The 72,089-nt window shown below is 40.4% G+C and overlaps 2 protein-coding genes and 1 pseudogene across 2 annotated transcripts; 1 reads left to right on the plus strand and 2 right to left on the minus strand.

Moving 5' to 3' along the window:
• Positions 13,251-17,128, minus strand: LOC109232469 (annotated as a pseudogene).
• LOC109231946 (B3 domain-containing transcription factor ABI3-like) lies at positions 24,583-39,208 on the plus strand. The gene is made up of 6 exons (XM_019397550.1): positions 24,583-26,609; positions 37,968-38,060; positions 38,145-38,245; positions 38,367-38,413; positions 38,501-38,577; positions 38,674-39,208. Exons 1-6 carry the CDS (start codon positions 25,074-25,076, stop codon positions 38,803-38,805), a joined length of 1,986 nt encoding a protein of 661 aa, XP_019253095.1. The 5' UTR covers positions 24,583-25,073; the 3' UTR covers positions 38,806-39,208.
• Positions 39,556-48,213, minus strand: LOC109231947 (probable pectate lyase 8). Its single transcript, XM_019397551.1, has 8 exons — positions 47,964-48,213; positions 47,748-47,801; positions 47,487-47,561; positions 41,672-41,842; positions 41,086-41,557; positions 40,887-40,990; positions 40,528-40,666; positions 39,556-40,408 (listed from the first exon to the last, which is right to left on the minus strand). The coding sequence occupies exons 1-8, from the start codon at positions 48,038-48,040 to the stop codon at positions 40,187-40,189; spliced, it is 1,314 nt and encodes a 437-aa protein (XP_019253096.1). The 5' UTR covers positions 48,041-48,213; the 3' UTR covers positions 39,556-40,186.

Genomic DNA, 72,089 nt, shown 5'->3' on the forward strand with positions numbered 1-72,089 from the left:
GAAATCCAATTAAGTGATCTTCTGAGTGTTATAGGCACAGCTAAGTAACTTTGTTGTTACAACCGAACGAAAAATGACTTTACTAGGTAATTTCGAATATTTGACTTGCCATTTGAGTAATGCACTCGAGAATAAGCACGTATATATGTTTTGATTAGGTTATTTATTCAATTTCAGTAGAGGAACTCTTTTTTCTTTCTAAATCAAGAGAATATGTGATGCAAGATTCTGGGCTAAGAATAGGATGTTGCGGCCAAACGCACTCACGCAAGTGCACGTGATCGTCAAGTAATAAAGTAGTGAGTAGAGTATGTTCCCACGAGGACTTATGATTAACTATTAACTAAATAAGACTATCCTAATTATCTAAACAAGAATTAAACCTAGAAGTATTTGATTCTAAACTAATTAAGTAAAGAAATATAAATAATGAACTTTGAACAGAGGAAGAGCAAATTTTTATGTTATCAATGTAATGAAAACGATCTAGGGTTATGGGCTATCTAACATTCCTATTGTATTCTTCAATTGAATTGACTAACTAATTTATCTAGTTTATTGGTTGACAGGGTTAATATTGCTCATAAGAATCTGTCGAGTTCTTACTCGCCTATTCAAGCTAACCTAACGCCTATATGTCTATGGAGTTAGAATCAACAAGAACGCATTTATAATTCCTGTATTTCAACCAAGCAAGGCAATTAGGTATATGTCTATCCTAATTGCAAATCCGTTACCCGATGCCCAGGTTCAAGAACTTGCTCTACTCAATCCTATATGCAATCTAGAATTCCCACTTTCGAGTTCAATTCAAGATTCGTAGATAGTATTCAATTGGTGATCAAGCAATCAAATAATTAAGTGCGGGATTAAATAAATAAACCAATATGATAAACTAAGCAATCAAAATCAATATTCGAATAACAATAGTCATGAAAGAACCCCAACCCTAGAACGTGAAGTTTAGCTCCACATAGACATGATAGCAAAACAATAAATCATACAAAGAAACATAAAAATTACTAAGTTTGGTGGAAGAAAAGATGAAACCCGATGAATTCCAGCCTCCACGGCGGCTCTGTGTCAAAAGTATGTCCAACTTGCCTCTTGCCTCTCTTTTTCTTGCACTAAACTATGAAAACCTCGATGCATAATCCTTGGGCGAGCTTAACTTTATATAGGTTAAGTGAAATTTCCTCCAGACTTCCAATTTTACCACTGACAAGTCTTTTCCGGAACTGGGACTAGCGCGAATGCGCTACTGCTCGCGCTAGAGGTCGCGCTAGTTGACTGACATTTTGCCTCCCGCATCGGGACTAGCACGATCGCGCTACTGCTCGCGCTAGTCCGGGCCTTTATTTCCTCGATTTTTTTGTCTAGTCTTCGTGCACACTCAGCCCCGAGGGGTATTTCTTGCTCCAAAGTAGCTCCAATCTCAACTTTAAGGCATCACATAGGCTCATCGTCCTGCAATGTGTAAAATTCACAATTAGAGCCCATTTTTCATCATTCTAACCATATTATGACATTGGAACATAATCAAGCGGGAGCATAAACAATCGCCAAATTACTAAGATCTAGCCTATTATCAACACCCCGCACTTAATTCATTGCTCGTCCTCGAGCAATCAAACTATACTCTCTAGAGGTTCCACTCAACAATTTGCCCTAACGCCTTACACCCAGAACAATTTACATATGCTACGCCTAGTAGTAAACAATCCCAGCCTCAAAAGTCGACTCTCAAGTGCCAAGCAATATTCACACTTCCTCAAAGTACTCTACACAGAGTCAAGACTTGTTTTTCCTTCACGAATCACATGCCCTCACAATCACAGCAAAGAGAGTAAAATCAATTCATACATTCGAATCTCATGCTCAAATATATCAAAGAAAATCGCTCACTCTCACAAAAGAAGTCACATGCATGTAATTGGTACCATAAGCTTGCCCTTAATGTAAATCACTACTAATGTAGGCTCGCTCGATCTAAAATCAATTAGGTCTTTTTTATGGTTGTAATGTGGGCTAAGGGACGGGTAGGATATATCTAGGAATAGTGACTAACCCTCCTAAGCACTTTAACACACCACATAATCAACTTCAAGCGCAAATTCTTCAATCCACTTCACTTTCACAAACAATATCACCCCAAAAATGCTCCATTCTTCTTTAAGCACTACATTAATTCATACCCACTAGCAGGAACAAAACAACAATGTATTCATCTCTATATCTTTCTTTTTTTTTTAATTTCCGCTAGTGGTGTATTATTTATAAAAAAAAAAAAAATAAGTACTCCTTTCTTTCTTTTATTGGCTCCACTCAAAACCACCCCACTCTTAGTTCCTTCTTACTTCTTTTAGTGCTCATCTCACAATTAAAGTGCTTTAAGAGGAAAAGGGATCAAAACAATATCAATTAAGAATAAAAAGGGTATAGGCTTGCAATGTGGGTGCCAAATAAAAGTCTATAGGCTCAAAAGGATTGACTAGGGATAAATTTTATTTGTGGTAAGCAATTAAGCTCAAAAAGATCAAAGGAAGCCCAAAATCATTTTTCAAACCGAGCATCACCTAAAATTTTTCGCTTCGACTCACAAACCGGGCAAGTTCTAGACACAAGTACAATACATGGACTACACAAAAACCTCACCACACATGGCATATGACTCATTCCAGATTAACTCAGCGAGACACTCCATTATGAGCATTCAAGTCAGTGATAAACATACAAATTAAGGCACTTTAGTGAAATTCAACCAATAAGACTAAGTGTTACACTCTAGTGTCTGTTGTGTTCAGGTGTGTCAACGTTATAGGTTCTCTTCTGATTCTCTAGCTCGTAGCCCTTTAAACCTAATCTACAAATCAAAAAGAAAACAAAATAAATAAAAAACTACCTATACCCGGTTCAAGCTAAACCCTTGAAAAAGAACCGTGGCCCAAAAAAAAACCAAGGGGGAGTTACTACACTACCTAAAAATAAAAAAAAATAAAAAAAATCTTTTTGGTATTTTTCCAGACTAACTTCCCTCAAGAAAATTGTCCAAGGATCCGTCATCAGGAAGAGTCTTCATATTTTCCATTTTTTTTTTCGCGACTTAGTCCCTCAAGAACCCCGCCGAAAGAGATCCGTCGTCGGGACAAGCCATTTACCTATTTTAAACTAATGAATTCTTACTCAATCACCACAACTATCAAAGCCAAATAAAACAAAACAACACAAGCATACAATTGATACAACTACATACATACAATGAAGTATCCCCCACCCCACACTTAAAATGAAGACATGTCCCCATGGCTTAAGAATTGAAGGAATAGTGAGGTAAAGGAATTTCCCTGAAGGCTCACTCCTGGTCGGAGATGGTGTCGGGGTTCACATGGCACGCACGACCCAAGGCTCTCAGCCAGCCCAAAAATTTCTTCTCAGACTTCGTCTGCTGGGCAGCCACTGCGTCTACACGAGTTCCCAACTCAGTCAGGGAGGAGCGTAACCCGGCCACCTCCTGCTCCAACGTGGTGAAACGGGACACTCTGGCAGTTCCTGAAGATGATGCTGCTCCGGACGGTGCTGCAGCTGCTGGACTGGGCTCATGGGCCTGTGTTTCGCCCCCCACATTCACCTGATCGGCCACCCCTTCCTCCGAGTCATCAGAGCCACTCTCATCCGCTCCACCTGATGCCGCTGGCTCCTTACCCGTGGTGACCTTGTCGGGCCGGACTTTGTGGCCATTTCGTACTAGCCCATCCACAAGGAGATTTTCGGGCACCCGAGCTTGCCTGCAAAGCTGAGTCACTAAAGAGGGGAAAAAGAACCCATACCTTCTCACTGGGCAGCGAACGAACATTTCGTCATGCATCACTTTGGCTACATCGAAGTTAAGACCCCTGATGAAACACCAAATCAAAGCAGCTCGGGGTCCATTTACCTCCGTAGTGTTTTTGGATGGAATAACACGACTGTTAATCACATACAACCAACTCTTCGCCTCAGAGGTTAATGCTGAGGAGTGAAACTTCTCACCGTATTGCATCCATTGCACCTCTTTTTCGGGTACACAAATCGCATCAAAGAATCGCTCCCATTTCGCGTCCGTTGGGTTCCTGCCATACTCATAGAAGTCATCATGCTCAGGCACGGGAGGGGGCAGATGGTATGCCGTCCATATCGCCTCAATAGAGGCATTCACCGCCTTGCGGCGCACTGTGACTACACTATTGTCATGCTCAGGCAGATTAGCGTAAAACTCCCGCACAACCATTGCATTGGCCTCCCTTGGCTCATTAACGAAGGTCTGCAGCCCCCGCTTTACCAACTCCGTGTACATGTGAGGACAGTTCTGGTGGACTGCACTGATATCAATTCCCCTTTCCGGAATCGGCTGTTTAGTTGCCTTCTCCGCAAAGCGGCCTTGAGCAGCGGCTGAGACAAATTTGTTACTGTCAAAAGGGCGTGCAGGGGCTGCCCTTTGTGTCCTGGGTGCATCGGCTGGGCTGCTTGAGGATGGACCTGTGGTGCGGCGTTTTCGCGATGGTGCCATGATACCTGAAATACGTGAATACATTAGCACGGTTGAACATAAAAATGTGACACACTGCGGTTACTCAGACTTCACCCGCGTAAGTGGTCACAACTACATAGTAAAGTTCATTGAGGCCTTTCCACAAACACCTTGTGGGCATTAGGCCTTCACAATCCCTTTTAAGCGTTTTATAACATAAATCCACCACAGAATCTCACCAAGATCACAAATCAAGTACCCCCCAGCCCACACTTACCACCCACCAACACCACAGCATATTTTACCAATTTCTCTACATAAAATCAAAGAACAACTACTACAACAAGGGCATTTGAATACAACAAAAATCTGAAAAATAAAAAGAGAAAAAGAGAAGAAAGTGAAACTAGGGCTCATACCTGTGGTGTAGATGGTGGTGAGTAGAGAAGGAGGGTGGAGAAGAACGTGGGTGACCCTGGTGGGGAAGGAATTCGTGAGAATGGGGGGAAAGGGGATGGGAGTGGTTTTAGAAGAGGGGTTTGTGATTTGGGGTTATACGATGGGGGTAATAGACGAGGGGGGGTGGGATTGGGGTAGGGTTAAGTTAGACTAAAGAAAGAAAAAAAATAAAAGTAAAAATAATAAATAAAAAAAAAAACTTTAAAACGAACCAACCCATCGAGTTCTTGGGTGGGACTAGTGCGAACACTAGCGTGGTCGCGATAGTCCAGGCAGAATGATGCACTTTTAGCGCGACCACTAGTGCGATCGCGCTAGTAGCGCGACCAGTAGCGCGAGGTGTAGCACGATCGTGCTAATGTTGTGGAGCTTAGGCAGAATGTTACCCAGTTAGCGCGACCTGTAGCGCGAGGTGTAGCGCGATCGCGCTACTGGGTAACATTTTATTTCACATTTTTTTCACCAGTTCTCACCATGGTCGATGGCCTTTTCGCCCGCCCTTTGTCACCTGCATTGGTTAGAACATTGTAAAACTCACAAATAACACTACAACTATCATTGGGTTGCCTCCCAACAAGCGCCTTAGTTATTGTCGTGGCACGACGTTTACAACAATTCAATGGGTTGCCTCCCATCCAGCGCCTGATTTAACGTCGTGGCACTACTCAACACGTTTTCAAGCATCCGACAGGTCCATCGAGGTCTTGTGACGTGCAATGTCACCACCCCAATAATGTTTTATCCTCTTGCCATTTACCAAGAAGGTACCATTTGAGCTCATATCCCGCAACTCCACAGCTCCGTGAGGCTTCACACTTACCACAACGAGAGGGCCTGACCAACGAGACTTAAGCTTTCCAGGAAAGAGCTTCAACCTCGAATTGAATAACAGAACTTCTTGCCCCGGCTCAAACTCTCGATGTCGGATGCGTTTGTCATGCCACCTCTTAGTCTTCTCTTTATACAATTTGGCATTTTCATATGCGTGCAATCGAAACTCATCAAGCTCGTTGAGTTGCAGCAACCTCTTCTCTCCTGCTAAATCCATATTCATATTCAACTTTTTAATTGCCCAATAGGCCTTGTGTTCAAGCTCGACAGGGCAGGTGACATGCCTTCCCATAAACTAATTAATACGGAGAAGTACCTATGGGAGTTTTGTATGCAGTTCGATATGCCCATAATGCGTCGTCGAGCTTTCCAGCCCAGTCCTTTCTATTTCCACTCACTGTTTTCTCCAGAATCTGTTTTACCTCTCTGTTTGACACTTCCACTTGACCACTTGTTTGGGGATGATAGGCCGTGGAAACCTTGTGCTTGACACCATATTTTGCAAGGATATTATTCAGCAATTTGTTACAAAAGTGCGTTCCTCCGCCACTTATCAACACTCGTGGAGTTCCAAAGCGTGTGAAGATGTGCTTCTTTACAAAACTCACCACTACCTTTGCGTCATTAGTGGGAAGAGCAATGGCCTCCACCCACTTAGACACATAATCGACTGCCGCCAAGATGTACCTATGACCATTAGAGTATGGGAATGGTCCCATGAAGTCGATCCCCCGAACATCGAAAAGCTCTACTGCCAGAATATTCTGCAAAGGCATCTCATGCTTCTTGGTGATTGTTCCGGTTCTTTGGCATCTATCACACATTTTAACAAAGGCATGTGCATCCTTAAACAATTTAGGCCAATAGAAACCTGATTGTAGAACTTTCTGGGCGGTTCTATCTCCACCGTGATGTCCTCCGTATGGTGACGCGTGACAGTCATGCAATATTGCATTCATCTCTTCCTCAGGAACACATCTTCGCACCAACTGATCTGCGCATAGCCGATATAAGAATGGCTCATCCCACATGTAGAGCCTCACATCATGTAGGAACATTCTTCTATTATCGGGTGTCAATTCCGGTGGTGTCACCCCACTTGCAATGAAATTCACATAATCTGCATACCACGGGACTTCACTTGAGGTGATTGCCAATAATTGCTCATCAGGGAATGTTTCTTTGATTGACCCACCTTCAGCTACATGGCTCCGATTTTCTAATCTGGACAAGTGATCAGCCACTTGGTTCTCTGTTCCTTTTCGATCTCGGATTTCTAAGTCAAACTCTTGCAAGAGGAGGACCCAACGAATTAGCCTCGGCTTGGCGTCTTTCTTCTCAAACAAGTATCTGATAGCTGAATGATCTGTATAAACGATGGCTTTGGTTCCCACTAGATAGGATGTGAACTTGTCAAACGCCCACACCACTGCAAGCAACTCTTTTGTAACTGTGTAGTTCATTTGGGCTGGATTCAGAGTTTTGCTCGCATAGTAGATGGAGTGAAAGATTTTATTTCTCCTTTGCCCCAAAACAGCCCCAATAGCTATGTCACTCGCATCGCACATCAACTCAAATGGGTGTTCCCAATCAGGAGCAATGATAATTGGTGCAGTCACTAGCCTCCCCTTCAGCTCCTCAAATGCTTCCAGACAGGCATCATCGAATTTGAAGGAGACATCTTTCTCAAGCAACCTGCACAAGGGAGAGGAAATTTTCGAAAAGTCTTTAATGAAACGTCGATAAAAACCTGCATGGCCCAAGAAACTGCGGATGCCTTTGATGGACGTTGGTGGGGGCAATTTTTCAATTGCTTCCACCTTTGCTTTGTCCACCTGCAAACCATTTTTGGACACCTTGTGCCCCAAAACTATACCTTCACGTACCATGAAGTGGCACTTTTCCCCGTTTAGCACCAGGTTCGTCTCTTCACATCTAGCAAGTACTTTATCCAGATTCATTAAACAATTATCAAAAGAGCACCCAAACACGGAAAAATCATCCATGAACACTTCTACAAATCTTTCAACCATATCAGTAAAAATAGCCATCATACACCTTTGAAAAGTCGCAGGTGCATTACAGAGACCAAAGGGCATTCTCTTGAACGCATACGTGCCATACGGACACGTAAATGTGATTTTCTCTTGGTCCTCTGGGGCTATAGCAATCTGATTATACCCTGAGTAACCATCTAGGAAACAATAGTATTCCTGGCCAGCTAATCTATCAAGCATTTGGCTAATAAATGGGAGAGGGAAGTGGTCCTTTCGGGTGGCATTATTCAATTTTCTGTAATCTATACAAATCCTCCACCCAGTAACAGTTCTTGTGGGAATCAAATCATTATTTTCATTAACAACCACAGTCATCCCCCCCCCCTTCTTAGGTACACATTGAACGGGGCTTACCCATTTGCTATCTGAGATTGGAAATACAATACCTGCATCAAGCCACTTAATCACTTCTTTTCTTTCATGATTGGATTTAGTCGGCGTTGTTGCTCTACACTTGGCTTGTGTCCGTCCTCCATGAGGATTTTATGCATGCAAAAAGCTGGACTAATGCCTTTAATGTCAGACATTGTCCACCCAAGTGCTCGCTTGTGCTCACATAGCACTCTCAACAGATTCTCTTCCTGCAGTTTAGACAATTCAGAAGAAACAATAACAGGTAAAGTGTCAGAGTCACCCAAATAAGCATATTGAAGATGAGGTGGTAGAGGTTTAAGCTCCAATTTTGGAGCCTCCTCAATTGACGATTTTGGAGGCGGCCCATCTGGCCTGTTCAAGGGCTCGAAGGGGTGTATCCCCTACATGTAAGCACAAGATGTATCTAGGATGTGCATCATCTCCTCAACCTCATCATCAATTCCCAAGCTATCGAACAACATAAGTGCTTTCTCTAGAGAATCGTCTAGATATACACTCGTGTCAAGAATCTGCTCATCCGCCTCAACAACAGATATCATTGAGAGCTCCTCATAGTGGCGGGGAAGTTGGATTGCTTTGTAGACATTAAAGACTGCTTCCTCGTCATCCACCCTCAAAATCATTTTTCCCTCTCTCACTTTGATAATGGCATCACCAGTAGCCAAGAGAGGTCGCCCCAATATGATTGGGACCAGTTCGTCAGCCTCATAATCTAGGATAATAAAGTCCGCCGGGAAGATAAATTTCCCAATTTGCAGCAACACATCTTCAATTACTCCCTCAAGGTGTGTTATTGACCTATCAGCCAGCTACAATATCACAGTAGTTGGCCTTGGAGCTCCCAGGCCCAACTGCTTGAACAAGGATAAGGGCATCAGATTTATGCTCGCCCCCAAATCGCAAAGAGCACGACCCACATCAATATTACCAATGCGCACAGGAATGGTGAAGCTGCCAGGATCCTTATGCTTTTGAGGAAGCTTGTTCTGGACCCTTGAAGTGCACTCCTCAGTAAGTGCAACTGTCTCAAATTCAGTTAATCTTCTCTTGTGAGCCACTATATCTTTTATGTACTTAGCATACTTTGGAATTTCACGCAGTACATCAACGAGTGGAATATTTAATTGAACCTGGCTCAACATGGAGAGAAATTTGCTGAACATGCGATCATCATTCTTCTTCTGCAATCTCTGGGGAAAAGGTGGTGGGGGCCTCGGAGCCTCCACTGGCTCTGGAATTGCATCAACATTCTTTGGTTCGTGCGTCTCCTTAGGAATCAACTCCCCCTCGGGTATGGGCTTGTCTTTCCTTTTCTTTGGCACTTCCTTTAGCTCCCTCCCATTTCTGAGTGTAACTGCATTCACTTGAAGATTCTTTTCTGTATCACTGGGGAGAGCGCCTGCAGGTCTAGTGTTTTGATTCGTTGCTAACTTCCCCATTTTCCTTTCAAGATTTCTGAAATTGGTCTTGAGCTGCTGATTGTCAATCAACAACTTCTTTAGCAAATCATTTGTACTCTCTTCCATTTGTTGGGGTGGCTTCTGAGGTTGATTGAAATTCCCTTGGGGTCTATAATGATTCTGATTCGGCTGATTTCCACCCCATGAGAAGTTGGGGTGATTTTTCCAATTTGGATTGTAAGAATTTCCGTATTGTGCATGCTGATTCGGTGGACCTCTGTTCTGCTGCCCCACATAGTATATGGATTCTGAATTCATGGGGCACATGTCACTCATATGATTGTCACCACATAATTCGCAGCAAATAGACATTTGTTGTACATGTTGCATTGGTTGTGGTTGCTGCATTGTCATCCTGGTCATCTGATTAGCCAATTTTGCAATATCGGCTCTCATGGCTGACAAGTCATCGAGTTCAAGTAATCCAGCTAATTTTTGCTTAATTGACTTTCGTAAATCACCATCACCTTGCCAGTTATGATCATTAGCAGTGAAGTTATTTAGCAGAAGTTGGATTTCACTGTACGGTCTAGCCATGCAACTACCCCCACAAGCTGAATCGAGATTCATCTTTGATGCATCATCTAACCCATCCACGAAAGTGTGACCCAATACCTCGTCAGTTTGACCAATGATGTGGACAGTCTCTAAGAGTTTCTGTANCCCCCACCCCACACTTAAAATGAAGACATGTCCCCATGGCTTAAGAGTTGAAGGAATAGTGAGGTAAAGGAACTTCCCTGAAGGCTCACTCCTGGTCGGAGACGGTGTCAGGGTTCACATGGCATGCACGACCCAAGGCTCTCAGCCAGCCCAAAAATTTCTTCTCAGACTTCGTCTGCTGGGCAGCCACCGCGTCTACACGAGTACCCAACTCAGTCACGGAGGAGCGTAACCCGGCCACCTCCTGCTCCAAAGCGGTGAAATGGGACATTCTGGCAGTTCCTGAAGATGATGCTACCCCGGACGGTGCTGCAGCTGCTGTACTGGGCTCATGGGCCTGTGTTTCGCCCCCATATTCACCTAATCGGCCTCCCCTTCCTCCGAGTCATCAGAGCCACTCCTATCCGCTCCACCTGTTGCCATTGGCTCCTTGCCTGTGGTGACCTTGTCGGGCCTGAACTTGTGGCCTTTTCATACTAGCCCATCCACACGGAGATTTTCGGGTACCCGAGCTTGCCTGCAAAGCTGAGTCACTAAAGAAGGGAAAAAGAACCCATACCAAATTATTGGGCAGCGAACGAACATTTCGTCGTGCATCACTTTGGCTACATCGAAGTTAAGACCCCTGATGAAACACCAAATCAAAGCAGCTCGGGGTCCATTTACCTCCGTAGTGTTTCTGGACGGAATAAAACGACTGTTAATCACATACAACCAGCTCTTCGCCTCAGAGGTTAGTGCTGAGGAGTGAAACTTCTTACCGTATTGCATCCAGATCACCTCTTTTCCGGGTATGCAAATCGAATCAAAGAATCGCTCCCACTTTGCGTCTGTTGGGTTACGGCCATACTCATAAAAGTCATCATAATCAGGCACAGGAGGGGGCAGATGGTATGCCGTCCGTATCGCCTCAATAGAGATTCACCGCCTTGCGGCGCACTGTGACTACACCATTGTCATGATCCGGCAGATTAGCGTAAAACTCTCGCACAACCATTGCATTGGCCTCCCCTGGCTCATTAATGAAGGTCTGCAACCCCCGCCTTACCAACTCAGTGTACATGTGGGGGCAGTGCTGCTGGACTGAACTGATGTCAATTCCCCTCTCCGAAATCGGCGTTTTAGTTGCCTTCTCCGCAAAACAGTCCTGAGCATTGGCTGAGACAAATTTGTTACTGTCAAAGGGCCGTGCAGGGGCTGCCCCTTGTGTCCTGGGTGCGCCGGCTTGGCTGCTCGAGGATGGACCGGTGGCGCGGCGTTTTCGAGATGGTGCCATGATACCTGAAAAACGGGAACACATTAGCACAGCCCAACACAAAAATGTGACGCACTGCGGTTACTCAGACTTCACACGCATAAATGGTCACTACTGCATAGTTACGTTCATGTAGGCCTTTTCACAAACACCTTGTGGGAATTAGGCCTTCACAACCCCTTTTAAGCTTTTTATAACATAAATCCACCACATAATCTCACCAAACTTACAAATCGAGTGGAACAACACCCCACACTTACCACCCACAAACACCACAACATATTTTACCAATTTCTCTACACATAATCAAAGAACAACTACTACAACAAGGGCATTCGAATACAACAAAATTCTAAAAAATAAAAAGAGAAAAAGAAAAGAAAATAAAACTAGGGCTCATACCTGTAGTGGTAGATGGTGGTGAGTAGAGAAGGGATGGATGGAAGAGTGAGGATGAGGGGTTTTGGGTTTTCTTATGTTTTGAGAAGGGGATACCTGGGGTTATACGAAGGGAGAGTTTGGGGTAGAATAGAAGAGGGAGTGGGATTGGGGTAAGGGTAATTTAGACTAAAGAAACAAAATAAAAAAAATAAAAAAAAAAGTAACATAAAATAACTGGAAGCAACCAAACCGTCAGTTTTTGGGGCGGGACTAGCGCGACCACTAGCGCGTTCATTAGCGCGGTCGCGCTAGTCCAGACAGAATGTGTTCAATTTAGCGCGGCCACTAGCCGATCACGCTAGTAGCGCGGCCAGTAGCGCGGGCTGTAGCGCGGTCGCGCTAAAATTGTAGAGCTTAGGCAGAATGCTACCCAGTTAGCGCGGCCTGTAGCGCGGTCGCGCTACTGGGTTCACGTTTTTCACCTGTTCTCACCATTGTCGATGGCCTTTTCGCCCGCCCTTTGTCACCTGCATTGGTTAGCACGTTGTAAAACTCACATATAACAACTACAACTATCATTGGGTTGCCTCTCAACCAGTGCCTTAGTTATTGTCGTGGCACGACGGTTACAACAATTCAATAGGTTGCCTCCCATCCAGCGCCTGATTTAACGCTGCGGCACGACTCAACACGTTTTCAAGCATCCGACAAGTCCACCGAGGTCTTGTGACGTGCAATGTCACCACCCCAATAATGTTTTATCCTCTGGCCATTTACCAAGAAGGTACCACTTGAGCTCATATCCCGCAACTCCACAGCTCCATGAGGCTTCACACTTACCACAACGAAAGGGCCTGACCAACGAGACTTAAGCTTTCCAGGTAAAAGCTTCAACCTTGAATTGAATAAAAGAACTTCTTGCCCCGGCTCAAACTCTAGATGTTGGATGCGCTTGTCATGCCACCTCTTAGTCTTCTCTTTATACAATTTGGCATTTTCATATGCATACAATCGAAACTCATCAAGCTCGTTGAGTTGCAGCAACCTCTTCTCTCTAGCTAAATCCATATCCATATTCAGCTTTTTAATTACCCAATAGGCCTTGTGTTCAAGCTCGACGGGCAAGTGACATGCCTTCCCATAAACTAATTTATATGGAGAAGTACCTATGGGAGTTTTGTATTAGTTCGATATGCCCATAATGCGTCGTCGAGCTTTCCAGCCCAGTCCTTTCTATTTCCACTTACTGTTTTCTCCGGAATCTACTTTACCTCTCTGTTTGACACTTCCACTTGACCACTCGTTCGGGGGTGATAGGCCGTGGAAACCTTGTGCTTGACTCCATATTTTGCAAGGATATTGTTCAGCAGTTTGTTGCAGAAGTGTGTTCCTCCGTCACTAATCAACACTCGTGGAGTTCCAAAGCGTGTGAAGATGTGCTTCTTTACAAAACTCACCACTACCTTTGCATCATTAGTGGGAAGAGCAATGGCCTCCACCCACTTAGACATGTAATCGACTGCCACCAAGATGTACCTGTGACCATTAGAGTATGGGAATGGTCCCATGAAGTCGATCCCCCAAACATCAAAAAGCTTTACTGCCAGTATATTCTGCAAAGGCATCTCATGCCTCTTGGTGATCGTTCCGGTTCTTTGGCATCTATCACACATTTTAACAAAGGCATGTGTATCCTTAAACAATTTTGGCCAGTGGAAACCTGATTGTAGAACTTTCTGGGCAGTTCTATCTCCACCGTGATGTCCTCCGTATGATGACGCGTGACAGTCATGCAATATTGCATTCATCTCTTTCTCAGGAACACATTTTTGCACCAACTGATCTGCGCATAGTCGGTATAAGAATGGCTCATCCACATGTAAAGCTTCACATCATGTAGGAACCTTCTTCTATTATCAGGTGTCAATTTCGGTGGTGTCACCCCACTTGCAATGAAATTCACATAATCTGCATACTACGGGGCTTCACTTGAGGTGATTGCCAATAGCTGCTCATCAGGGAATGTTTCTTTGATTGACCCACCTTCAGCTACATGGCTCCGATTTTCTAATCTGGACAAGTGATCAGCCACTTGGTTCTCTGTTCCTTTTCGATCTCGGATTTCTAAGTCAAACTCTTGCAAGAGGAGGACCCAACGAATCAGACTCGGCTTGGTGTCTTTCTTCTCAAAAAAGTATCTGATAGCTGAATGATCTGTGTAGACGATGACTTTGGTCCCCACTAAATATGATCTGAACTTGTCAAACGCCCACACCACTGCAAGCAACTCCTTTTCAGTAACTGTGTAGTTCATCTGGGCTGGATTCAGAGTTTTGCTTGCATAGTAGATGGAGTGAAAGATTTTATTTCTCCTTTGCCCCAAAACAACTCCAATAGCTATGTCACTCGCATCGCACATCAACTCAAATGGTTGCTCCCAATCCGGAGCAATGATGATTGGTGCAGTCACTAGCCTTCCCTTCAGCTCCTCAAATGCTTTCAGACAGGCATCATCGAACTTGAATGAGACATCTTTCTCAAGCAACCACAAGGGAGAGGAAATTTTCGAAAAATCTTTAATGAAACGACGATAAAAACCTGCATGGCCCAAGAAACTGCGAATGCCTTTGACGGACGTTGGTGGGGGCAATTTTTCAATTGCTTCCACCTTTGCTTTGTCCACTTGCAAACCATTTTTGGACACTTTGTGCCCCAAAACTATACCTTCACGTACCATGAAGTGGCACTTTTCCCAGTTTAGCACCAGGTTCATCTCTTCACATCTAGCAAGTACTTTATCTAGATTCATTAAACAGTTATCAAAAGAGAACCCAAACACGGAAAAATCATCCATGAACACTTCTACAAATCTTTCAACCATGTCAGTAAAAATAGCCATCATACACCTTTGAAAAGTCGCAGGTGCATTACAGAGACCAAAGGGCATTCTCTTGAACGCATACGTGCCATACGGACACGTAAATGTGGTCTTCTCTTGGTCCTCTGGGGATATAGCAATTTGATTATACCCGGAGTAACCATCTAAGAAACAATAGTATTCCTATCCAGCTAATCTGTCAAGCATTTGGTCAGTAAAGGGGAGAGGGAAGTGGTCCTTTCGGGTGGCATTATTCAATTTTCTATAATCTATACAAATCCTCCACCCAGTAACAGTTCTTGTGGGAATCAAATCATTATTTTCATTAACAACCACAGTCATCCCCCCTTTCTTAGGTACACATTGAACGGGGCTTACCCATTTGTTATTCGAGATTGGAAATACAATACCTGCATCAAGCCACTTAATACTTCTTTTCTTACCACTTCTTTCATGATTGGATTTAGTCGGCGTTGTTGCTCTACACTTGGCTTGTGTCCGTCCTTCATGAGGATTTTATGCATGCAAAAAGCTGGACTAATGCCTTTAATGTCAGACATTGTCCACCCAAGTGCTCGTTTGTGCTCACGTAGCACTCTCAACAGCTTCTCTTCCTGCAATTTAGACAATTCAGAAGAAACAATAACAGGTAAAGTGTCAGAGTCACCCAAATAAGCATATTGAAGATGAGGGGGCAGAGGTTTAAGCTCCAATTTTGGAGCCTCCTCAATTGACGGTTTTGGAGGAGGCCCATCTGGCCTATTCAATGGCTCAAAGGGGTGTATCCCCTGCATATAAGCACAAGATGTATCTAGGATGTGCATCATCTCCTCAACCTCATCATCAACTCCCAAGCTATCGAACAACATAAGTGCTTTCTATAGAGAATCGTCTAGATATACACTCGTGTCAAGAATTTGCTCATCCGCCTCAACAACAGATATCATTGAGAGCTCCTCATAGTGGCGGGGAAGTTGGATTGCTTTGTAGACATTAAAGACTGCTTCCTCGTCATCCACCCTCAAAATCATTTTTCCCTCTCTCACTTTGATAATGGCATCACCAGTAGCCAAGAGAGGTCGCCCCAATATGATTGGGACCAGTTCGTTAGCCTCATAATCTAGGATAATGAAGTCCGCCGGGAAGATAAATTTCCCAATTTGCAGCAACACATCTTCAATTACTCCCTTAGGGTGTGCTATTGACCTATCAGTCAGCTGCAACATCACAGTAGTTGGCCTTGGAGCTCCTAGGCCCAATTGCTTGAACAAGGATAAGGGCATCAGATTTATGCTCGCCCCCAAATCGCATAGAGCACGACCCACATCAATATTACCAATGCGAACAGGAATGGTGAAGCTGCCAGGATCCTTAAGCTTTTGAGGAAGCTTGTTCTGGACCCTTGAAGTGCACTCCTCAGTAAGTGCAACTATCTCAAATTCAGTCAATTTCTCTTGTGAGCCACTATATCTTTTATGTACTTAGCATACTTTGGAATTTCACGCAGTACATCAACGAGTGGAATATTTAATTGAACCTGGCTCAACATGGAGAGAAATTTGCTGAACATGCGATCATCATTCTTTTTCTGCAATTTCTAGGGAAAGATGGTGGTGGCCTTGTAGCCTCCACCGGCTCTGGAATTGCATCAGTATTCTTTGGTTCATGCGTCGCCTTAGGAATCAACTCCCCCTCGGGTATGGGCTTGTCTTTCCTTTTCTTTGGCACTTCCTCTAGCTCCCTCCCATTTCTGAGTGTAACTCTATTCACTTGAGGATTCTTTTCTGTATCGCTGGGGAGAGCGCCTGCAGGTCTAGTGTTTTGATTCGTTGCTAACTGCCCCATTTGCCTTTCAAGATTTCTGAAATTGGTCCTGAGCTGCTGATTGTCAAGCAACAACTTCTTTACCAAATCATTTGTACTCTCTTCCATTTGTTGGGGTGGCTTCTGAGGTTGATTGAAATTCGCTTGGGGTCTATAATGATTCTGATTTGGCTGATTTCTACCCCATGAGAAGTTGGGATAATTCTTCCAATTTGGATTATAAGAGTTCCCGTATTGTGCATGCTGATTCGGTGGACCTCTGTTCTGCTGCCCCACATAGTATATGGATTCAGGATTCGTGGGGCACATGTCACTCATATGATTATCACCACATAGTTCACAGCAAATAGACATTTGTTGTACATGTTGCATTGGTTGTGGTTGCTGCATTGTCATTCTAGTCATCTGATTAGCCAATTTTGCAATATCGGCTCTCATGGCTGAAGTAATCCAGCTGATTTTTGCTTAATTGCCTTTCGTGAATCACCATCACCTTGCCAGTTATGATCATTAGCAGTGAAGTTATTTAGCAGAGTTGGATTTCACTGTACGGTCTAGCCATGCAACTACCCCCACAAGTTGAATCGAGATTCATCTTTGATGCATCATCTAACCCATCCACGAAAGTGTGACCCAATACCTCGTCAGTTTGACAATGATGTGGACAGTCTCTGAGTAGTTTCTTGTATCTTTCCCATGCTTGACGAAGTGTTTCGCCATCCCGTTGTTCGAACCCAAGAATCTGACTCCTCAATGACTTTGTTTTCTTAGTGGGGAAAAACTTGATTAAGAATTTCCTTGCTAGATCATCCCAAGTGCGGATTGAGTTTGCGGGCTCCTTCTGCAACCATTCCTTAGCTTCCCCGAGCAGTGAAAAGGGGAAAAGTGTCAGCCTGACATAGTCCTTGGAAACGTTCGGATAATTGTAGGTATCCGTAATTTCTAAGAAATTCTGAATGTGCCTCTGCGGGTCTTCATGAGATAGACCCACATATTGCCCTGTGGACTGGATCAGCTGCACCATGTATTGTTTGAGTTCAAAGTGCCCTGTGATATCAGGCGTCACAATAGCCTGCGTCATATTAGCAAGACTGAGCCTTGCGGCTTCAATCACAGCGCGCTCCTCATTCCCTGCCATCTCTATTGGCTGTGGTTGAACTACTATGTCCAACTCTCTTTCAATTCTGGTCCTTGCGTCTACTTCCCTCCTCACTCTGTGAAGTGTTCGTTCAATTTCAGGATCAAGGGGAAGTAGATTGTTTGCGCTTCGGCTCCTCCGCATTCAAGAGAAAAGCCTGTGTTAACACAAACCAGGTAAACTGAAAATTGAAGCTTGAACAAATAATTAATAAAAGCTTAACTCAGTCAAGTAGCTAATTTCTAAGTCCCCGGCAGCGGCGCCAAAAACTTGTTGCGATCAAAACACTCACGCAAGTGCACGTGATCGTCAAGTAATAAAGTAGTGAGTAGAGTATCGTTTCCACGAAGACTTGTGATTAACTATTGACTGATTCAAACTCAATTAACTTATCGATCCAAGAGATTTTTCCACAAAATATAATCGTCTCTAATCTACTACCTAAAAAATATCAATTAATGAAACAACTAGAATACTCAACCAAACAACTAGCAATTTCGAATAACAATCAGTAGGGGAGACTATTCCAGGGTCATAGGCTAGCTAACAATCGTGTTGCGTTCTCGGCTTAAAATAACTAATTGATTTATCTGGATTGTTGATTGACAGGGTTGATAATACTTATAAGGATCTGTCGACTCCTTACTCGCCTATTCAGATTAACTTAATGCCTATATGTCTATGGAATTAAAATTAACAAGAATGCATTTATAGTTCCTGTATTTCAACCAAGCAAGGCAATTAGGTATGTGTCTATCCTGATTGCAAATCCGTTCCCCGATGCCCAGGTTCAAGAACTTGCTCTATTTAATTCTATATGCAATCTAGAGTTCCCACTTTCGAGTTCAACTAATGTATATAGTATTTCACTGTTAGCTACTCAGCAAAATAATTGAGAACAGAATTAAATAAACAGCCCATTATGATAAAATCAACTTCGTTGAATTAAACTCTGAACAACAACGTTCATGTTTTACCCATGACCCTAGAACAATAGGTTTTAGCTAATCATAGTATTGTTCACCTCAATAATATTCAATATCATTCAAATTGTAAAAACAAAAGGAAGAAAAGAAGAACTTGATGTTGGAATCTCCTCCTTGCCTCTTGCCTCTCTTTTTCTTGCACTAAACTATGAAAACCTTGATACATAATCCTTGGGCGAGCTTGACTTTATATAGGTTAAGTGAAATTTCCTCCAGACTTCCAGTTTTACCCCTGACAAGTCTTTTCCAGAACCGGGACTAGCGCGAACGTGCTACTGCTCGCACTAGAGGTCGCGCTAGTTGACTGACATTCTGCCTCCTGCATCTGGTCTAGCATGATCGCGCTACTGCTCGCGCTAGAGCTCGCGCTAGTCCGGGCCTTTATTTCCTCGATTTTTTTGTCTAGTCTTCGTGCACACTCAGCCCCGAGGGGTATTACTTGCTCCAAAGTAGCTCCAATCTCAACTTTAAGGCATCACATAGGCTCCTCGTCCTGCAATGTGTAAAATTCACAATTAGAGCCCATTTTTCATCATTTTAACCATATTATGACATTGGAACATAATCAAGCGGGAGCATAAACAATCGTCAAATTACCTATATCTAGCCTATTATCAACACCCCACACTTAATTCATTGCTCGTCCTCGAGCAATCAAACTATACTCTCTAGAGGTTCCACTCAACAATTTCCCCTAACGCCTTACACCCAAAACAATTTACATATGCTACGCCTAGTAGTAAACAATCCCAGCCTCAAAAGTCAACTCTCAAGTGCCAAGCAATATTCACACTTCCTCAAAGTACTCTACATAGAGTCAAGACTTGTTTTTCCTTCACGAATCACCCCTCACAATCACAGCAAAGAGAGTAAAATCAATTCATACATTCGAATCTCATGCTCACATATATCAAAGAAAATCGCTCACTCTCACAAAAGAAGTCACATGCATGTAATTGGTACCATAAGCTTGCCCTTAATGTAAATCTCTACTAATGTAGGCTCGCTCGATCTAAAATTAATTAGGTCTTTTTCATGGTTGTAATGTGGACTAAGGGACGGGTAGGATATATTTAGGAATAGTGACTAACCCTCCTAAGCACTTTAACACACCACATAATCAACTTCAAGCGCAAATTCTTCAATCCACTTCACTTTCACAAACAATATAACCCCAAAAATGCTCCCTTCTTCATTAAGCACTACATTAATTCATACCCACTAGCAGGAACAAAACAACAATTTATTCATCTCTATATATTTCTTTTTTTTTAATTTCCGCTAGTGGTGTATGATGTTCTAAACGTCAATACCACACGAGAGGGGGGTTGATTTGTGTGGTACCCAATTTTCGCTCTAGAAGAACCTGGTTCTTCTAGGTGTACTTACTACTACTGTTTGCGGAATTAAGAGTGCATAAAATAAAGAACACAGAGATTTTTACGTGGAAAACACCTGGCTCAAAAGGTAAAAAAACCACGACCTACTACTCAGTAGGATTTTCCCAAACTTCCACTAAAATCACTGAGCCAAAACAGCATTTACAAAACTCTTGTAAACCTAAGGATTAAACTCTAATCCCAGTGTGGCACACAGCCTCAACTGTTGCGCACTTTCAAGTTAACTCTAACTTGAATACTCAAAGTACCTAATACAATTACTTCTATGGAAGCTGGAAAGGTACAACTTTAAAACACCTACTACAATTGAACTAGAATAAAAGAAAGACACAATGGAATAGGTTCTTCTATCTTGTCCAAGTAGCTTCAGGAATGCACACTTGAATCTCACATAAATTGCTTGCAAAATTGCCTCGCTCTTTTGCTCTCAATTTAGTTTCACTTCTGCGTTTGTGCAATCCCTGTAAAAGAGAACAATTACTGTTATTTAATGAGTTAGTAATCAGAGTTTGATTGAGACTCAATTGCTGATCTTTCATCGAAGTTGAGTCCTTGAACAATACAAACTCCAACCCTATCCTTTAACCGGATTGTGTCCTCTTCCCATGAGGATACTTTCATTCCTCATCCAATATGCAACCTTTTCGATCAGTTCAGGAGATATTGCTGCTTTATCCTTGAGACTTATCTCCTTCACGTGCATCTCACATGCATAGGTTGATAAACACTGTGTCTCACAGGATGGACTTGTTCCATGACTGAGTGCATTTGGCATTCTTCAAAACTTCACCTGAACTTGGGCCAACAGTGTATTATTTAAAAAAAAATAAGTGCTCCTTTCTTCCTTTTATTGGCTCCACTCAAAAGCCACCCCACTCTTAGTTCCTTCTTACTTCTTTTAGTGCTCATCTCACAATTAAAGTGCTTTAAGAGGAAAAGGGATCAAAACAATGTCAATTAAGAATAAAAAGGATATAGGCTTGCAATGTGGGTGCCAAATAAAAGTCTATAGGCTCAAAAGGGTTGACTAGGGATAAATTTTATTTGTGGTAAGCAATTAAGCTCAAAAAGATCAAAGGAAGCCTAAAATCATTTTTCAAACCGAGCATCACCTAAAATTTCGCTTCGACTCACAAACCGGGCAAGTTCTAGACACAAGTACAATACATGGACTACACAAAAACCTCACCACACATGGCATATGACTCATTCCAGATTAACTCATCGAGACACTCCATTATGAGCATTCAAGTCAGTGACAAACATAGAAATTAAGGCACTTTAGTGAAATTCAACCAATAAGACTAAGCATTACACTCTAGTGTCTGTTGTGTTCAGGTGTGTCAACGCTATAGGTTCTCTTTTGATTCTCTAGCTCGTAGCCCATTAAACCTAATCTACAAATCAAAAAGAAAACAAAACAAAAAAAAACTACCTATACCCGGTTCAAGCTAAACCCTTGGAAAAGAACCGTGGCCCAAAGAAAAACCAAGGGGGAGTTACTACACTACCTAAAAATAAAAAAAAATAAAAAAAATCTTTTTGGTATTTTTCTAGACTAACTTCCCTCAAGAAAATTGTCCAAAGGATCCGTCATCAGGAAGAGTCTTCATATTTTCCATTTTTTTTTCGCGACTTAGTCCCTCAAGAACCCCGTCGAAAGAGATCCGTCGTCGGGACAAGCCATTTACCTATTTTAAACTAATGAATTCTTACTCAATCACCAAAACTATCAAAGCTAAATAAAACAAAACAACACAAACATACAATTGATACAACTACATACATACAATGAAGTATCCCCCACCCCACACTTAAAATGAAGACATGTCCCCACGGCTTAAGAATTGAAGGAATAGTGAGGTAAAGGAACTTCCCTGAAGGCTCACTCCTGGTCGGAGACGGTGTCGGGGTTCACATTGAATGCACGACCCAAGGCTCTCAGCCAGCCCAAAAATTTCTTCTCAGACTTCGTCTGCTGGGCAGCCACTGCGTCTACACGAGTTCCCAACTCAGTCACGGAGGAGCGTAACCCGGCCACCTCCTGCTCCAACACGGTGAAACGGGACACTCTAGCAGTTCCTGAAGATGATGCTGCTCCGGACGGTGCTGCAGCAGCTGGACTGGGCTCATGGGCCTGTGTTTCGCCCCCCACATTCACTTGATCGGCCACCCCTTCCTCCGAGTCATCAGAGCCACTCTCATCCGCTCCACCTGATGCCGCTGGCTCCTTACCCGTGGTGACCTTGTCGGGCCGGACTTTGTGGCCTATTCGTGCTGGCCCTTCCACACGGAGATTTTCGGGCACCCGAGCTTGCCTGCAAAGCTGAGTCACTAAAGAGGGGAAAAAGAACCCATACCTTCTCATTGGGCAGTGAACGAACATTTCGTCGTGCATCACTTTGGCTACATCGAAGTTAAGACCCCTGATGAAACACCAAATCAAAGCAGCTCGGGGTCCATTTACCTCCATAGTGTTTTTGGACGGAATAAGACGACTGTTAATCANCACTAAACTATGAAAACCTCGATACATAATCCTTGGGCGAGCTTGAGTTTATATAGGTTAAGTGAAATTTCCTCCAGACTTCCAATTTTACACTTGACAAGTCTTTTCCGGAACTGGGACTAGCGCGAACGCGCTACTGCTCGCGCTAGAGCTAGTTGACTGACATTTTGCCTCCCGCATCCGGACTAGCGCGATCGCGCTACTGCTCGCGCTAGTCCGGGCCTTTATTTCCTCGATTTTTTTGTCTAGTCTTCGCGCACACTCAGCCCCAAGGGGTATTTCTTGCTCCAAAGTAGCTCCAATCTCAACTTTAAGGCATCACATAGGTTGCTCGTCCTGCAATGTGTAAAATTCACAATTAGAGCCCATTTTTCATCATTTTAACCATATTATGACATTGGAACATAATCAAGCGGGAGCATAAACAATCGCCAAATTACCTAGATCTAGCCTATTATCAAATAATAAATAAAATAATATTAAGTTATTTTATTTATAAATAAAATGCATAGTTAAAATATATTATATAGTATATAATATAGAAGGTATTACATAAATATGAAGGTTTATATAATATCAAGGGCATAATAGACTTTTCAAGTAAAAATGTGACTTTTGTGATAACTAGAGCAAAATAAAATAATTTTTGTGTAACAAAAGAAAGAAAAGTGACTTTTGTGTAATGAACACAAAGTTGAATGATTTTTACGTAACAAAAAAAAAAAAGTGACTTTTGGGTAACAAACACAAAAGTTCAATGACCATGGATAATATTAACTCAGTATGTATAATAGGGTTGTGCATAATTTGGTAAATACCGAATTACCGTATCGAAACAGAAAATTTTGGTATTCGGTATTCAATATTTTGATATTCGGTATGGTACTTCGTTTAAGTTTTAAAAAAAATTGGTACTAGGTATGGTATTTGGTATTTTAAAATGAAATACCGTAATATCAATACAATACCGAAATATATATTATATTACATAATACACATTGTATTAATTATAACATAAGTATAAAAAATCTAAAATTTTACTTTCTTCTATTCTCTAAGCTCATCAATTAACTCTATGCAAGTAACAAGCCATTTCTCTAAGTTTTCTCTCTCTAGGTTGGTATATGTTAGTTTTGGACAAAACTTTTGTCAACAAACGTTTTTAGTTTTTTACTTTTGAGTACTTTACTTAGGTATATTACGGTCTATGACTCTATGCACTAGTTAGTATTCAAACATAATAAATCGAAGTTATCAAACCGAATAAATCGAAATCGAAAGGAGAAAAATCGAACCATACCGAATTTAATTAGGTACGATATTGGTAAGCATTTTATGAATCGAATCTAAATACCGTACCGTACCGACCGACGAACACCCTAATATATAATCATAACTGATATTTTACACCATTATAAGTTAAATACTTGTTTTTATACGTGAATGTTAATATAGCTTGGTCAGAAGGGAAGAGACACGTAGCAGCAAAAGAAGAAGTCCACCGTTTCACTCACGAATGGAGACAAACCCTATGAGCAAAGAAAGATCTGTTCTTTACTTCTTTTCACATTACTATTTCCCAGTCGGTTCAATTAGTTTTAATATTTTTAGACCATGTTCTGATGTGTTGTATTAGAAAGAGAATTGAGCTGCTTGTGTCATCAATGGAGGATGTAACATTGAGTCTTTTTTCATCTCATTTTTTGTAATATAAAAATTTGACCGCTGGCTTGCACCATTCAGGTTATAACGTATGGCCTTATGGCGTAAAATCTGGAAATTTTAATTAAGTGGAAAAAGAAAAACTATCGGCACCAAGTTTTTTTTGGTGGTTTCCTCTCCCCTCTCATTTAAAAAGTTTTTATAACCTCTGTTTATCTCTCTCTCTCTCTCTTTCAAAGTTTTTCCGTCTTATTTTTGGTTCAAACCCCCTTTAAATAAAAACAGAAAATAGTAAAAGAGTGTTGAAACTTATCTGAACTGTCTACAAGTGTTGTTTTGGTTATGTGGCGTATGAGACAATTTCAGTTTGTTGAAGTTTGGTGGTGTTTTTGTCTTTTAAAACACAAGGATACATAGTTTAGTTCTTTGAATTTTCTTGTTTTTATCATCCATTTGTAAAGAATATTCCTGCATAATATATATGTATATACAGGTACTTACATTATACAGTAAGAGTGAGTATTTTAATTAGTTAAAGTGTAGTAATTAAGAGTCGCTTTCTTCAGATTTGGTAGTACTACTTATTTTTTTGGATATATAAATTCCAAAACCTCAGATAGTTTATGTTGCAAAAACCAGAGAAATTAAATAACACCGTTTTTCTCTTTTAAAAATCCAGAAAACAAGAATGAAAAGAGAGTTACAGCAGCTTTATGGTTATAATAATAATCAAGAAATGCATGGATTTGAGAATATTAATATGGTGACAGTAGTTGATGATATTCAAAGCCAACAACAGCAGCAGCAGCCGCCTACTGATTTTAATCCTATGGATGATACAAATATTTGGCTCAATAATGGAAATGAAGAACAACATCATTTTAATGTTAATGACAATAATTACATTAATTTCTCTACTGATTTTCCTCCTCTTCCTGATTTTCCATGCATGTCATCTTCCTCCTCAACTTCTAATTCCCCTCCTACAGATTCTTCATCTTCTGCTCAAGCTGAAGAAGATCATTTCCACAAGAAAATCCAATTTGATAACACAATTGACAACCAAGTTTGTTTAAATGTGATAGAAAATCTTGGTTATATGGATTTAATTGATGGAAATCGTGATTTTCTTGATCCTATGACCCCTTTTTTCCAAGGTGAAAATCCACAAAAAAACCAACAAAACCACCACCAACAACAAGGGGAAGTGCAGTTTGAAAATGAGCAACATTCTATATTTCAAGGGGATAGTGAGCTTGCACTTATGTTTTTTGAATGGCTAAAGCAAAACAAAGACAACATTTCTGCTGAAGATATGAGGAGTATTAAGCTCAAACGTTCAACAATTGAAAGCGCTTCGAAACAATTAGGAAGTACAAAAGAAGGTAAAAAACAGTTGTTGAGACTGATTCTTGATTGGGTTGAACAACACAGATTGCAAAAGAAACAAATGAGTGAAGCTGCACCAAATCAAGAAAGTTTCCAGAATTCTGCCTCTAACTACAATTTCCATTATAATACAGTTGGAATTGACCCAAAGGCTCGCTTTTATCCGTCACCTTGGATGGCAACTGCTGCTTATAACATCCCTAATTTCCCCGATTCGGCCTCTGTAATGGCGGGGCAGATACCGGGGTACATTGGTGATCTTTACACTAACGGATCGTTATTTGTGTCTCCGTTTAATCAGACAATGAGTGGAAGAGCAAGTTCACCGGCTTCAACAGAATATCAACCCATGGACTATACTCAATCGTGGTTGCCATCGCAATTTGCAATGACGGCCGCTTCTCAGTATAACAAATTTCCTGATAATAATGATAGTACTGACAATGTTGCTTCTGTTGATCAGCCTCAGTCTTTATTTGGTACGCAATATCCGTACCAGCTTTTAGATGGGAATGGTGAGAGATTGGCAAGGTTGGGATCTAAAGAGGCTAGGAAGAACAGAATGGCTAGACAGAGACGATTACCGTTGCACCATTATCGCCATCAAGTTCAGAATAAAAGACAATGTAATGACCAAAGTGTGACGATGGATGGAGAGAATGGTGCAACAGATACAGGTAACAGTCCAGGAAATTGGGTTTATTGGCCTGCTGCTGCTGCTGCTCCGCCAATGATGATGGTTCCACAGGCTGATTCTCCACAATCTCATTCTACCGAGAGGCCAGCTGTGCGATCGCAGAACCATCAGAAGCATAGTTCGGCAGACAAAAGACAGGTTGGTTTCTTTAGTCTCGCCAAATTGCGTTTTCCAGTTCAACTTTTATACACTAATAGTGCAAAAGATCCGTCATCTTAATTATTACTATAGGTAGTCAGTCCATTAGAAGGTGTTATTATTTACATAGAAAATAAGACAGATTACCTGGTACAACATGTTACAACCCAACATGTTACAACAGATACAAATTCTTTACGAAATCTATACCATAGAATATTCCTCTAGTGTCACGATCCGGATTTCCCACCCTCGGGAGTGGTGATGGCGCCTACTAGTGAAAGCTAGGCAAGCCAATCAACTGAATTATTTGCCTTGTTTCCATTTTTAAATTCGTTAACAGTTATAAGCCAACAGTTAATAATCAACAAAATTTAACAAGCGGAAAATTTGATTTCAAGTTTAATAATACTACTAATACCATTCCATAACAAAACTACCCAAGATTGGTGTCACACTTCACAGGCTGTCTAAGAGTACTACAAATAAGGGTCTGAAAGAAATAACAAAATACTGTCTCTGGGATTACATAAAAGAAACAGGAAAATAGATAGAGGGAGACGCCAAGGCCTACGGCGTCGCAGGACTACCTTGGGTCGCCTGATGAACAAGGAACGGAAAATCTCACTGCGGTCCGAAATCTGCAGCACTGGGATCTGCACAAAAGAGTGCAGAGTGTAGTATCAGCACAACCGACCCCATGTGTTGGTAAGTGCCTAGCCTAACCTCGGCGAAGTAGTGACGAGGCTAGGACTAGACTACCAAATAAACCTGTGCAGATAAATAATGTACAGCGGAAAAATAAAGGCAGAGATATAAAGTCAAGGATGGGAGGGGGAAACATGCTGCGGGGAAATACCAAATGGCAACAGGAGGACAGCAGTTAAATATATGGAACACCACAATTCAATTATCAACAAGAATCAGAAATCAAACAAGTGCACGGCATCACCCTTCGTGCTTTTACTCTCATCCTCACCATAAAATCAATATAATCGTCACGCAATGGTACATCGTGCGGCACGGCATCACCCTTCGTGCTTTACACTCTTCCTCACAAAATAATACACGGCATCACCCTTTGTGCTTTAACACTCTCTCACCAAAACAATGCACGGCATCACCCTTCGTGCTTTACACTCTTCCTCACCCAAACAACAAACACAAACAATAAGGGCAAGGAATAAATGAATCATAATAAAATCCCGGCAAAGGAACAATATTATAAAAAAAAACAACGTCCCGGCAAAGCATCAATACCATAATCTTTCTCTCATTTTCACATTTACTTCACAGCTTGGTTCACAATTTGAGCCAATGCTCTATAAGATTCAATTGCCAATTATACTTCCACAATTCACTTTACAACCTGAGCCAACGCTCTTCAATATAAAAATGCCAATATTCTTTTCACAAACCTTGCTCAGCAATAGCAACCACCACATTAAACATGAACACTACAAACGGAGTCACATTAATCACATCATAAGACTCACGGGCATGCTTGACACCAACGTATAGATACTCGTCAGCATGCCTATACGTCGTACTCAACAAATAACACGTAGCAAATAGGACACAACTCCTAATCCCTCAAGCTAAGGTTAGACCAAACACTTACCTCGATGCCTCGAACACAGTTCAAGCCTCAACTATCACTTTACCTCTTGATTCCACCACCAATTCGCTCGTATCTAGCCACAAGTTACTTAGTTATATCAATAAATGCTAAATAAATCAATTCTAATGCATGGAAATAAATTTTCTAAAGTTTTTCTCAAAAAGTCAAAAATCGACCCCGGTCCCACATTGTCAAAACCCGAGGTTCGAACCAAAATCCGACTACCCATTCACTTACGAACTCAAATATATAATTTGTTTTGAAATCGGACCTCAAATCGAGGTCCAAATCTCCAAAATTTGAAAAACCTAGGTTCTACCCAAAACACCCAATTTCCCCCCTGAAAATCACTGATTTTGAGTTGAAATCATGTGAAAAGATGTTAAGGATTGAAGAAAACTAGTTAGAAACGACTTACAATTGATTTGGAGAAGAAGTTTTCTTTGGAAAATCGCCCAAGAGAGTTTATGTTTTGAGAAGATATGAAAAATGGCTGAAAATGCGTCTAAGTGTAGATTTACAGGTCTGATGTCGTAGTTGCGACGACTGGCCACAACAGGGGGCATCGCATTTGCGAGAAAGTGCTGGCCTGGGCTATTTCGCATTTGCGACATAGCCTTCGCATTTCCGAACTCGCATTTGCGAACCAGCCTGCAGGCCTGCAACTCACCAGTTCAAATCTGCAACACCTTCAGTCCAAGTTTCACTCCGTGGCCTATAAAAAACTTACCCGAGCCCTCGGGGCTCCAAACCAAACATGCACGCAAGTCCAAAAACATCATACGGACTCGTTCGTGCATTCAAATCACCAAAATAACATCAACAACTATGAATTTAGTTTCGAAATCATGAAATCACTTGAGAACATCAAATGTTTTTCTAATTTTCTCAAATAAGGTCCGATTCACGTCATTTCAAGTCCGTTGCTTACAAAACTTCATAGACTCAACTTCGCATATAAGACCTGTACCGGGCTCCGGAACCAAGATACGGGCCCGATACCATCAAACTTCAAACACATTTCATTTTCAAAAACTCATGTATTTTTTAGAAAACAATTTTCTTTAAAAATTCATTTCTCGGGCTAGGGACCTCGGAATTCGATTCCGGGCATACGCCCAAGTCCCATATTTTTTTACGGACCTCCCAGGATCGTCGGAACACGCATCCGGGTCCGTTTTCTCAAAGTGTTGACCGAAGTCAATTTAAATTTATTTTAAAGGTAAAATTCATTAATTTTCACAGATTTTTATATAATGGCTTTCCGGATACGCGCTCGGACTGTGCATGCAAATCGAGGTGAGGTAAAAAGGAGGTTTCTAGGCCTTGGGATGGATCGCCGTGATACTTCCGAAGCATGGACACGTGAAACACTGGGTGCACGGCTGATAAGCTCGGCGGCAACGCAAGTCTGTAAGCCACCTCTCCCACTCGATCAAGAATCTCAAACGGGACAATGAACCTACGGCTAAGCTTGCCCTTCTTTCCAAATCTCATCACGCCCTTCATAGGCGACACCCGAAGCAATACCCATTCACCGGCCATAAATGCCAAATCACGAACCTTACGGTCGGCATAACTCTTTTGCCTGGACTGAGCTGTACAAAGCCTATCCTGAATGATCCTGACCTTGTCCAAGGCATCCTGTACTAGATCCGTACCCAACAACCGAGCCTCTCCTGGCTCAAACTATCCAATCGGAGACCGACACCGCCTACCATATAGAGCCTCATAAGGAGCCATCTGAATACTCGACTGGTAGCTGTTGTTGTAGGAAAACTCTGCTAAAGGCAAGAACTGATCCCACGAGCCTCCAAAGTCAATGACACAAGCTCGGAGCATATCCTCCAAAATCTAAATAGTTTGCTCGGACTGCCCATCCGTCTGAGGATGAAACGTTGTGCTCAACTCAACCCGTGTGCCCAACTCTCGCTGAACTGCTCTCCAGAAATGTGAGGTAAACTACGTCCCTCGGTCCGAGGTGATAGACATGGGCACACCATGAAGACGAACAATCTCCTGGATATAGATCTCCGCTAACCTCTCGGAAGAATAGGAGACTGCCACAGGAATGAAATGCACTGACTTGGTCAGCCTATCAACAATAACCCACACTGCATCGAACTTCCTCCGAGTCCGTGGGAGTCCACTAACGATGTCCATAGTGATCTGCTCCCACTTCCACTCAGGAATCTCAATCTTCTGGAACAGACCACCAGGTCTTTGATGCTCGTACTTAACCTGCTGACAATTCAAACACCGAGCCACATATGCAACGATGTCCTTCTTCATTCTCATCCACCAATAAGTCTGCCGCAAATCCCGATACATCTTGGTGGCGCCCGGATGAATAGAGTACCGGGAACTATGGGCCTCCTCTAGAATCAATTTTCGAAGTCCATCCACATTTGGCACACAAATACGACCCTGCATCCTTCAAATTCCATCATCTACTAGTGTAACCTGCTTGGCATCCCCGTGCTGCACTGTGTCTCTAAGGACACACAAATGAGGATCATCGTACTACCGATCTCGGATACGCTCCAATAAAGAAGAGCGAGCAACTGTGCAAGCTAATATACGGCTGGGCTCAGAAACATCCAACCTCACGAACTGATTGGCCAAAGCCTGGACATCCAAAGCAAGCGGTCTCTCACCGACCGGAATATACGCAAGACTGCCTATGCTGGCTGACTTCCTACTCAAAGCGTCGACCACCACATTGGCCTTTCCCGGATGATATAAGATGGTGACATCATAGTCTTTTAACAGCTCCAACCACCTTCTCTGCCTCAAATTTAGCTTCTTCTGCTTGAACAAGTATTGCAAACTCTTGTGGTCCGTGAACACCTCACATGCCACGCCATACAGATAATGCCTGCAAATCTTCAGTGCGTGGACAATGGCTGCTAACTCCAAATCATGGACTGGTTAGTTCTTCTCATGAATCTTAAACTGACGTGAAGCATAAGCAATGACCTTTCCATTCTGCATTAACACCGCACCAAGCCCAACACGAGATGCATCACAATAAACTGTATATGGGCCTGAACTTATGGGCAAAACCAACACTGGCGCCTTAGTCAAAGATGTCTTGAGCTTCTGGAAGCTCGCCTCGCACTCATCCGACACCTAAACTGGGCACCCTTCTGGGTCAGCCTGGTCATTGGGGCTGCAATAGATGAAAACCCCTCCACGAACCGACGAAAATAGCCTGCCAAACCCAAGAAACTCCGGATCACTGTAGCTGATGTGGGTTGAGGCCAGTTCTTGATTGCCTCTATCTTCTTTGGATCTACCTGAATACCCTCTGCTGAAACCACATGACCCAAGAAAGCAACTGAACTTAACCAGAACTCACACTTCGAAAACTTAGCATACGGCTGACTATCTCTCAGAGTCTGAAGAACCACTCTCAGATGTTGTTCATGCTCCTTCCGGCTGCGGGAATAAATCAAAATATCGTCAATGAAGACTATAACGAACGAATCCAAGTAAGGCATGAACACTCGGTTCATCAAATCCATGAAAGCTGCTGGAGCATTCGTCAACCCGAACGACATCACCAAGAACTCATAATGCCCGTACCGAGTGCGGAAAGCTGTCTTAGGGACATCGGACGCCCTAATCCTCAACTGATGGTAGCCAGATCTCAAGTCGATCTTAGAAAACACCTGGGCACCCTGAAGCTGGTCGAACAAATCAACAATCCTCGGCAATGGGTACTTATTCTTGATTGTAACCTTGTTCAATTGCCGGTAATCTATACACATTCCCATCGATCCGTCCTTCTTCTTGACAAATAACACCGGCGCACCCCATTGCGAGACACTGGGCCTAATGAAGCCCTTATCGAGCAAGTCTTGCAACTGCTCCTTCAACTCTTTCAACTCAGGCGGGGCCATACGATATGGCGGAATAGAAATGGGCTGAGTGCCCGGAGCCAGATCAATGCAAAAGTCAATATCCCTGTCGGGTGGCATACCCGGCAGGTCTGAGGAAATACCTCAGGAAACTCACGGACAACGGGCACAGAATCAATAGAAGGAACTTCGGCACTAGAATCACGAACATATGCCAAATAGGCCAAACACCCCTTCTCGACCATTCGCCGAGCCTTCATGTATGAGATAACACTACGGGTTAAATGACCAGGAGTTCCTCTCCACCTATAAACGAGGTAAACCCGGTAAGGCTAAGGTCACAGTCTTGGCTGACAATCCAAGATAGCGTGGTAAGGTGATAACCAGTCCATCCCCAGTATGACATCAAAATCAACCATGTCCAACAGTAATAAGTCTACTCGGGTCTCAAGACCCCTAATCACAACCACGCAAGAACGATGAACACGATCTACCACAATAGAATCACCCACCGGGGTGGACACATAAATAGGAGCACTAAGAGAATCATTGGGCATGACCAGATACGGCGCAAAATAAGATGACACATAAGAGTATGTAGACCCTGGATCAAATAGCACTGAAGCATCCCTACTACAAACCAGTACCGTACCTGTGATGACTGCATCGGAAGCCTCAGCCTCTGGCTTGGCTGGAAGAGCATAAAATCGGGGCTGGGCCCCACCACCCTGGACTACATCTCTGGGACGGCCTACTGCTGGCTGGCCTCCACCTCTAGCGGCCTGAGCTCCACCTCTAGCACCTCTACCTCCACCTCTAGCACCTCTACCCCCACCTCTGGCTGGCCGGGCGGGCTGTGGAACACTCGGTGCTTGAACCATGGCACGGGAACCCGGATGCTGAGAGTTGCTCGATGCTCGAGGACAAAATTTGGCATATGACCCGTATCACCACAAGTATAACAAGTCCTCGGCTGCTGAGACTGCTGACCCTGATAACCTGAATGACCACCCCGAAAACTCTGGAGCGGCGGTGCACTGATAGGAGCTGGTGGTGCACTGTAGGACTACTGATCAGAATACTGCATATGAGAACAACGGCCACCTGAAGCACCGTGAGAAACCTGAAGTGCCGATTGAAAAGGCCTAGGAGGATGGCCTCTACCATACGAATCCCTGCCTCCAGACGAGGCGCCACTGAATCTGCCTGAATGACGAGGCCTCTTGTCAGACCCCTGACCACCTCCCTGTGATAAAACCATCTCAACTCTTCTGGCCACATTGGCCGCCTCCAGGAAGGAAATCTCACTTCCCGTCTCCTTAGCCATCTGGAGTCGAATAGGCTGGATAATTCCCTCAATGAACCTCCTCATTCTCTCTCTCTCTCAGTGGGAAGTATAAGTAGAGCATGACGGGCTAACTCGATAAACCTGGTCTCGTACTGAGTAACAGTCATGGAACCCTGCTGGAGGCGCTCAAACTGCCTCCGTTAGATCTCTCTCTGAGTAACGGGAAGAAACTTCTCCAAGAATAGCTGAGTAAACTGCACCCAAGTCAAAGCTGGTGATCCAGCTGGTCTAGCCAAACAGTAATCTCTCCACCAAGTCTTGGCGGATCCAGATAAGCGAAAAGTAGCAAAATCGACCCCATTGGTCTCCACTATCCCATGTTCCTGAGAACCTCGTGACAACTGTCTAGATAATCCTGGGGATCCTCAGAAGATGCGCCGCTGAAAGTGGCAGTGAAGAGCTTGGTGAACCTATCCAATCTCCACAAGGCATCGGCAGTCATAGTTGCTCTATCGCCTGTCTGGGCTACCACGTCCGGCTGAACTGCTCCAACTGGCTGAGCTGCTAGAGTCTGAAACTGGGGAGACACCTGCTCCGGAGTGCGAGTAGCAGGAGTCTGGGCCCCTCCTCCAGCCTGAGAGACGGCTGGTGCTACAGGAAGCAAGCCTGCCTGGGTGACACTCTCCATGAGACCCACTAGACGGACCAAAGCATCCTGAAGTACTGGGGTATCAATGAACCCCTCTGGGACCTGAGCTGGGCTCACCGGAGCTGTCTGGGCCGGAACCTCCTCGTCAAACTCAACATGAGGCTCTGCCACTGGTGCCGCTGCTCCGGGATGTCTGCCCCTACCTCGGCCTCTAGCACGGCCTCGGTCTCTCCCTCTTCCCCTCGTGGAAATTGCTGTTGGGGGCTCGGGCTGCTGATCAGCGGATGAGGAAGCGCGTGTTCTCGGCATCTGCAAAAGAACACAGTAGAAATTCAATTAGCATTGAGAAACCAAACCGCATGACACGAAAGAATAGATGTGAAGTTTTTCCTAACTGTGTAGCCTCTAGGGGATAAATACAGACGTCTCCGTACCGATCCCTTAGACTCTACGAAGCTTGTCTGTGAATTGTGAGACCTATGTAACCTAGAGCTCTGATACCAACTTGTCACGATCCGAATTTCCCACCATCGGGAGTGGTGATGGCGCCTACTAGTGAAAGCTAGGCAAGCCAATCAACTGAATTATTTGCCTTGTTTCCATTTTTGAATTCGTTAACAGTTATAAGCCAACAGTTAATAATCAACAAAATTTAACAAGCGGAAGATTTAATTTCAAGTTTAATAATACTATTAATACCATTCCATAACAAAACTACCCAAGATTGGTGTCACATTTGACAGGCTGTCTAAGAGTACTACAAATAATGGTCTGAAAGAAATAACAAAATATTGTCTCTGGGATTACATAAAAGAAACAGGAAAATAGATAGAGGGAGACGCCAAGGCCTGCGGACGCCTGCAGGACTACCTTGGGTCGCCTGATGAACAAGGAACGGAAAATCTCACTGCGGTCCGAAATCTGCAGCACTGGGATCTGCACAAAAGAGTGCAGAGTGTAGTATCAGCACAACCGACCCCATGTGCTAGTAAGTGTCTAGCCTAACCTCGGCGAAGTAGTGACGAGGCTAGGACTAGACTAACAAGTAAACCTGTGCCGATAAATAATGTACAGCGAAAATATGGAAGCAGAGATATACAGTCAAGGATGGGAGGGGGAAACATGCTGCGGGGAAATACCAAATGGCAACAGGAGGACAACAGTTAAATATATAGAACACCACAATTCAATTATCAACAAGAATCAGAAATCAAACAAGTGCATGACATCACCCTTCGTGCTTTTACTCTCATCCTCACCACAAAAATCAATATAAACTGCACGGCATCACCCTTCGTGCTTTTACTCTCATCCTCACCATAAAATCAATATAATCGGCACGGAATGGTACATCGTGCGGCATGGCATCCCCCTTCGTGCTTTACACTCTTCCTCACAAAATAATACACGGCATCACCCTTCGTGCTTTAACACTCTCTCACCAAAACAATGTACGCCATCACCCTTCGTGCTTTACATTCTTCCTCACCCAAACAACAAACACAAACAATAAGGGCAAGAAATAAATGAATCATAATAAAATCCCGGCAAGGGAACAATATTAAAAAAAAAAACAACGTCCCGGCAAGGGGTCAATACCATTATCTTTCTCTCGTTTTCACATTTACTTCACAACTTGGTTCACAATTTGAGCCAATGCTCTATAAGATTCAACTGCCAATTATACTTCCACAATTCACTTTACAACCTGAGCCAACGCTCTTCAATATACAAATGCTAATATTCTTTCCACAAACCTTGCTCAACAATAGCAACCACCACATTAAACATGAACACTACAAACGGAGTCACATTAATCACATCATAAGACTCACGGGCATGCTTGACACCAACGTATAGATACTCGTCACTATGCCTATACGCCGTACTCAACAAATAACACGTAGCAAATAGGACAGAACTCCTAATCCCTCAAGCTAAGGTTAGACCAAACACTTACCTCGATGCCTCGAACACAGTTCAAGCCTCAACTATCGCTTTACCTCTTGATTCCACCACCAATTCGCTCGTATCTAGCCACAAGTTACTTAATTATATCAATAAATGCTAAATAAATCAATTCTAATGCATGGAAATAAGTTTTCTAAAAATTTTTCCAAAAAGTCAAAAATCGACCCCGGTCCCACATGGTCAAAACCCAAGGTTCGAACCAAAACCCGACTACCCATTCACTTACGAACTCAAATATATAATTTGTTTTGAAATCGGACCTCAAATCGAGGTCCAAATCCCCAAAATTTAAAATACCTAGGTTCTACCCAAAACACCCAATTTCCCCCATGAAAATCATTGGTTTTGAGTTGAAATCATGTGAAAAGATGTTAAGGATTGAAGAAAACTAGTTAGAAACGATTTACAATTGATTTGGAGAAGAAGTTTTCTTTGGAAAATCGCCCAAGAGAGTGTATGTTTTGAGAAGATATGAAAAATGGCTGAAAATGCGTCTAAGTGTGGATTTACAGGTCTCTGATGTCGCAATTGCGATCAGGGTTCGCAATTGCGAACCCAGATTCTGCTGTTATCGCATTTGCGAAGCGACCCTCGTATTTGCGAAGTCGCTTTTGCGATAATTATGTCGCATTTGCGACGACTGGCCACAACAGGGGGCATTTGCGATGAATGCTTCGCATTTGCGAGGAAGTGCTGGCCTGGGCTGCGAAATAGCCTTCGCATTTGCGACATAGCCTTCGCATTTGCGAACTCGCATTTGCGAGCCAGGCTTCGCAAATGCGAAGGGCCTGCAACACACCAGTTCAAATCTGCAACACCCTAAGTCCAAATTTCACTCCGTGACCTATACAAAACTCGCCCGAGCCCTCGGGGCTCCAAACCAAACATGCACGCAAGTCCAAAAATATCATACGGACTCGTTCGTGCATTCAAATCACCAAAAATAACATCAACAACTATGAATTTAGCATCAAAATCATGAAATCACTTAAGAACATCAAATTTTTTCTAATTTTCTCAAATAAGGTCCGATTCACGTCATTTCAGGTCTGTTGCTTACCACACTTCATAGACTCAACTTAAATCGCATATAAGACCTGTACCGGGCTCCGGAACCAAGATACGGTCCCGATACCATCAAATTTCAAACACATTTCATTTTCAAAAACTCATGTATTTTTAAGAAAATAATTTTCTTTAAAAATTCATTCTCGGGCTAGGGACCTCGGAATTCGATTCGGGCATACGCCCAAGTCCCATATTTTCTTACGGACCTCCCGGGATCGTCGGAACACGGATCCGGGTCCGTTTGCTCAAAGTGTTGACCGAAGTCAACTTAAATTCATTTTAAAGGCAAAATTCATTATTTTTCACAGATTTTCATATAATGGCTTTCCGGCTACGCGCTCGGACTGCGCACGCAAATCGAGGTGAGGTAAAAAGGAGATTTCTAGGCCTCGGAACACTGAATTTGTTTCTAAAACAACTTTTTGGGTCATCACATCTAGCTAGAAGAGAAGTAGCTAGGATATAGGTGAGCCAGTGGCGAAGCTTCAGGCTTGAAAGAAGTAAAAAATATTCCCGACAAAGGGTGTTTAATATATGTTTTATACATATAAAATTAATATTATACTCATATACACAAGTGTTATTTTTTGTAATATATCGATGATTTGACCACCGCAAAAGGTGGCTTCGCCCCTGAGGTGAGCTTGAGGAATATTAATGTTGAAACAGAAGATTCCGTGTAGAAATATCTTGGCTCAGCCTTCACATGTCAGGTATATAAGTTAAATACTTTTCCTAATGGCCATTCTAATCAATCGTTTAGTATTTATAAAGTTTTTTGGTTAATATGTGTCGCTTCAAATTTTCGTGTAAATGTAAGTTTATTTATTAATATATGTGTCGCTTTAAATTTCGTGTGAATGTTCTTCAAATTTCGGTTGTATATGGTCTTCGACAGGCCAGCAAAACCGAGAAGAATCTCAAATTTCTCCTGCAAAAGGTGCTGAAGCAAAGCGATGTTGGCAGTCTAGGAAGAATTGTGTTGCCAAAGGTACTTTAGCTAATTGGTGATCTCTTTCCTTTTGGTAATTAAAAGTATGATTAAGTGGATTCTTGAAATGTTGTTTAAACGCAGAGAGAAGCAGAAACTCATCTTCCTCAACTTGAATCAAGAGATGGAATTTCAATCGCCATGGAAGACATTGGAACTTCTCGAGTTTGGAACATGAAATATAGGTATGTGAACTCAAAATATTCATCAAGCTATTTTTTATTACATTGCTCAATCGATTGTTACCCCTTATGTTTTATAGTCATCTTCCTTTTATACTTGTTGGCTTTGTGTTTTGTTTTCCAGATTTTGGCCAAATAACAAAAGCAAGATGTACCTTCTTGAGAACACAGGTAAACACAGTCGACGCTGCTCTAGCATTTCAGTAAAATACAAGTACTAATTTGTTTTAATTGTATCCTTTTCCATTCTACTAAAAGGCGACTTTGTTCGGGCTAATGGACTTCAAGAAGATGACTTCATTGTAATATACGCTGACATAAAGTGTGGCAAATATGTAAGTCATAATTTTATTATAGTGCTTTATGCTGTTATCACTTTAAGCACGTAATTATCTCGTCATTTGAGTTGAAATTGTTGAATGATATATCAGTTGATACGAGGAGTAAAAGTGAGACAGAATGGACCAAAATCAGAGGGCAAGAAACCAGCAAAGAAAAGCCATCGTGATTTGTCATCTACAGCTGCTTCTATTAGCTCTCCAGTTGCACAAGCAGTTAGATAGTTGATGGAGCACCAGTCAGTCTCACAGTCGGGCAGGCTTATACCATTATGCTCACGAGCAGAATCTTAGCTTGAGCCTATCTTCGGACCCTCACGTTGCGTTTATCAACAAGTGCGAAGTTGATGTTCATCTTCTTTACAAATTAGCACTAGTATAATTTTGTAAACTAGAGTTCTCTATTGATGACCCTGACTCGTCCAAAGAGCTCATCCATTGCCTTGATTCTGGATTTAGCCAAATGTTCTACACATGTTTAAGGGGTTCGTAGTTGTTAAGTCAGGGCTACACTATAATGTAGTGAATATATGTAAGTTGTAATCTGAGTGTGTTGTATGACCGTTTTCTGGGGTTTTAGGCAATGCGATGACCATCATTTGTAACAATCTTTATGTCAATATTATACTTACAGCTTAGTATTCTATTTTTCAAATCACTACTATATCAAGTTTAATATGGGATAATACACTATATGTTGTTGTAGGTTAGCTTAAATTGATAGTGTGAAATTTCTTATCACTGTCACCCTACTTTATATCACATTGTTTATCAAGCAAGCATGACCCCTTGGCTTTGCTCTACTTTTCAGTTTAATTTAGTGTACTAATGAGTGCAAACTCTTCTCAACAGGGTTGATTTACAAAATCCACAACTTAATTATGCCAGCAATGAATACAAGAGGACAGTGGATGGGAAGATTGTAATACCATCATAAATCATAAAAAGTCAACATGCAGAAATAGGAGAACAAAAGGGCTGCGAACAAATATGAATTTGAAGCAGAATTCATAGCAATTACATATATAAGGATAGCGATTACAACAATAACTTGAAGCTGAACATCTATAACAAGAAAACGACCTAAATATTGACTTCCATTTTTTTTCCTTGCACTTTCTTTTCACAATCTTTCTGATACTATGCATATCTGAAGAAAAAGACAAAATCTCAGCACCTGTTCCAGAGACGGTTGAATTATATTTCAAGTTGAGTCAGGGCGAGGTTGAGCACTCAGTACATAAAGATCACAAGTGGAAACAATGAACAAAAACTTCATGCTCAAGAGATGAGACGAATTTCAGATTTTAGTTTAATTGGTTCAAGATTCTGTGTTCTTTGAACATATAATTTCAGAACTTAATATTTATATTACTTTCAAGATTTTCACATATACATCTAAGTTTTAAGCTGAAAATGGTGGGCTGAATTGAACCCATCCACAATACTCTGGATCCGCCCCTACTCAAGGGTGAGTTGGGACGGACGTAAACAAGGAGAAGAAAGAGAAATTGGTGAAAATAGGCTACTTGATGAATTCAATGGACATGCAAAAGTAATGTGGTAGTGCTCTTCGATCAGCAGATGTGTCCAATGTGTTTTGACATCAACATTGGAAGCCAATGTGACAAGAAAGTGCACCAGCATTTGAGGTAATAGTTCCCACCATAGAAGAGGATTTAGCAGCTAAGCTTGAGGCTCTTGCATAACTGCGTGGAGCGGCACGTCCAGACGCAGTAAAGTATGCTCCATTCAGCATAAGGTCTCCCTCTGATCTCCAGTTCCAGTGCTTCCATGATCCTTCCCATGGTTCCACTCTTTTTGTCACCTGCATAAAGTTCAGTAATTTCGTAAGGTAAAGTTTGGCCCTCCTTATATTTTTCATTTTGAGATATTATAAGTAAAGGTTCATCAGTCCAAGTTAGTTTTGACTTTTGAGCTAATAACCTCTTTGGCAAAAGGGTTCACTGGGGCAAGGTATCTGTTGCCCTGGCTGTTAATTGTAGGATCAGCACTACCACCAATTGCATACATTTCCCAGTGTGTATAGTCATTGTTCACCACATGGAAATAACCATGCCTACATCTGCATATGAATTTAGGCTTTAGTCCAAGACGACTGGCAAAGATCAGTACAACAATAACAAGTACGCCTAAATTTCAAGTAAGTTGGAGTTCGTGATATGAATCCTTAGTGTCTATGTCACTTTATGTAAGGACATCTCAGTCCAATGTTATGGCAAAGATGAGTGCATTTACTAAATCAGATTAATTGAGAAAAAAGACTAATATTTTCACATTGATACCTTGGCATTCTCTGGATCAGGCCCTCACCAAAATGGTTGAAGGCAATAGTCACTTGCATAACCTTATCTCTGATATAGGAGTCGCTGTGCCCCAATAAAATCACCTGCACATAAGTTGGAGTTATGAGTAATTAGTCTTTGAACTAAAGTATCACTCATTACAGTGCAGTAAAAAGATTATGCTTGGGTAAAAATGGACCTCATTGTGATGTGTGAAGTAATTGTTTGAAATGGTAATTGCAGTTGAACCCATGATAGCATCAATGAGACCATCAGCACAATTAGAAAGAGAATTGTGGTCAATCCAAATATGACTCGAACCGAAAATGGAAATGCCATCACCATCAGCCATTGTTCTCCAACCATAGTGTGATGGTGAGTTTCGGACCATGGCATTACCAGTGGGTTTACAGTCATGAATATGAAGACCATGAATAATAATATTAGTAACAAATTGGATAGTAATACAAGCCCCATATGCAATTTGTACATTCACACCACGAGCATCAATTGTCTTGAAACTGTTCATCATAAGTTCTTGCTTAAGTGTGATGACCATATCATGTTTAAACACTATCCACAATGGTGCGTCTTGAATTACTGCATGACGAAGTGTTCCAGGTCTGGGATTTACTGGATCGTCATTACCTGAGTCAGTCACAACATAATACCTGCATGCATAGATTCAGTGTGTTCAGAATGAGTATGATCTAATTATATGTATACATTTTAATTTTTTTTTAACTGAAAGAACAGAGCCCGCCCTAAATTTGCTCTGAATATACCTGCCATCACGACCACCAATGGCATTGCGTCCAAAGCCAATAGAGCAGTCAGCTAAGCGTTTGCGGTTACGTACCCAATGGCGATCACAACGCCAACAATCATCTATGGGATTTCCTGTTGTACATGAGAAGTAGCCTAATTTCCTCCTCTCTGTGCTATTCCTAATGCTCCTGTATAACAATGCAGATTAGATATATTATTAAAGGCTAATCAACTCATCTGAACAATTTTACTGCACTATTGTTGTATGGGTCCAAATTTGGCAACCACGACCATTACAGAGGAGGACGAGGAACGAGGTTATCGTGATGTAACGTCTGATGGTCGCCGTGGTGAAAGGCAACGACACGTCCACGATAGTGTAAGCTTAGTAGGAGACAGTAAGAATATGCTTTTCGAATATTCTCTATGTTATACTTTTTAGGGTTTTTTGGGGGATTGTCCCTTATAAATAGGAAGAGTGAGCAAAGAAAGGGGGGACCGGACAAAAAAGACAAAAGAACACTTTGTAAAAGATTCATCTGAGAGTGAATACAAAAGCAGTCTTGTTCATTGATTGCACAACAAAAAGTTTATATCATTGCACGATAAAGAGAAGATCCAAAGATTACACGATCAACTCACATTTATTCCTTTTCTACGCCGATTGCATCTACTAAGATTGATTGTGCATTTAAGTCTTCATATTTATGAGCACTTATTTGATTCCAACATATTAGTTACATCATTCATCTTGCTTACTTCTTCCATCGCTTGATCTAGATTTTATTATGTTTGACTAAGATTGACCTCATCATTATCATTAATTGATTTAATCAAAACGGTTTTGATATCTTTTGGTCAAACAATTGTACCTAATATTATTAAAGATACCAAATAATCCATGCTTGAGCAGAACGCTAGTAGGTAGTCGAGGTCTTTCTTTTTCAGACATGTTGTATCTATATTATTCACGCATTTCTTTTTCTTAGATTTTTATTACTATCGGTTATTTCTTGTGCTTCGGTTATCTTACCATCTTGTTATTGTTCCTGCTTCTCTCCATTACCGTATTTCTTTTCATTACTGCTGTAATTATGATTGTCTTCAGGGGAGGATGTAGTATTCTAGTGACGAGTTCAATTAAACTCATAGCTTTCGACAAGGAGTATAAATTTATATGTAAGAATTACTATCATTGCAAAAAATAGTAGATATGAACCCATAACTTTGAAAAAATAATGGATTCAATTAAACCTTATACATTGAACCCATAAAGTTTAAATCTTTGATCTATTTCTACTTGTCTTGAGCTGAGGGTCTATTGGAAATAATCTCACTACCTTCACAAGGTCGGGTAAGGTATGCGTATACACTACCCTCCCTAAACCCTACTAGTGAAACTACACTGAGATTGTTATTGTATTATACGTAACAAATAATCCATGCGTCCAAGAAATTTGATAGTGGATCAGTATTTATCACGCAGTGAACAATTAATTTAGTAAGATATTTTGATTCTATTAAATTGTATTCGAAATTATGTTATTAGAAACAAACAAAACCAAGAAGATTCACGGGTGACTACTTTGATATAATAATATTTTTAAGGGAGAAAGCTGATCCACTCAAACATGCCTTTTAGTGTCAAGTTAATTAATGTAATGAGATCAACAGTAGTAGATAGAGGAATACGGTCAATACGGAACCAGTACTTCTCCATCATTCTAAGTATAAACATAACTAAATAAGAGAAAGTCCCAAATAAATGCAAAAGGTGGGCAGATAAATGCATTATGAATTTATGATGTGTCGGTAGGAGAAACTATTTATTGTTAGCAAAAAGTCATTTAATATATGGTGATGGGCTTGTCAGTACAGCCAGCTGAGGCATCCCTAAATTTGCCGGAATTGAGCCCCAGATCTGATCTCTTCTTAGTTCTTATGCCATTTGCCAGGCTGGGGCAGGGGGACAAGGACAGAGTGAAGAAAAAATTAATGAGGCCTACGATTAGTGGGGCATAAGAAGAAAGATTTTTGTGACTCTTCTCATGCATATGGTCCCAGGAGTGTGTATTTTATAAACTTCTATCACAACAATTATGTCTCAATCCAAATAAACTAGGATCAAATTTTAGGTATCCATCTTGAGGTCCCGTTTAATATTGATGCGGGCCGGATAAGACTCATTAAAGGGAGAATCACTCGCTATCAGGATTTTTCATTCTCATGGCTCAAACCCAAAATATCTGATTAAGCGTGAAGGATCCTATCTATCCCTATACAAGCTTTGGTGGTCGGGATCAATTAAGCCCGTCTTGATCCAATGTTATAAAGTTAAGCATTAGAAGTATATACTAGCATATAAATCACTAACATAAAACTTTTGGCGCACATGATATTCCATAAAGTGGTACTGTAATACTAGGGTAGACTAGGATTTAAGTAGGCATTAACACCATTTTACTTTATTTAACATAAGGAAAATATATTTTCAAGAACTAATGTACACTTCAAGGCTGCAACTCCCTGATATTTTTCTTGTACTATGGACGTGAACTTAGCCACGCTTTCAGCTCAAAATATATGTAGCTGAAAATTTTAATATACCTACATAAAGGGCATTTGCACCCTTTGTCACAAAAGAGTAGATGCAATTGCCTGCATCCACTAACTTAAATATTAAATTCATCCCTATTTTCAAATTAATGTTATATTATCACGAAACACTCTGTTTTGGTGTTTCCCTAAAGCTAATCTTTCTCGCTTAGCCAATGGAGGCATTAGTTGAGTCTCTAGCAAGAGGAAGCATTAGTATGAAACATTCCACTTTTAAAATTATAAGCCAACATTTAAAATTATGTGTGCATACACGCTCGGGTTAGAAAAATATTGAATTCAGATGAACCTATTAAATTTATTCTCTAGCCGCCTCTACTTTAGCCTGTAACTCGATGTAATGTAGCCAATGGCGCCAGGGACATACAAAAATAAGAGGCACTACATTTTATAAAACCATAATTAGGAGAGTAACATGATAAAGGATTAGCAAACCCAAAATAGAACAAACAATATAATGTGCACCGGCACGTAAAGCAACTTTCAGTTTCTACGAGAAACATGGATAACATGAAATGAAAGTGACACGGGATAATAATGCATTGATGCGCGAATCTTCCAACGGAGGCATGTGGAAGCCAAATGGATTAGGGAAGAGAATGCAACTTATGCTAACATGGCCTTTCTAATCATGATGATTAACAACCCAAAAAGGCATTTCGAGTTTTGGACCAATACATTGCTGACAACATTATCATACCAGATTGGATGTCTATCGTAGATTTTACTTAACACATAATCCGAAGCGATAAATTCAATACTCCCTCCGGTCCACAATAAGTGATCAATTTATTTTTTTATTTTGGTCCAAAATAAGTATCCATTTATATAATTAAGAAAGAAATCAATTTTTTTTACAAGATTACCCTTATGTACATATCCCTAAAAAGTTTTCGTATTCCTCACATTAAATATTTAATTAAGGGTAGTTTAGTCATACTAGATATTTTTGTATAGAATTTAGTATTTTCTTACTGGGCGTGCCAAAAGAAAATTGGTCACTTATTGTGGACCGGAGGGAGTAGTGATTAGTTTTTGTAAATTGATAACGATAAGGTCTCAAGTTTAAATTCGAGTTGAGGCCAAAAATAGTAAATGATTTTTTTCTATCTATCCAAGCCTTGATGAACAAAGTTGCATGGTACCTGGGTGGGAAAGAGATAGCAGGTACCCGTGAAATTAGTTGAGGTACGCACAAGTTGACCCGAATATCATGGTTATCAAAGAAAATTCACAAAATTGGTATTTTTAATTTAATAAATGATTAATTAATTAATCAATGATACGCTTATAAAAGCTGCCATAGAGAGAGCCTGTCACACTGCATGTGCTATATTCCTCAAGGCAGTCTCATGATAATCAGTCACTTCTTTTGACTGTCATCAACAAGGAAAAGAGAGAGGAGATGAATTTGGAAAGGGAATCGCAGCAGAACGGAAACACTGAGAATTGTATGGAAATGGTTTGTTAGGTGGGAAATGCTGCACATTAAATTAAAGAGAATTGTGACATTGCTTTTAATTTTGTGGGTGATATTGTACTACAGATCATGTGAGGGTTCTTCACTTCATCTCCCAGCACTTACTTTCTCACATTTTATGTGACATAAAAAACAATACTAATATCTTCTTCTTTCCGGAAACTATTTTATATTAAAATTTTCATTTTACCAATAATGAATAACTTGTTGTGAGTCGAGGATCTATCGGAAATAGTTTCTCTATTTTATCGGGGTAGGGATAAGGTCTGTATACACACTACCCTCTCCATACCCCTATCACCTGTGGGATTCTACTGGCCTGTTATTGAATAACTTGTTGTGACCTATTTCGTATAAAACTTATAAGGAGATAGAAAACAAAAAGACAAGTGAAATTCCATCACTACTCATTTAAAAGAGTAATTTTGTTACTTTATGTATATTTGGCTTACATGTCAAATATCTTATTTAATTTTTTAAATTATGTGTCAAACACCTTCATATAAATGAGACGGTGTGACATCTCTGCAATGAGTGCGGGTACACTTGTCTCTCTACTCAAACTATCTATATTTAGAAAAGAAAAGTTCTTAAATATTTTAAAGGGAAAATACATAAGTATCCCGACCTATACCCGGAATCTTAACTACACACTTTTTCTTTGCGGGAATCCTCTTATCCCCCTAAACTTATTTTAAATGGAATTATTTGCACCCTTAACGCTGATGTGGCAGAGTCTGTCAAGATAAAACGATTTTCAGATTATTTTTTTATTCTTTTTTACCATTTTTTCTTACTTTTTTTTTTCCTTTTCCTTTTCCTTTCTCTTGTCTTTTTTCTTTTACTTTTTTTCGTTTCTTCTCTAATTCCGGCGGTTGTTCATCCACCGGCGACTTTGTCTAACCGTTTTTCTTCCATTTTTTCTTTTCACACACAAATTAAACTCTCAAAAAAATCTATTCATAAGCAAAGCAAAATACACTCAGATTTGGGGGAAAAAATTCATCATCGGAAAACCTTCCCACGCCGGAGAAAAATGATGTATTGAAATTTTAACTAGAAAAAGTTTTCTCAGCTTATATTCATTTTTATTTTTGCTCTTCCTCCCACACATAAATTATACTTTCAAGAAAAATTTATATATATATATATANATATCTATCGCCGGAAAAAAAAAATCGCCGAAAAAAATGGTGTTTGTGAAATTCCGACGACCACCATTTTATGCCGCCGGTGACCAAAACAAAAAGAAAGAGAACGAAATAACCAAAAACAATGAGAATAATAAGAAATAAGAAAAAAGGATAAGAAAAAAAAGAAAGAATAAAAAAATACTAAAAATACATGTGGGGCGCGTGTAGCTCACCACTTGCCAAGAGTTTGGTTGCCAGCGTTAAGAGTGCAAACAATTACATTTAAAATAAGTTTAGGGGGGTAATAAGATTCCCGCAAAGAAAAAATGTATAGTTGGAAATCCGGGTATAGGTCAGGGGTACTTATGCATTTTCCCTATTTTAAATTCATACTTGTTATATGTCAAAAAAGAGTACTGAGTATAGAAATACTCTACGGACTTTGATTTTAAATAAGCCTCTTAATGGAGTAGATCATTTAAGTGAAAACACATGAATGCTGAAAGGACGGGGAATAAAACATTAAACATAATGAGGAATTTAATTTTAATGTTAATTAAATAACACTACTAGCATATTGTGATAGGGAAAGACAGAACTCACGTAGCCACCATTGAAGCGATAGCTTCTGGATCATCTTCAGCATGTTCATGCTTGAGTTCATCATTTTCACTTAACCTGCAAAACTTAAATAATTCAAAATTAAAAACTGAAAAAAGAAAAATCTAACAAAATTAGTTCCAGATCCATTCTAACGATCAGGATTACGAAGAAAAAAAAAACTACGTCGAAATCTTCTCTGATGCAATTGCTAATTTACTGTACATTACAGCGATATACGAAAAAAGTGAAAACGAAGCTAACCTATTCGCCATAGTCGAGTTACTTAAGCTCTGAAATTGCTCTGCTTCTTCAATACTAAAATTGAAAAAGTGAAAATCAAATGAGTAATCGAAAAACAGAAACAGAGTTGATAAACGTAAGCACGGAAATTCAGAAAATGTCGAATTAAAAAAGAGGAATTTTATTAATTAAGAGAACTAATTTGCTTTTCACATTGTCTAAAATGAGCATAATCACCTTTTACTGGCTGTGGCATTGATGAAAAGCATCATCATAATTAGCAAAGGACAAAGAAAATACAGAGCATTTGCCATTGAGAAGAATCTCTAGAATTTTCCGAGTTTTCACTCTGTTTTGGCAAAGGAAAATGTGATGTAATTTGGTTGATTCTGTTTAGAAATGAATGCATGAACAAATGAGGGCAAAATGAGTGAAAGAACAAGCCTCAATGGAGGAAACATTATATAGGCCTCAAGAGAGAGACAGAGGTGACCATCCAATAGTTGTCCAGTTTTTTATATTGTTCATTACACAATAATCTCTGGTAAATCATTATTGGAGTACTTAAATTAATAAAATTAAGCTTATCAACTAATTATATATATTTTGTATATTTAAACCCGATTAGTGAATTTAAGTTTATTATGTTGACGACAACAACAACAAAGTGCACGCAGACTTTACCTCTTGCTTACAAAGGTAGAAAGACTGTTTCCGATAACCCAAGGTTCAAGAAAAAAAAACGACTGTACTTAAAAAGAAGCAAAAACAACAAGTAGTAACCATAGCAAGCAAAATATATGGCGACCATATAAAAAATATTTGCACATTTTGTTTAATTTAGTAGAAAATTTGTATTCGTTCAATAAAAATTAATTCATGTTTGCATTAATAGTGTTAAGTTAATAAAATATTATAGTTAATTAACAGTCATTCCGATCATATATATCATATGATCAGGAGGTCAGATGTTCGAGTCATGGAAACGGCCTCTTGTAAAAATACAGAACAAGAATTTGTGATCCGATCTTTCCTCGAAAGCCGAGCATAATGAGAGCGGGCTGCCACTTCCCACAAACTGACTGAAGTCCCTCCTTTTCAACTTTCTACATTATATCCAGTTTGACTGTAGTCTTCTCTCACGTGTCAATGCGTCGGTCACTCACGTGCCGGTCACTGCAAATGTTACATTGTTCCATTTCTCTTCCTCGCGAGCTGTCTGACAAATTAAATTTGACCATATTTACTTAAATTCATTCACCGCATCAGCTGTGGGACCATCACGTACCTCCACCTCAGCAGAGGTCGATGTAGCCTTTCTCTATTAGATTTATCTGAATTTAATATTTTTAGCGTGGTGTATATATTTACGTGTAAATTTTACTAAATTTGCAATAAATAATAAATATGAAATCATAATTTTAATAATATAATGAGTTCCATGCTTAAAATTTTAGATGTTGCATCCATTGAATCTTTTTTTGCACCTCAGCCATTTATTTACCAAAGTACTTTTTTTGTTTAAGATGTCTGGTGTCCGGTATTCGCTTTAGCGCTTGATAAATTAGATTTAAGTCGGAAAGTTTCACTTTAGGGGTGAAGATATCTTTGTCGAAGTCAACTTCATTCTTAAGTTTCGAACTCAAAACCATTAATTAAGAATTGAGAAATACTTGCGATTCTATTACGACATTTTGTGGTATTTACCGGAGCTCCTCGATCAATTATACGGCGGATGATTGTGTATTTTTCTTAATCATGTTCGCTCAAAAAATGTTACACATCTTACGAGTACAAAACAATATAAATAAATCCCGGGATAATCGTAGCAAATCGTAATAATCCGTTGGACCAATTGAAAGACATGAAAATAAGAACTCACGATTAGGGGGAGAAGCATTAGAAACCTTTATTGATAATATTCGTTTGTTCTGCCTCTCCATGGAGAGGTTCAGAGCCTTACAATGGTGTTTTCTCTTCCCATAAGAGGGGTATCTTTTCTCGTTTCTCTCTCCTCTCACTAGTGGTAGAGAAGCAGCCCCCCTTTCTGGGGTTTCCTCTCTTGGTATTTATAGCTGTGAGCTTCGTGAGCTGGCGATAAGTGGCCATAACCACGTTGAGATCTCGCCTTTTGTATTGGCGCGTAGGCCAGGGCCTTGTCGACCGAGCTAGAGGCGGGTTGAACGTTGTCAATCCTGAGTGTTCGTGCCGTTAATTAATCATGAATTAACTTAAAACGGGATTAACCTCGTTAATTATCGTGGGATCAGATTTTGACCCATACAAATCAATGAAATATTAATATAAAAATAATAACATATCTAGTGTAATTTCACAAGTGGAATTTGAGAAAAGTAATGTGTATATATATATTATACCCCTACCTTGTGAAAATAGAGAGATTCTTTCCGATATATCCTGACTCAAGGAATGGCATTGATGGTGTTTAAAATTTTGTAATATAGATAAATGTCGAAATTCACCCCTTGCTTCTTCTAGGAATATCAAAATTGCCATTTTATTTTAGTTTTCACTTAGAAAGTTAAAGAATTTGATACACGTAAGTTCAATTTTAGATGAGAAATGATAACAAACACAGCATGAAAGACAATTGTAACATGTTTGTAATTTAGGAAGAAGATAAAAGCTTTTACTTCTTTCTTATTTGGAACACTTCAGATGAACATTTAAAAAAGTACTGCCAAATTTGTACAATCCACTCAATATTAAAATCTAAAAATAATTTTTAAGTAGATTTTGTGATTATAAGATAATCGATATGCAGAGAAATGCCAGATCTGTTTTAACTCTAGTTAATAAATTCGAATTTATTGGGAGTGAATGGAGAAATATTATAATTTATAGATATTTTCAGATTTGCTAATAAAAGACTTAGTTAGGAGAATACGATGAACAATATATTCATTCATTCAAAGCTTCATCAATTCGCCAAAAGTCGTTGTCTGAACATATTCAACACCGTTATACAACATCTTTTTTATATGTGTGTAAATAATATTTTAAATCTGTATCGCAAGCTAGCAGCAACGAAAGAATGAGCTATAGCAGCTCGAAAGGCTTTAAGCATATTGCATCTTGCATCTTGCAAGAGCCTACCTCTACCCGATAAGCGAGACAGGTGGCTAGGTGGAGAATACCTAGTGTGCGAGATAACTCTCTCCTTTGAACTCGACTATTATTTATCCTGGCCGAAAGGGCTCTCCCAAAGCAATTGTAGCAGCTCCTGCGCCGATAAATTTTGAACCTTATAATCTTACCTAATAATAAAGAAAGTTAGCTCTTTATTATTTTATCTCGCCCTTCTTTCTTTTCTTATACAAACCCCATTTGAAAATAATACTAGAAAGTAAATATTAATTAAAATCACGAAGTAAAGCCTTAAAATCATCACAATTTTTAGATTCGAACACACACTTACAAATAGAGGTGGATCAAGAATTTAACTTGTGGAATTCAACATTTAAGGTTCTTATTACGTCATTATATACATTTAAAATTATAAGTTCATACATCTAATATTTACTAATCTTTTTGCAGGCTTTTGCATAAAATTTATAAACCACATCGAAAAGACTTAATTCAAACAAAAAGCACTAGATCCTCCCTTGCAAACTACTCCATCCGTTCACTTTTACTTGGCACGTTTTGACTTTTGATATCCCTTAAGAAATAATAAATAGAGTGCATAATTTATCATGATATCCATATTAATTAATGCATATTTTATTGGATTTGAGAAAATAATTTGAAATGAGTAATACATATTGTGGGTATAACAGGGAAAAAAATTATCTTCTCTTGATATGCGTAAAGTGACAAGTAACAATGAAAATCTATTTTTAATATACATGCCAAGTAAAAGTGGACGGAGGGAGTAATTTGTAACAATATTAAACTGACACCCTTATCCAAAATTTCTATAAAACTTTTGGAGTTTTGGGAAATTATCTCGTTCTCTTTTTATGAGCTAAATTTAATTTTACCATGATGTGTAGTTAGTACGATACTAAAGGAGGGGGATCCCTCCACCCCTCCCAAAAAATAAAAATAAAAATAAAGAGAGAATAATTTCCTGGGAATTATGTTGTTTTACTTTTGTGTTTTTTAGGAAAATGATATACTAGTAGCCAATTTGCTGTTCAGACGCTTGATTGAATTATTGAAGCTATAAAATTTCTTATCTACATGGTGTGAGGGTGAAGTTGCTTCCAAGTAATTGACTCTAAGAGTTGTTTGGAAAGTCACCCACAAATTGGATTTGAGAGTAATTACACAGTTTGACGTGTTTGTCTAGCCAAGTAATTACTTGGTCAGTATGAAATTGGGTGTAATTGGAGAGAGTAATTACATTTTTCAATTTTCAAAAAAAGTGAGAATTTGTGGTATTTACACTGTGTAATTACAAGGTTACTTTTCAATTTCTTTCCTTTTTGTTTTTATTTTAATTTATTTTCCTTATAATTTCCATTATTTTAATTTCTTTTTTATTTTATTTAGTTTTTACATTTAAATGTCCTTTTAAATTTTAAAATATATTTTTTTTGTACATTATTTATCTTTTTATTTCTCTGCCTTTACTTCTTGTGATTTCATGTAATTGTTTGTATATTTTATTTTTAATTTATTTTATATTCTTCATTTAGCGTAACTGCGTTATTATTCTAGTTTTTGAAACCACACCTAATATTAAAAATAATGAGTCGTTAACAAACTTGACACATAATGAGTGATGTCATTAAAGTAGAATTTTGTTGTTGAATTATAAGCATATTATGTTTGCTAGCTAATCTTAAGCTGTATTAGAACTTATTTTATTATGTTGGGATTTGACAAAAGTTAAAGTTTTTATTATTATTATTTTGAAATTATGTTATATTTATGGTCCTAATTTACTTGTTTTAGTAGTATTTGCTTCTTATTTCATATTACATGTTATTCATTTTTTAGTTAGAATTGATAGATTAGTTTGGTTAAACATTTAAATAATGTCATGACATTATATTTATACATTTTATTTATTTTATTAAACAAGCATTCCATGATGTTCTTAAAAACGTATGTTTTTAGTTTTATAATTAATTAAACTAAATATCATTAATTTGGAAAATATATATATCAATTGTTTTTACAATATTAGCTATAAATATATAATTACTAATTAATGTATATTCAAGAAAATATGCATCTTAAATACCACATCTAATATCATTTGTACTTATAAAAATTTATTTATAAGTACGTATTTATTATATTAACTTTTAAGTTTCGATAATTATATCATTTAAAATTTAATCTGATTGTGTAATAATATTGTGCAACCAAAAAGTACGTAATTACATTATAATTATGTTATGACAAATAAACATGTCTTCTTAATTACTATATTGTACAATTACTAGGCTGTGTAATTATTACCTTAGTAATTACACCAATTTCAATTGGCGAGTAGCTTTCCAAACATACCCTAAATGAGCATGAGGGTGCTTGAATGAGCTTATTTTAAATGTTTATTGGCTTTTGAGCACTTTTCTAGTTTTTGTGGTGTTTGTCAATGCTAAAAAATGATTTGAAGCACTTAGTTTTAGGCATGAAAAGTACAAACATAAACCACAAGTCAAAAGTTGGGTATTACCAACTTATGGCTTTTGGCTTTTAGCTTATAATCTACTTCTTAAAAGTCAATCCAAACAAGATACAATTACGGAATGTCAATATGAAGTAACGTAAATTGCTCTGACTCGGGTGCGGTTGTTCGATACAGTTAAAGATCTAGAGGCCAGATCATTCATGATCTAAATTTTAAGATTCGGGAGGGGTGGGTGGGGGTGGGGGGTATAAGAATCCAGGTACAAAAGCGAATGCAAGTTTTCGGCTAAAAATAATTCAAATAACTAAGTAGAGTTATAAAAATATATTTAAATTCAACATTATGTAAAAAACTTACAAGGTATTCCGAGAAGGAGAAAATATTAATCAAGAAGAGAATCCGAAAAGCAGATAAAAGGAAAATGAATAACAAAGAAATTTCTATATATAAGGTATTTCATATTTTTCAATTTCACCCCTATCTTTTATTTTGGTTTCACAAAATAGGGTATGTGTCCACCAATCTTTCCGTCGATCTTGGTCAAAATTTCAAAATTGGTTGTCCATATCCGGTATGGATCTACACTCACACAATCAGACTTATATCCTAATCCACGTTGTGTCGATATGAGTGCAGTATCGAAAGTGAAGAGTCCGAGCTAACTTTAGAATTAACCACTAAAACTATGAGCACTACTTTGGTTTAATGAATTGGATAAAATAATAATCGTATAAAGTTTCCCACGGTTTCAGCTGACTATGACTTTCTTATTCCGGTCAAAGTTCACATCTTTGTTCCCTTTTGTGTACAGAAGTGACTGTTTATATTAAAATTGGTCAATGGAACAGTAATTGAGATCCTACTGTTAGCTGAAGTTGAGCTTCAACGGTGGTGAAGCTATGTCCTTCATGCCATGAGAGTTCAGAGAGAGAGAGAGGAAAAGGGAAGAGAGAGGTCGAGAGAAGATTCCAGAACTATGTAACTGAATTAAAAACAACTGAATGAAAAGTGAGTGGAGTCTCCACTACTATATACAAAGCTAGGACTAAGCTAAGCTAAGACAATTAACTACTAACTGCTAAGCTAATTGTACAGCAGTGTACAACTGTCATCACTAACAAACAAACTAACTAACTAAGTGGAATAATTAGAGTTCTTAACACCCCCCCTCAAGTTGGGGTGTAGCAAACACTGACAACTTGCCCAATGCAGCACTATGTTTAATCCCTGTCAAGGCCTTAGTCAAAACATCTGCGAGTTGATCATCAGTTCTGATATATTGAAGAGAGATCAGGCCTGCTTGAAGTTGATCACGTACAAAATGGCAGTCGACCTCTATATATTTGGTCCTCTCGTGAAATACTGGATTCCTGGCTATGTGTAATGCAGACTGACTGTCGCAGTAAACTGAGATAGGTAGAGAAAAAGGAACAGTCAGTTCTTCAAATAATCTGTGTAGCCACACTAACTCTCCTACAACTTTTCTCAAAGCTCGATACTCTGCCTCTGCAGAAGATAGTGAGATGGTCTCTTGCTTCTTAGACTTCCAGCTGATGGGGCTATTGCCCAGTAAGACTAAATAACCACTGATGGACCTCCTAGAGTCTGGACAAGCAGCCTAATCAGACTCACAATAAGCTCTGACTGTGTGATCTCCATCCTTTTACATAAAAATTCCCAGTGTAGGATCATTCTTTAGGTACCTTAGCAAATGAAATGCTGCTTTCAAATGGGGCTCCCTGGGCTCCTGCATAAACTGGCTTAAGTGCTGAACACCATATGCTATGTCCAGTCTAGTATTGGTCAAGAAATTTAGTTTCCCTACTAGCTTCCTATAATAAGTAGGATCCTGCAATATTGCTCCCTCCTTGGCCTTTAGTTTTATATTTGGATCCAATGGTGAAGAACAGGTCTTGTGTTCCAGGCAATCATACTCCTTTACTAGATTCAATACAAACTTCCTCTATGATATAATGATCCCATCTTCCTTATACATAACCTCTAGTCCCACGAAATAGTGAAGCTGTCCCAGATCCTTGATTTTAAACTGATCATGCAGGAAACTCTTGAGCTTAGCAATCTCTTGTTCATCAGTCCCAGTTAATAGCACATCATCCACATATACAACAATATACACTGAATCACTTCCATTCCTCTTATAGAAAAGTGAATAATCATACATGGAGTGTGTGTATCCTCTTGAGTAAAGTGCCTCAGTCAACTTTGCATACCATTGTCTACTTGTCTGCTTTAAACCATAAAGAGACTTATTCAATTTGCAGACCAGGCCTGGCTTCTCTATTACTAACCCAGGTGGCACCTGCATATATACCTCCTCATTGAGATCTCCATGCAAGAAGGCATTATTTACATCCAGCTGTGAAATAAGCCATCCCTTCTTGACTGCTGTAGCTATTAAAGCTCTGACTGTTGTCATCTTTACAACTGGTGAGAAAGTTTCTGTATAATCTATTCCTGCCTGTTGAGTGTACCCTTTAACAACCAATCNTGGCACATCTATCACTTGAAAATCGACCTCGAACTAGGTTGGTCCCATCTGCAGACACAGACTAATCTCACCGATGGTGGACCTCTAAGACCCATCAAAATCTTTCACATTGATTGCTCCTTCTTTTATCTCATGTAGCCCTTTGCCCAACTTCTTGAGTGTTACCAAAGGACATATGTTAAGGCTGGAACCCCCATTTATCACGATCCTGGTGATGAAATAGTCTTCGCATTGTACAGTGATGTGCAACGCTTTGTTGTGACCTAGCCCTTCAGGCGGAAGCTCGTCCTCATAAAAGGTGATTTTATGGCTTTCTAGCACTTGCCCCACCATATTAGCCATTGTATAGGTGACATAGGAACAGGTGTGTTATCCACATTTCCTTGATCATTCAAGGTTTCAGTGGTCTGTATGTTTCCTGTGTTCTTAGAAAGTTGTTCATCAAGAGAATCAATGAAAGGAACTGGATAAAAGACAGGTGACTTGGAAGACTTGTTCATACTACAGTTAAAGGGAAAGATAGATTCATTAAACACTACATCTCTGGAAATGTAAATTTTTCTAGTGGCCAAGTTTAGAACTTTGTATCCCCTTGTGTTGAAAGGATACCCAACAAAAACATGAGGTGCAGTTCTGGGACTAAACTTGTCCCTATGTGGTATTGGTACAGTGGGATAGCATAGGCAGCCAAAGCTCTTGAGATGGGAGTATTTTGGTTTCCTTTTATACAGTGACTCATATGGTGTTTTATTGTTGATGGAATTGGATGGCAATCTGTTTATTATATATGTAGCACAAATGACACATTCACCCCAAAATCTTAGAGGTAATTTGGACTGGAAAAGGAGGGCTCTAGCTGTTTCAAGGAGGTATTTATGCTTTCTTTCCACTACACCATTCTGTTGTGGTGTATATGGTTCTTTGATGGATGATTCCTTTGGATTGGAATAACTTGGTTGCTTCTCCACTGGTAAACTCTAGTCCATTGTCTGATCTTATGGACTTGATGTTAATACCAAACTGATTTTCTACCAAAGACATGAAGTTCTTGAGAACATCAATGGCATTACTTTTACTGGACAAGAGATGTGTCCATGTAGATCTACTATAGTCATCCACTATGGTGATAAAGTACTTATGTTTATCATGTGTAGGAACATGATATGGACCCTATAGGTCAACATGTAAAAGCTCAAATATTCTGTTAGATGTACTGGTTTTCTGAGGGAAGGGTAGTCTTTCTTGTCTAGCCATTGGACAAATGGTGCAAGTAAAGGGTTGTTTAGGGGAGAAGTTAGCAGGTATGGAGGTAATCTTTTTCATTTTCACAAAGGGAACATGTCCAAGCCTGTTATTCCACAGCACATTCACATTATTTTCAGACCAAGAGTGAGAGAAAAAATTAGGTAATTCAGAAGACAGACCTTCAAGAGGAACATGTTTACTAGCACTTGCACATGAATCATTTACAATGTGAGAGGGAAAGGGGACACACTTATTGGTGTGGACTGGTACATTTACAATGGAATGAGTGGGACAGTGTGTGTCACAAGTGCAGTAAGTAGAAATGACAGGAAGTTTAGAGTTGTCCTTTTCTGCAAGACTTGCATTGTTTTTCCTTAAGCAACTTGGGCACAGGATGTACAGCCCATCCTTCACTCTACCAATCACCAGAGGCCTCTTTATTGAAGGGGCCTGCAACACACAACAGAGGTTGAAGAAGGCAACAATACAACTTAGATGAGATGTTAAAGAGTGAACATAGATTAGGTTGTATCTGAAAGTTGGAACATACATCACCTTATCTAGAGTGATCTTAGAATTGAGAATTACACTACCTATTTCTGTCACCTTTACATTATATCCATTTGGAAGTATAACTAGCAAAGGATAAGGTAAGTTAATTATATTGGTTAATAAGGATCTGTTGAAGGTCATATTATTTGATGCACCTGAATCTATAATCCATGAGTCAGCTTTGTTCTCGAAACATTCACATGAAAGTTTGCCAATATCAATTGAGGAAGTACAGGCTATCATACCTGCAAAGTTTGTTGTCCCTGAAGTGGCATTGACACCACCTCCATGTTCTCCTATTCCAGATGATTGAAATTGTTGCAGTAGGTTCACCAATTGGTTATACTCTTCTTGGGTAAGACTCACATTCTGAGGATTGTCATGACTAACATACTTGTCATTCTCTGCAGATTGAGAATCAGTGGCTGCCACATGTGCATTGGCTAGTGTTCTATTGCTTTTATTGAATCTGTTGGCATTATTGTTGTTTGAGTTGTAGTTGTAGTTATAGTTGGAACCTTGCCTTGTGTTTTGATTGAAACTGTTTTGACCTGTGTTTGGATTCTGATTGTGGCCAAGGTTTTGTCCAAAATTTTGTGGATACCCATGAAGTTTGTAACATTTTTCCTTAGTGTGTCCTGGCCTCTTACAGTAGTCACAAAAAGGTCTATTTTTGTTGTTATGGTTGTTGTTGGGAGAGTAATTTGTCCTGAATGTGCTAGGTCTGGCTGTGTTGGCATTCAAAGTTGATGATTCCAATGTCAGATGGCCAGTAGGCTTGATTTCCCTCTGCCTTTCTTCTTGGATTAACAAAGAAAAGGCTTGAGCAATTGAGGGAAGAGGATTCATCATCAATATGCTGCCTCGAACAACAGTATATGTCTCATTTAATCCCATAAGGAATTGTATGAGCCTCCTATCCTGTTCTGCCTTATGCATACTCTCCTTAGCCCCACACGAACAGTTGCAGGTATAGTGAGATTTAGCAATCAAAGTATTGAGCTCCTCCCATATCTTCTTCATTTTCGTATAGTAACTGGTAATGTCAAGTGATCCTTGAGATAGATCATTAATCTCCTTCTGAATTTGGTACAATTTTGTCCCATTTGTTTGGTCATATGGATCCTCAAGTTCTCTCCACAATTCAAGTGCATCAGCTACGTACTCAACGCTATCTGCAATTTCTTTGGTCAAAGAGTTTAAAATCCATGATGTGACCATGTCATCACACCTTTCCCATAAGCGAAAATTTGGAGAATCTAGATCTGGTCTTTTACACTCTCCGTTAATAAATCCCAATTTATTCTTCACAGATAATGCTCGCATCACACCTCTTCTCCATGACCAATAACCAAAGCCATCAAAAGGAGCAGGAACTAAAGTTGCCCCAGGATTATCAGATGGATGCATGTATAGAGGATTACTAATGTCAATGCTTGACTGACTAGGAGGTTCATTACAATTGGTGCTGCTAGATTATCGTTCTCACCAGATGTCATATTTGTGATTTACAGAGAAATCTAAGGAATTTTTGATAGCTAAAATGTAAGATGAATGGAATTCAACAATGACTCTCAGACAATTGTGAATTAGAAGTAAGAACAAAACCTGTCCTCAAGCTACAACTCGAGATCCATGGAGAAATGAATCTGCAGATGTGCAATTCAGTTCGAAACATCATCAACAGAGGGAGAACTGATAGATTTCGTGAATCGAATCCAAAATCGAAGCTCCTCGCTCTGATACCATATTAAAATTGGTCAATGGAACAGTAATTGAGATCCTACTGTTAGCTGAAGTTGAGCTTCAATGGTGGTGAAGCTATGTCCTTCATGCCATGAGAGTTCAGAGAGAGAGAGAGAGAGAGAGGAAGAGGGAAGAGAGAGGTCGAGAAAAGATTCCAGAACTATGTAATTGAATTAAAAACAACTGAATGAAAAGCGAGTGGAGTCTCCACTACTATATACAAAGCTAGGACTAAGCTAAGCTAAGACAATTAACTACTAACTGCTAAGCTAATTGTACAGCAATGTACAACTGTCATCACTAACAAACTAACTAACTAACTAAGTGGAATAATTAGAGTTCTTAACAGTTTATATTTATTCCAAAGAATGTCCTTTTATTCATTATTGTAGGAGTTTAACTTTCATGAAATTCAAATTTAAAAGAATATTTGTATTATTAAATCATTTACTTCTAAAAAATAAATACAGATCATTGTTCATAAAAAGAGAACTAGAAATTTTGAAAAATCAAACAAGTTATTTTCTATGAAAAATTAAAATATATTGATAGTGAAGATTCATTTTTCATTCAGTTCATCTTCTTTACTTCACATTTCAATTATCCTCCTTTTTGCGTTTCATTTCTTGAGTTTTCTTTTGGAGATATTGGCAGCAATGAGGAATATTGTGGTGTTAAAACTCAAAACCAAGCATTATAATTCATTAGGAATGATTTTGTACCATTAATGTACTTAGTATACATTGTCATGGTCACGAAAGTACAGTGGAAATGATACAATTCAATAGAAAATCTCAAACCACATTTAATTCACCACCCCAACTAAATCTAGGACGGTGAAAAAAAAAATCTAGGAATGCTAACTGTTATATTATATACATATAATGGCTTATTCAATTATTTGACTTCACTCTTTGTCATTTCCACTTTGTACAACTCAATGTGTGTCGTCAAAAAATTATGAATATGATAAATAAAATATTGAAGTTCGAATTAAGGAAAAAAATGAACCATTAAACAAATAAATAAGTAAAAATAGCACAGTATAGCCAGTTTTCGGACTGGCCAATCAAAAATAGCCAGCGTTTACCAAGTCAATGAAAAATAGCCACTATTTTGCTGCAATAGAGACCGGTCCAGCATAATATACTGGAGATCGGTGCACTTGTGTATGAACTCCAGCATATTATGCTGGACCGGTATACTTTGCTGGCTCCAGTATAAAATATTGGAGACTGGAACACCGATGCTCCAAACTCCAGTATATTATACCGGACCAATATACTTGCTGGAACTCCAGTATATTATGCTGGAGTTCTAGTGTACTTATGCTGGAACTCCATCATATTATGCTGGAGTTCCAGCATACTTATTCTGGAACTCCAGTATAATATGCTGGAGTTCAAGTATACTTATGCTGGAACTCCAGCATAATATACTGGAGTATTTTTCGCGTTTTAAACAGTGTTTTCGCTCAGATTTATCTTTATATAAAAAGTGGCTAAATTTTGATTACTTTTGAAATTGGGTTATTTTTGAACGACCAGTTGTAAATCTGACTATTTTTAAAATTTACCCAATAAATAAATAGCAGATTGATAATGCATTATATTCTTGAAAACTAGATTGATGATGTGCTTCCTGGTTTCTATGATTTGCATGTTATGTCTATTATTTCGCCCCTTTTTTAAGAAGAAAAAAGACTTATCCGTAACTAATGTAAGCCCACATGGGGTTCTTTATCCTAATAAGAAAACTCTGGCAAATATATAATTGCATGTTGAGCAATACAAACCTCCATGTGAAACATTGGGTCCATGTTTGCTCGTGTCTGTTTCTCCACAACCATGTAATAAGTTATCTTTGGCACGTATGAGTAGCTATCATCAACAGAAATTTCAAAAGAACAAGAAAAGTTGGTCCAGAAAAGGGCTTTCAATCTTTTCTAATAATTCGATTTTAATACTAAGTACATTTTTCACCTTTTTACTAAATCATGGGAAACTCTGAGTAGTTTATTAGACAATTTGAATTGTCATGACGGTACCTTTCAACAATGAAAAGGACTTATCTTCATGAAAAAACATTTGAAGAGAAGAAAAAGGGTAATCGGTGAACGTATCATCCCGCATTCACGCAAGTCTGTGGAAGAAGGACCACTCCCCAAGGGGTAATGATGTAGGCAGCATACCCTAATACAAATATACGACTAATAGACTTTGCAGTAGATACCTGTCACGACCCCAGTTCACTCTCCATGAACATGTCGTGATGGCACCTAGTCCCTATGACTAGGTAAGCCTAACAATGCGAAAGATAGACCATAATTGCGGAAGAAAATAAACAAAACTGAACTGGTAAAATAAAACGGTGCTAAGGTGCTGCTCGGCACATATCACAATAATTCTCGAAGCTAACAAACTCCCAAAACCCGGAAACTCACAAATCACAAGCTAAGGGGATACACAAGAGGCTCTGACTCAAGAATATCTATACAAATGAGAAATACTGGAAAGCTATACTTATTACAGAAGGCTGGAAAGGGACTCCTCGGTCTGCAGACGTAGCAGATATATCTTGAAGTCTCTACCGGTACGCCTCCTTCCAAGGCTGACAGAACTGAGCGGGAGTACCTGTATCTGCACAACAAAAATGTGCAGAAGAGTAGCATGAGCACACCACGACGGTGCCCAGTAAGTACCAAGACTAACTCCGGTGGAGGAGTGACAAGGAACAGTCGAGGCACCTACCGGTTAATAAACAGTATAAGCATAGGAATAATGGAAAACGACATATAATTGGGTAAAGACTGCATGAATGACCCAAAATGCTACCACTCACAATAAGGGGAAAATACAACAAGTAACAACGAGAATATAATAAATGATGATACGAATGACGGTAAAATCACAATCCAACCCTAAAGTCATAGCACAGCAAGGAGAAAACAAGTCAATAACTCATATCCTACAATGATGCTCACGAAGGTCTTACTCAACTATTTCCACAATTTCACCAAGTCTCAGACAAACCATAACTCACGAAGACACGACATGTGAAACCTAACACTTGGCACCCTGTGCCCCATCAATCTCATGGTCACGCTGACAGCTAACTGGCTAGCTAGGGCCGCTCTCACAAACATAATGGATAACCGGGGCGTGCCTCCACCCTTTAGCAAAAATCAGGAGGAAATCACCTCTAATAGTAGTATTTAGCTACGTGTATGCCTGTGCAGATGTTTTCTAACAAGACTCTACCAGCTAGTAAGCATGCAAAGGAGAACGGACCGCTCGTACGATATTACCTCACAACTTCCAAGCGATAAATCTCATACAGGTAAGCAACCCACAATCACAATATTAAACAAATAAGAAAGCCTCCACAGGACGTCACAATTCTTTACAATCAACCCCTGACATAGCCCACCTTATTACGCCACGTGTGCAATTAGTAACATAATAAGCACCGCCTTATTTCGCCACACGTGCATCACAATGTTCCCACCTTATTCCGCCACATGCGCAACCCACATATAAGCATATAACATATCCCGCCTTATTACGCCGCATGTACAAAACATCAATGACAACAATAGCACGGCACAGACCTCGTGCATCACAGTATCAACAACTGCACGGCAGAAACCTCGTGCATCACAATATCAACAACCGCACGGCAGAAACCTCGTGCCTCACAATATCAACAAATGACAATATATATACATGAACAAAGCAAGAGAATCAACTCAAGAGATTCCGTTCACCAAAAGACGGTACAACTAACGTACAAGGGATAACTGTAACAGGGAAATACTAAGCGCGATAAGAACAACTCAACAAGGGAGAGATAATACGAAACAACGCTTCCATAATACTCAGTTCTACAACAAGGAAGTTAACATGAATCAAATAATTACAATTAAGGAAGTATCCACTAAACATAGGATATCTAACTTCTTTCCAATTAAGGCCAATTAATTACACGAGAGATAGAAATAATGCTTTCCAGATAAAGACAAGCAGTTAGGAATGATAATGTGACTATAGAAGGGTAAATGCCTACAGTTAAACAAGTAAAAGTCAATTAGGCAACAAGAATAACCAAAAAGGGCAAATAATTCCAAGTAAGTCATGTAGAGGTGAAACTAATAACAGGGAGCTCAATCGTACCAAGAACAACTTCATATTCGGTGATTATAAGGATCTAAGAGCCTAAAAGGGGCAATTTTCCACAAATAGATCCGAGCACGCACTCGTCACCTCGCGTACAAGGAATACAATCAACAAAGAAGACTCAAATCCTAAGGGGAAGTCCCCCACACAAGGTTAGACAAGATACTTACCTCGAACCGGCTAAAATCAACTAGCAACCACGTTCTTGCCACGAGTACTCGACTCCAAATTGCCCAAATCTATTCAATTAAATCACAAATTGTAAATAACATCTCAAGCAACTGATTCTACTATTTAATTCAAGGCTACGGCGTGAAATTAGGTGAAATGACCAAAATGCCCTTCAGGCCAATGCCTCGGAATCAAATAATTTTTACATTTTCAGAACTCTCATATTCTCACGAGTCTAACCATATAAAAATCTCCCAAATCGGAGGTCAAATGCTCACTCAAAATCCCAAAGTTTGGCCTAAGAAGTTCTAACCAAATTCCTCCAATTTTAGTCCCAAATTCGAATTTTAATGATGGATTTAACTACAAAATAATGAAATATAACTAGAAGGGATTAAGAAACGTTACCCAATAAATCTTCTCTTCAAAACCCACTCAAAATCGCCCTCTCCCGAGCTCTCAATTGATTTTGTAACTTATGAACTCAAACCCTCGACATTTCTATTTCTGCCCAGGGATTTCCGCTTCTGCGGTCCCGCATATGCGGAAAACCAACTGCTTCTGCGGTTTTCACTTAAGGGACCAGAGTCCGCTTCTACGGACACATAACACTCCTGCGGTTCCGCTTATGCGGAATAGCGACCGCTTCTGCGGTTCCTGAGAGGGAGGGCTAATCTCGCTTCTGCGACGACCAAGGCCGCTTCTGCGGTTCCGAAGCCGCAGAAGCGGAAAGATACCAGAAGCAGCAATGCTGCTATTTCTCAACTTCCAAAACTCTTCCATTAACCACTCGAAATCATCCCGAGGCCCCCGGGACCTCAACCAAAAGTACCAATACCACCTAATACCTTATTCAAACTTGTACCAATCTTGAAAACACCTAAACAACGCCGGAAACCCGAATTAATCAAAGATTCAAGCCTAAGAACTTCAAATTCCAACCAAACACGCTTTCGATCAAAAACCTACCCGAACCTCGTCCGAATGACCTGAAATTTTGCGCACACATCCCAAATGACATGACAGAACTACTGTAACTTCCAAAATTCCAATCCGACCCTCGGATCAAAAACTCACTATCGGACCAGAAACTTCAAAAATTCAAACTTCGGCATTTCAAGCCTAAATGAGCTACGGACTTCCAAAATACATTCCGAACACGCTCCCAACCCCGAAATCACCTAACGGAGCTAACAGAACCATCGGATTTCCATTCCGAGGTCGTCTTCACACTGTTCCGACTATGGACCACTTTTCAACATTTAAGCTCTCATTTAGGGGACTAAGTGTTCCAAAACTCTACAAAACTCAACACCGAACGTCCCGGCAAACCAAAATAGCAGAAATGAACTTAGGGGAAACAGTTAATGGGGGATCGGAGCGTGAATTCTAAAAACGACCGGTCGGGTCGTTACAATACCCGAGAGATCTTCACAAGTAGACTAATAAAAAGAGCTGCGGGCGATAAAGAAAGACGCGCGATTCCGTGGCACATTATTTATCGTAACATCATAATAGAATCAGCCAGCCAATCCCAATCATGAGACCAACAAGCCAAAAATAGGATTATAGAATAGAGGGTATCAGACACCAATTGGGTTGTGTCGATTTGTCATTCAAGTGAAGAGTTTTATGGCTACTCTTCTTGCCACTAAATGCAAACGCACAAGGAAATCTAGCTAACTAAATGAAAATTTTCACCAGAGCAAGAATATTATTTTTTTGATGATCAGATAGGACTATCAAAATCCATCGAATATGTTTATTGTTTACCTTGAAAATGGTAATTATAATTAGATTTGATTTTGTGGTTCTAAAAATACGTGATTTATTTTTATGCTAGTTGTTAGGCAGTAGGTGTTAAGTATGAGACTAGAAAATAAGATAAGAGCTCGAGGTTAAGCCAATGAACTCGATTGAAGATGACCGATGAAGGACTAACAGTATGAAGAGCTTTGGTGATGGCTCTTTATGATCAATGATGAGTAATAAATGAAGAACAATCAGTGAAACACAATAAATGTACGCAATGTAATAAATATAAGTAATAAAATCAAGGGAGATTATGTTTAAGTTAGAGAGCAGAGAATGTTCTTGTTCTTGTATTCAATATCATGTGTGCAAAAAATGACAAGGATCCCCTTTATATAGGAGGGGAAATCCCAACACAGTACAGGTGCATTTATTACAAAGATATACGGCTGGTACAGTCACTTATTACAAAGATCAACGGCCGGTATAGCCATTTAATGTCACGGTACGGACTTGTACTATTCTTGTAAACCTGGTCAGCTTTAACCACGTGCCTATTGGGAATTTCCTGCTTGTCCGAGATAGCCGACTATTTGCACTGCCCCGAGCCCCGGGTTCAAACTTCGAGCTATGCTTCGAGGCTTCCAAAAACGGGCTGAGAAATGCCATAACTTATAAAATCGGACTCTCCGATTTTAGCCGTATACAGATAGTCCCCGCGTTTCTTAGAGTGAAATGATAAGAAACGGCCTTGAACTCTTGCTTCTATGATACTCCTATTATGACGTCAGCTTCCTCAAGCCTCTTACGATGACGCCATACTTATGACGTAAGCTTTCATGATGACTGAAACATCCCATCAGTTCATCTTCCCAGAAGCATTCAATACACTGTCGGTTTATTTTCCCAAAGGTGGTGATATCGCCGCCGATCCGTTTCCCAAAAAGCATTGATCGCGCCTGTCGGTACGTTTTCAAAAAGGCATTGATTACGCCGCCGGTTACGTTACCGCCTTTCTATAAATGGGAGGTTGCTTGAGCCAAGATTTCATTCGATCTTCTTCAACAACTTTTGGCCCTTTCCCTTCTGTATATCCTTTCTCAAATTTCTATCTTTATGGTTCACACTTGTGACCATAAGGTCATACGGCGGCAACTCAGCCAGCAGCCATGGCTCCTTTTCAAAGCTTTGCCCGGCTGAGTGGGACTATACTGGGTTGATGTTGTTGTTGTTGTTATTGTTACTAGCCCGAGATAATGAGATAGAGGCCTCAGATTCTTCCCGCACTAGAAGATATATGGATTGCAAACCGCTGCTCATCTCTCTTAACTTCAACCTGGTGTGGCGCCTCGTTCCTTTTGCTTTCCATGGAGTGAGGTGGCATCATCTACTAACTTTTGCATCCCACACCAGTGCAATGTCTCAAGAAGTGGCTTGACAATACTAGTGCCGAAGAGACCCGTATTCGCCAAATTTTTCACCAAGCCACAATTTTCCCTACCTGTTAAAAGCTTTTGCTCTCTGATAGGCTATAGCTGTCTCGGAGGAGTTCCTCGAAGATATTGAATTGAAGATTGAAATGGGGTCCTCGAGGGAACGATTTTTGCAGATGTCGCGTCCGAGGATGTACCCTCGAAAGTAGTTTAGACCCTTTATCTGTTGTATTTGCTTCTTTGTTTCTATGTAAGAACCCTTCGCGGGCTTTTGTAATCGTCGCTTATTAATATGACAGTTTCTTCAATTTGCTTTGTCTGGTGTTAGATTCCCTTTTTGCCTGTGTTTGCGTAAAACCTCACCGTGTGACTTTATCGATCAGTCCGAATACTGGACTCGGACATAGGAACTCCTTTGGTTCTCGATTGGTTAATACGATATTCTCTGAAACCCTTTGCCATTCCTCGGACTCGGTCTGGATTGATCTGGTACAAATTTAGGCCGCTGGGACTCCCGAGTTCGAATTGGATGAGAACGGGGCCTCGAATTTCTTCGAAATAAAGCTTATCCCTTTTGGGCACCGTCGATGGTCTTCGAGTGAAAGTCCACTTCATCACCTGAAAATAAAGATAGCCCTTAGGCTTTTGCCAATAGCCCCTGAGCGAGGATACACTCGAACTCGGGTGGCCCTTGGGCTTAGTAATCAAGCGAACGTTTGCTCCAACTTGAAATAAAGACAGCCTTGAGGATTTATGAGTAGTCCCCGAGTGAGAACTGGCTCGAAATCGGGTAGCCCTTAGGCTTAAGAATCGGGTGAATGATCTGCACTTCAAATAATAGAGATCCTCGAGATTGGGCACCATCTCGAATGACCCGCACTTTAAATAATAGAGATCCTCGAGATCGGGCACTTTCTCGAATGACCCGCAATTCAAATAACAGAGATCCTCGAGATGGGGCACCATCTCGAGGCTAGGTTTATGTGGCTAGGATGCATAGAGCCCATCGTTATAGCAACAGAGATCCTCGAGATCGGGCACCATCTCGAGGCTAGGTTGATACAGGAATCTGGGACCCCCCAAACAACCTTGTTCGTACGACATGGCCATGAAGTGGCCAAGGTGGTCCCGCCGGTACACTTCTCCGAAAGTGGTAATGGCATAGTCATAATTAATTAGCCTTTAGAGTAGTCCGACAGTCACCGCTTACTCTATATATGAGTTCGCTTTTGATTCCGCTACTTTGAGCAGCTATCCTTTTCTTAAGGCTTTCATTCCTTGCGTCCGTTCTTTCACCATTTTAATTCGAAGCTTTTGCCTAAGTTCTTATTTCCCTTTTCTTGTTCCACCATAGTTATGGATGCCATGCCCAAGACCGTTGACCAAGAAAAGGAGAGTCCTGCCTCTGCTTCCCGCTCGGTCGGTGGTACACTGCCGGCGTCTGGTGAACCAACCTCGAGATGTTTCATTTCGAGGAGGGACCTTAAGTTAGAGGGACCCCCCAATGTTCAGGGCCATTGAGACCATGCGTCGAGGTCTACTTCATCAATAGGAGAGGGATATCTCGAGGCGGTTAGGAGAGACTGCGAATGGAGAGAAAAGTGATACTGAAGGTACCTTCCTCGGATGAGAACATCATGGTTCATGCAGAGGGGTTTTTGAACGTATACACGTACCCTTTTACGTTGGGCCCTCTCGATGGAGTTGTGCTTGACTTCTGTCAAAGATATCGGGCTACCCTAGCACAGGTTCACTCGTCGTTCTGTAGGATAGTATTGATAATGAGGTTCTTTGCGGAGGGAGCCCGGCTTGAGTTCACCCTTAGCCATCTCATTAGATTGTACCGACCCTTTCATTACCGAGGCCTGATTGTTTTACGATGTTGATCCGCAAGGCCTTTTGTTGCCGATGATGAAGAAGATGGGGACCGAGGATGGATGAATTGATTCGTCCGAGTACGAACTGTCGATATTATCCCCGTGGAGTTCCTGCTATTTCCTGAGAAATGGAATTTCACACGTAAGTGGTACACTTGTGTTTTTATTATTTTTGCTCATGGTGGAGGAGAAATCCGTAAAGATGCTTTTCTTTTCTTTATTACAGAAATCCCGTGGATGCCATACGAGGTCCCCGGCCTGGCAGATTGGACTTGGAAGCTGACAGCTCGCTCGACCTATAATGGGCGTAAAAGGCGAGACCTGTCGAAGGGTAGATGGGGAGAAAAACACCACGGTACGTGCCGTGTGGTTTATTTTCTTAGAAAGGTACTTTCTTTTATGTGTATTAGCTCCATCTCCGCAGGCATTGGAGAATTTTTTGAGATGAAATCGTGTCCCCTCGGAGAGGAGGAAGGATCGTCGGCTTCAGGGCCGAGGAATGGTAACAAACGGAAGGAATCCTCGAAGGACGAGGGTGCTCATAGCGAGGCAAACCCTGATAGGAGGCTCAAAGAAGGTATATGAGCTGAGCCCGTAGCATCCGAGGCTTCTAGCCTCGGAAAAATGGTTCCTCTTCTGCCGCGGTCTTCTTTTCCCATCGAAGGTACTTCGAGGGACAAAAATTTTCTGCCTCCTCCCTCTTCTCCCGCCGAAGGTACTTCGAGGGAAATTCGAGGTCAGGGGCCGCCTAAATCAAGCGGGGTGTCGAGCGACCGTATTCCCATCAGGAGTGGTTCTACTGGGGCCAACGAGACCAGGCCAGTAGATGTGTGCTCAACTTTTGAGGAGGCTCAGCAGCTCTGTTCTGTGGTGAGTTTGGCCGACCGTATTGGCCGATGGGGCCGCAGTCCCCGAGGGGAATGTAGACTAGGCCTTTCCTTTCTGATTCTTCGTACAATGCTCTTAGAGAACATTGTAAATGAAGCTTTGTATTTTTTCGCACATACATATAAAGAGAAGCCTTTCGGTTTTCTCCTTTCATGAATTTCTCTTTGCTTGAGTATGTCTTTATTTGTCTTGAATTTTGACGTTTGTCGATGATTAGCCAGGTGAACTGGACTTCGAGGAAAAACCTTTAGGTTTACAAATCGACCCTGAGGCTTGTTGGCTGGCCTGTAGGCTCTTACGCACTTGCCCTTAGGCGTTTTTTAGTTAACTGATTCGGGCTCAGTTTTCGAGTCGGGTTTCGACTTCGAGCTCATCGACCCTTAGGTTTTTGAATTTTGAGATGGCTCTTAGGCTCTTACGCGTCGGGTCGGTACGACCTTTAATATAAGTTGGCGACAGTGGCTCTTATGCATTGGGTCGGTACGACCTTTAATTTAAGCTGGCAACAGTGGCTCTTATGCGTTGGGTCAGTACGACCTTTAGTTTAAGCTGGCGACAGTGGCTCTTACGCGTTGGGTTGGTACGATCTCTAATGTTGGCTTTATTTTTCCCTCGTTAAAGACTTTTTTGAAGTTTTTGTGTTCGCCCGACTCTTTGACGGTTCGATAAGAACCTCAATTATGAGCCGTTATATAGCGATAAATGAGCACATCGGGAGGTTTTGCTCAATGGACAAATTGTTTCGAAGCCTGTTGTTTGGAGTTGACATTGTCGAAGCCCTTTTGCTTATGCCGAGGGTAGCCTGGTTAACCGGTTCTTTCCGAAGTATTTTCGAAGTAATTTGAAGGCATGTGGTTTTAAGGCGATGGTCGGGCGTCCCCGAGTCGTGTTAGATTGGCTGGTGCAGCCTTGTGACCGTAGTCATTGTATTTAGCCGTAGCTTTTTAGTCCTCGAGTGAAGTAGCTTCGGCGTCTATATCGAGGGTATGCCTTCTTAGGGGTCTTACAAGTTCGAATATATAGCCTTAACTTTAAGATCGGGATTATGCCTTTTGTAAGGTCTTATAAATTTGAACATGCCTTACTTGAGGTCTTACAGATAGGTTACTTGGCACAAGTATGATTCATGCCTGGCTCGAGGTCTTACAGATAGGTTACTCGGTACAAGTATAATTCATGCCTGGCTCGAGGACTTACAGATAGCTTACTTGGTACAAGTATAACTCATGCCTGGCTTGAGGTCTTACAGACTTGGTATTGCCTTATGGAGGTCTTACAGATTTGGTATTGCCTTATGGAGGTCTTACACTATTGATAACACCTCGTGGAGGTCTTACATTTTCTAACATTACCACGTGGAGGGCTTTCGGGCTCGAGGTCGTTCGCATGAGGTCTTATGGCCTCGGGTTCTTGATACCTCGATGGGGTGATCGTCGGCGACAGTCCCTGAGAAGTCGAGGGTTTTTGGCTTTGGAGCCGTTCTTTGTATATTTTGATGTTGCCTCATCGAGGGCTTACAAGCTCGAAGTTTCCGGCCCGGAGGTCTTACGGCTTCGAGTTTTTTATGTCAGTCCCCGAGCGTTCGGGAAATTTCTGGCTCTGGAGCCGTTTATTGTAAAAATAGTAAACTTCTTTGAAGCGCAAGGCGTTTTGATGGTAGAAGGTGTTCCATTGATTACTTGGTACAAGTATACATGTTTTTTCTTTCGAGGGTTCAAATATTCTATGCGGACACGGTTCATCCGACCGTTTGGTCCGATACATGGTTTTCCTATTGAGACCCTTTTTGGCTCATCTTGACTTCTTCGAGGAGGATCTCTCGGGGGGATGCCCCCCAGTATTCGAGGTTGATTGAAGGGAAGCCTTGAATACTTGTTAAGTTCTCCTTAGGTAGCATACAGATGTTGCCTCGTTAAAAACCTTGCCAGTAAAACCCTTCTTTGGATAAAATCCGATCGAAGGAAAAGAGTGCAACGCATGTTTTAAAACCTAAAGTCTTCAAGCTGGAAAGTGCTTCGATTGTTCTAACCGGACTCCTGCACATAGGTTAGTGTAATATGTAAATAAATAGGGAGACGGTCATACCTTAGTGGAGGTGGCGCTTCAAGCCTCGATATGCTCCAACCGCTTGCCCCGGGGACGCATTACGGTCCTTTGCTTGTTTATTCGGATGTAGCCGAGAATGTAGCTTGTGATTACTACTTCACTGTTTGCTCATCCTTTGGTTCCTTCGATGTTGAAGGCGTCGATGCTGGTGCCACATTGTGCACCGCGAACATCTCTCTTGCTGCATGCTGCTCCCCGTATACAGTCTTTATTCTGTCCTTCATCGGAAACTTCATCATTTGATGAAGGTGACGGTACTGCTCTCATGAAATGTATCCATGGCCTTCCGAGTAAGGCATTG

This window comes from Nicotiana attenuata, chromosome 9, assembly GCF_001879085.1.
Source record: "Nicotiana attenuata strain UT chromosome 9, NIATTr2, whole genome shotgun sequence".
Taxonomy (NCBI): Eukaryota; Viridiplantae; Streptophyta; class Magnoliopsida; order Solanales; family Solanaceae; genus Nicotiana; species Nicotiana attenuata.

Excerpts from the sequence above, each read along its gene's own strand:
- LOC109231947 (XM_019397551.1), bottom strand. The coding sequence starts at position 48,040 with ATGGCAAATGCTCTGTATTTTCTTTGTCCTTTGCTAATTATGATGATG. Across the intron at positions 47,562-47,747 it reads AACTCGACTATGGCGAATAG|GTTAAGTGAAAATGATGAAC; the intron begins GTTAGCTTCGTT and ends TAAGTTTTGCAG. Across the intron at positions 41,558-41,671 it reads ATTGGTGGTCGTGATGGCAG|GTATTATGTTGTGACTGACT; the intron begins GTATATTCAGAG and ends CTATGCATGCAG.
- LOC109231946 (XM_019397550.1), top strand. The coding sequence starts at position 25,074 with ATGAAAAGAGAGTTACAGCAGCTTTATGGTTATAATAATAATCAAGAA. Across the intron at positions 38,414-38,500 it reads GTACCTTCTTGAGAACACAG|GCGACTTTGTTCGGGCTAAT; the intron begins GTAAACACAGTC and ends TTCTACTAAAAG. Across the intron at positions 38,578-38,673 it reads ACATAAAGTGTGGCAAATAT|TTGATACGAGGAGTAAAAGT; the intron begins GTAAGTCATAAT and ends ATGATATATCAG.